The 72,089-nt window shown below is 41.7% G+C and overlaps 2 protein-coding genes, 1 long non-coding RNA gene and 1 other non-coding gene across 4 annotated transcripts; 2 read left to right on the top strand and 2 right to left on the bottom strand.

Moving 5' to 3' along the window:
- Positions 1-4,659: 4,659 nt before the first annotated feature.
- Positions 4,660-4,765, top strand: LOC122035487. Its single transcript, XR_006127036.1, has one exon. It is a non-coding gene; the product is annotated as a small nucleolar RNA R71 (small nucleolar RNA).
- A 16,481-nt stretch (positions 4,766-21,246) lies between these two features.
- LOC122034919 (transcription factor MYB41-like) lies at positions 21,247-22,698 on the bottom strand. Its single transcript, XM_042594274.1, has 3 exons — positions 22,400-22,698; positions 22,179-22,308; positions 21,247-22,099 (listed from the first exon to the last, which is right to left on the bottom strand). Exons 1-3 carry the CDS (start codon positions 22,677-22,679, stop codon positions 21,397-21,399), a joined length of 1,113 nt encoding a protein of 370 aa, XP_042450208.1. The 5' UTR covers positions 22,680-22,698; the 3' UTR covers positions 21,247-21,396.
- Positions 22,699-28,346: 5,648 nt separating this feature from the next.
- On the top strand, positions 28,347-29,404 carry LOC122033401 (chlorophyll a-b binding protein 3, chloroplastic-like). Its single transcript, XM_042592407.1, has 2 exons — positions 28,347-28,550; positions 28,639-29,404. The coding sequence occupies exons 1-2, from the start codon at positions 28,416-28,418 to the stop codon at positions 29,308-29,310; spliced, it is 807 nt and encodes a 268-aa protein (XP_042448341.1). The 5' UTR covers positions 28,347-28,415; the 3' UTR covers positions 29,311-29,404.
- A 34,556-nt stretch (positions 29,405-63,960) lies between these two features.
- On the bottom strand, positions 63,961-65,123 carry LOC122034793. Its single transcript, XR_006126782.1, has 3 exons — positions 64,541-65,123; positions 64,165-64,444; positions 63,961-64,021 (listed from the first exon to the last, which is right to left on the bottom strand). It is a non-coding gene; the product is annotated as an uncharacterized LOC122034793 (long non-coding RNA).
- Positions 65,124-72,089: the final 6,966 nt, after the last annotated feature.

Genomic DNA, 72,089 nt, shown 5'->3' with positions numbered 1-72,089 from the left:
CGGATACATCACAGGTGACAAACCTAACATGCTATGGATATCAAACAGTGACATACCAAAGGCAAACATGTTCATTGCATGTAGTTATAAAATACTATACATATCCAATGACAATATCATAAAAGATAAGTCAAGAGGTACCCGCCTCAAATCGCAGGTCCAATCCAGTCAAATCCAACGTCTCGTCTCAAACCAAAGTCCTGTATCAATCACAGGATTATAATTTAGCTAATTATATATGCAAACAACTAGCTAAATCTCAACTTAACCTAATTAGGGAAAACCCTAATCAAATAACCCTTTAATCCTATAATTGATCATGTGACCTACTACATCATGTATCAAAATTTACTATACCATGCCTCAAGCTGCACAGATTAACAACCTAAATCCTGAAAATAAACCAATCCTCTGTTCATAATTAATACTTAAATTCTTAGAACACATAAACTAATGATCCACTTAACCAATCCAGTTCACTACCATCCACTACTAAGCATCATGAATCAACCTCAAAACTTACCCGAATTCAAATGGGTTGTTGATAGCTCACCATCAAAGGATGACTTTAGATCGGAAGGTTGGCCGAAGCCATGGATCGTCCACGAACAGCACAGCTAGAGCTGCAATGGCTAACAACACCTACAAAGATTCCAAAACAAGTCATTCCTTGAAATCCTCATTCCACATCAATTGAAATCAAAGCTGAATACCAACAATTCCAAACTTGTATCCCACAAACTCTGTTACCTCACTGGCACAACACTTGGCACCTTCTCCAGCAGTGATGAATCCATCCAACAACCAATTCATCTCAAGAAAGCCTGTACACTGTGGTAGGGATCTGGAAATCCAAAAATTTCTGATCTGATGATAAACTACAGCAACCACCGGCCAAGATCAGAACAAGGAGAGGTAAGGAAACAACCATACCTTCTTGGGCCAGAAGAGGCGATCGATGGCTGAGTTAGACTCGGAGCTAGGGCACGGCTGGGATGCTCAGGTGCTCGGCAATCGGCAGCAGTGGATCCGGAGGAGACTACGAGATTAGTACTCAACGATACCGATCAGTGCTAGGGCACGGCGACGGAAACTCGGTCGAGGGTGACAGCGGCGTTGCTCAAAGCTATGGCACAGGCGCTATGGCAGAAGAAAAATGTCGCGAAGAGGAGATCGGAGGCGCCTACAATCGGGGAGTCAGTGTCGGCGCAAGAAGAGAAGAAAGGAGACTCGGTCGGCGGTCGCTCGAGCATCGCCGGCGCTAGGGCACAAGGATGGGGCGCCGGCAAGGCACAGTGGCGTTGCTGGCGGCAGTGGGCGTCGCTGGCGCAAATAGGAAGAAAGGTTCGGCTCGGGGAGGAAGTAGGAGAAGAGAGGAGGAGAAAACTGCTCGGCCGGCGGTTAGGGCACCGAAGGAGAAGGTGCGCGGCGGCGTCGGGAAGAAGAAGGAAAGGGTGCGGGGTTTGCTCGGGTTCGGCGACAAAAGCAAAGGAAAGAAATAAAGAAATAAAAAGGAAAAAGATATATAAATATAATCTTTTCCTCGCTTAAATCGGGTAGCCTAAACAGGCTTTTCCGGACCCCGTTCTTGTCCCCGTTAACTCGTCCATACGAGCTCCGAAAAATTTCCAAAAATTCCGGAAAATTCCCTTATTAATATTCGCCTATTCTCGGTATTTTACAAACAAAGAGCATATCTCCGAACAAAATATAAAAGAAGTATGACATTACAATGAAATAGGGTGCAATAAACATAGATTATGCTAATGAAATACAAGTAGATGTGCGTCAAGACATGCATATAAGTGTATATAATCTACGCGTATCACACCCCCAAACATAAACCTTTGCTTGTCCTCAAGCAAAACCCGGAATCTAGATTTATGTGCGTAGATGGCATGTAATAATCCCTAGTGAATTAATATAAACCTATCATATAGATTCATTGATGAGCATAATACCAAAATTGTTTGAATGTGGCCTAAGTAGAAGTTCTCCGTGCTCAGTGTAATAAGTGGCTTAACTTTTTCAAGTGTCAATCTCTAAGCCTAGTCAATTTTTCATTTAACTGTATTCCTCATATTTCCAGCGATAGGCACTTACCTGCCACACGCAAGATTCGTTCCCCTCAAAAATGCTATGCATCGTCTACACAATGTCTCAAAAGAATACTCAGTATTAAAAGAAACATAGCATTCATTTCCCCAGTAACCTAACTCGGTCTCAAAGGGATAAATTGCTAGTTTTCACTCACGATAACTATTTTTTTATCCCTTATTTTTTTTCTTATTATTTTTTTAATGTTTACAAAGTATCAAACTTGAATAAACTTTCATTTTTTATTTGTTTTTTGGGATTGATTTTTCCAAATGACCTTACATGATCTGAGTTTATCCAGTAACCAAAATGTAGTTGAGAGGTCACCATAGAAGCAAGAGTACTAGTCCGGTTCTATGAATCATGACTATTTTCAAAAATATTTACCATCAAAGTCAAGCATAATGTGAAGAGATCCTAAAACTATGCCAACATTCAAATTCTTCTAGTAATAACAATGCTCACTTCATGCTACTATGGATAGGAAAATAAATATCAATAGGCATACTGGCATACCAAATCACACAACATAAATATCTAGATGAAATGTGCTGGTATTTTGCTTTAAGGAACAAACAATCATGATGTGATGAATGATGCAACTAGGAAAAATTTATTATGCAAAAGAAATAAGTAAAAACTAAACTAAGCCAAATGCATCTAATGCATCCCCCCAGAGTTAAACTTTTCATTGTCCCAATGAAAACTAAAACAATGTGGAGGAGATTAATAGTAAGAGAAGATACCAAAGATGTGTGCCCATGTCATTAACTTCTCCATCATGTAATTGCACTCCTCCTAATCTTTGAGTCCTATAAAAGAAAATTTACAACAAAAATTAAGTAAAGGATACATTTTTATTATAAAGAAAGAAATGAAACTAAAAAGAAACTAAAAAAAATGAAAGCAAAATTGAACTTAAGTTGCCTCCCAAGAAGTGCTTGTTTAAGGTCATAAGCTCGACCACCTCATTAAATTCATCAAAATATCGATCTTGGAGGGGTAAGATATTTCAACACCCTCCTACCAAGGGCTCTTATTATAGAGAGAGATTTCATCAAAGGAGCTACAGAGTAAAGTATATCTCTTTCCATCTTCGTCTTCTTTAGAGTTCTTTCAGGTGGTTGAAGATGGTTCAGATCGAGCTTCCAATTATAGGCCCCATGAAAATCTCCACACCCAAAAGAAAAGCATACCTCTCCCAAGCATGCTATAGTAGATAGAACTATAATCTTATTAAGATGAACTGAGTATGTATCACAAATTGAATCGTATCCAACAAAATCAATTATATGTACCTCTATAAAATTTTCCAAAAGATCACAAAAAATACTAACCTTGTTTTACTAAGAGATACCTGAAAGTTCTACACATGTGGATGTGACCTCTGCTGAATTAAATTATGGCTCTAGCTCTAGCTTAAGTGGTGGTGCATCTAAAAGTGGTGATTCTTGGGGCTTTTCTTCTAATGCACAACTCCCTACACATTTGTCCACAACGTGTTCAATCCTTGCAACTCTCATAATCTCAGAAGGTTGTGTGGATAAAGGATGTGATTCTTGAGATGCTGCTTCCACAACACAGCTCCCTACACTTCCTTTCATAAAATCATCATCAACACAAGCATCAAAATATAAACCAACATCAATATCCTCAGTGGGAGAATCATCTATAGGAGGATCACTAACTTCATTTGTAGTTTTACGTTGATCTACCACATCACATTCATCATCTGAAAATTCAATTTCATCATAACACCCTGTAAACCCAGAAGGTAAATCTGAAAACTTGTTATCCACTGCATTATCATCACAATCCTCATATGAAAAGTCCTCATCTTCATATACATCTAGAAATCTACACTCAACCATATTAGTGTCACAGAATTTACCAAAGTCTACGTTTTCATTGACCCTCACTAGCCTTTGTGGAAAAGGAACCTTTAGTGAACGTCTTGGGAAAGGTATTTCCTTTTTCTCTTATTCCCTTTGAGCTCACGGAGGAGGTCCAACTTGCTTATCTAGTGTAGGTGTGATCAATCATTGAGGGAAAGGTACTTGTGGCCTTTGGGAACTTCCTGGAGTAATGAAACTAAGTTCTTGAGGTCTTCTATTGTTCTTCTCCTCAATTCTAAACAAGTCCTTTTCTTTATGATTCTTGCCACTTCTCAACTTAAAATTATTATACTATTCACTAGACACTGTCTGTGTAGGAGGGGGATCTTGTTTGAACCATTTTGAAACAATGATATTAATCTTTGCCCCCAAATGTTTGAACTCCTCATTCTGTGACTTGTGGATTTCAAAACTCTTGGACGTTTAAATTGTATTTTGTTTGACATGCTCTCTTGTATATATGGCTTGTACTTCTTGAATTTCTGAGGGAGATTGCATCCAACTTTTGCTTGACCATTCATGGAGGTTCAATGCTACTTGATCAATCAATGTATATGCTTTATCTACACTCTTGTCCATAAAAGAACATCCAGCTGATGAATCTAACAAATACTTATCTGAGAAAGAAATTTTCCTATAGAATATGTGCAGGTTCAGCCATTTTTTCAAACCATGATGAGGGCATTGTCTTTGTAGACTCTTGAATCTATTCCATGCTTCAAATAATGATTCTCCATATGTCTGAGCAAAATTTGTGATGCAATTCCTCATATAAATCATTCTACTTGGAGGGAAAAAATGATTCAGAAATTGCTTCTCCAATTGTTCCCAACTTGTGATGCTTTAAGGACGGAGAGAATATAATCAAGTCTTTGATTTATCCTTAATACTGAAAGGAAATGTCATTAATCGAACTGCATCCGCCGAGACTCCTTCAAATTTCACCATATCACAAAGTTCTAGAAATGTCCCATGATGTAGATAAGGACTTTCTGATATTTCTCCTCCAAATTTGTGACCTTATATCTTGAAAATTAACTCTAGGTCTAGTTGGAAACTTTCTGCTTCGATATGAGACTGCACAATGGGAGATAAAAATCTTGCAGAAATGGGTGCAAAGAAATCTCGTAAGGACCTGCTTGACATGTTAGTACTCATGGTATCTAAAAAAATTATGAGAAAAGAACAAAAATGAAGAATTAAAGACAAGAAATAAAATCTATATGAAAAGCAAGAAAGAAAATGCAGAATTTAATTTGCAAGAAAGAAAGTGCATATTGAAAACAAGAAAGAAAATGCAAAGGAAAAAGAAAAATGTCTAGGGTAACTCATATGCTAATCAACTAATGTTAATTGAAAATAGTCCCCGGCAACGGCACCAAAAACTTGTTATGAACCGTAAGTGCACAAATTCGTCGTCAGTAATATATAAGATTGTCGAACCACATGGACTGTTGATTAAGCACTAGAGATGTCACAAAGTAAGTTCTCTAGGCGGTCGAAAGTTGACTTTGGTGCTTGCAAACTAATGAGAGTGATTGAAGAGAGAAAGAGAAGGATGAGAGAATCAATCTTAGAGGGACTTGAGCTTTAGGAAATGGATTCTAGGATTTCAGTTTTGTTGTGGTGGAACTTGATGTATCATGTTCTATCTTTTCCTCATTGTCAATCGACATGCATTCACCGAAAGTTAAAGCTGCTATCCTTAAGCACTAAACGGAGAAGATCCCTGTGAAATCTTGTTACGGTTAACCCTTGTCACTCGGGCGCCTCAGTAGATCACAAGAATGCAAAACCAATCAGTATCATTAAGGATAGAGATAAGGGTTAAGTTTGGTCTCTTACTTCCTTATAGAGAAGTTGCCTCTCCTTTCAAGGGAGTATCTTAAATGTCCGTGAACGGATTACCCTTGTCTCTAGGGCCCCTCGGGTATATTATCTAAGATCCTCTCTTTACAAAATTAGTAATTCCTACACAATCGATCAATATGACGATATAATCTCAGCAAGTCTTATCCATATCAAATAGAAACAAAGCAAGTAAAATCATCCAATAAGTAAAGGCATAAACATGAGTCTTACAACAAACCCTATCCAAAACTACTTCCTACATCCATTGAAAAGGAGATCTACTCCATTGTGAGGGAAGAACAACCCCAAAATATAAAGTAAAGCATACTTACAACCCTTGATGTGAGAAGAAGGGGAAGAAGAGATGTTTGCCGAGGTTACTGATGTCTTGGTGATGCCTCCTCGCTTTGGAGATGGACGGAACGTCAAGGGGCGGTGGTGAATGAAGCTTTAGGGTTTGCCCCAAAGTGGAGAACCCTTTCCTGATTAGATGGACAAAGTCCCGAACCAAAGATGTCCCAAGAATAGGGTTTTTGAGCCTTTTATACCTCCTCCAAGCTACCCAGGAAAACTAGGATTATAGGGGTCCGGTAAATCGAGTTTTTCACCCATTAAACCAGGTTTTCTCGTGATTTACCTTGAGCCAAAGTTGTTTCTCTTGAAATTATCTTCAATATGATTCTTGGATCGAGCCCTGGCTCTAACCGAGCTGAAAGTTATGGCGGTTCAAAGTTTGGTCTGTAGTCTGGGTGCAGGTCCAGTTGAACCCACGGTTGGGAGGCACGGCCGTGTCATTTAGCACAGGTAGACAATGTTTTCTCTCTGTTGGATCTGAAGAAAAGATGTAGATCTTGAAGTCAGCTATGTTTTTGTATAAAGAACATCCCAAAACTCCAACGGAATGCAAAGTTATGGCCAAATTATGAACGGCCTACAATCTATCCAGAATTCAGCACAACCCTATTTTAGCGTGGCACAGCCCGTGTTCTTCATCACACGGCCATGTGGAATCCACACGGCCTCACATGACTTCTTCTCGGGTTGAGTCACATGGTCGTGCGGCTTACACGGCCGTGGCCTTTTTCTTCTCTGATGAGGTCACACGGTCATGTGGATTCACACGACCGTGACCTTTCTCTCCTCTGGATCGTTGGCACGGCCGTGTGTTGCTTGGCCACGGGATGTTGGTGTTGGACTGCTAGGCCGACTAGAAGGGGGGGTTGAATAGCCTGCCAAAATAAAAGCACAACCCTCCTCGATCTTTCAACAAAACACTTGCATAAATTAAAACTTAAACAGAAAAATAGAAAGACGAGGCACACCGAGATTTACTTGGTTACAGCCGGGGAGGTTGTTAATCCAAGAAAAATGTAACACTAAAAACTCCTTTAGGTGGAGAAGCCTTGTACAATGTTGAAGCGTAAAATAGAGAAGCTAATCTAGAAATTGAGTCTAAAAGTGTTGGAAATGAATTGCTTGGAATGAATGAAAAGCTTCTGGACCATTTATAGCCTTGGTCGGGGCGCCCCGAAGGGGTTCCGAGCGCCCTGGGGATAAAACTTTATCTCCCAATGTTCAGATCGTGATTGATGCAAGCCGATCAAAAGTCCACTTCCGAGCGCCCGGAATGGTTCCTGACGCCTGGACGGTCCGAGCGCCCAGAATGGATCCGGGCGCTCGAACCACTTAAGTCAACCAGGTTGACTTTTTGGTCTGGGCCTTTTGCTCCGGTGCTGCTCGCTTCGGTTCGGGTCTTCCACTCCGGTTCCGCTTGCTTGGGCGATCTCTGCCATCCGGAATAGGGCTCACCCAAACCCAACTTCCGGTCTTCTCGAGCGGGCTTCCGCTCCGGCTTCTCGTCCCTCGAAATCGTCGTGCGTTTCCTTCTTGTCCGCCAGCATACTCATCTGTAGTCTTTGTCCCTCGGTCACACCCCGTGCCGACCTTCTCGCTAGCTGTGTCTCTTACTCCACGAGCATTCTTCCGCTCCGGCTTCTCGTCCCTCAGAACCACCGCACGCTTCCTTCTCGTCCACCGGTGTACTCTTTCGCAGCGTCTCGTCCCTCGGGCGCACCACGTGTCATCCTTCTCACTAGCTGCATCTTCCGCTCGACTACCTGTGCTCCTAAGCTCCTGTACACTTAGACACAAGGTTAAAAACACACAGGACCTAACTTAACTTGTTGATCACACCAAAACAACCTTGGGGTTCCAATAATCTCCCCCTTTTTGATGTGAGCAACCCAAGTTAAGATAGGGTAAATTGACATAAAAAAATAAACTAACTAATTTTGCAATAAAGTACAAAAAGATAGAAAATTTAAATTTTGGTCTACCTCCCCCTAGACGTATACTTTTCCTTCTCCCCCTTTGATCACAAAAAAATGGGGTTTCGAAAAAAATCTAAGGGTTAAAAAAAAATTCTAACTTTCAAAAATTCTAAGCTGAATAAATTTTAAGTTAGAGAATTTGCAATAATTTTCAACAAAAAATATTCTAAGTTAAACAATTTCTAAAAAAAAAATTTAAGGAAAAACTCTAAGTAAAAAAAATTTATAAGTAGAGCTTTAAGTAAAAAAAATCCTGGCTTAGGAAATTTTGCAAAAATATTTTTGAAAAAGTTTTCTAAGTAAAGATTTTAAGCAGAAAATTTTTTAACTTTTGAGTAAAAGTTTTACGCACACAAAAAAATTTCTAAGTAAAAAAATTTTGAACTTTTTTTTAAAATGTTTAAAAGACTTTTTAAAGCATTATTAAATTTCCACCCTAATGCTTTATCAGAAAGTTAATTAAACATTTTATTTCAATATTTTGGCTTCCAAGTCGTGGCGAGGCACTAGGCCTTCTTGGTTATTGGAGCAACAACCACTTCCTTAGACAAAGCCTCAAAAAGAAATTTTAATGTCTAATTTTCTCGTTGAAAGCTCTAAATTTAATTAGTTCAAGTTCAAGTCAGACAAGACTTTGGAATCCAATATAGGTTCCAGCCTATTGGATTGACTAAAAATTTCTTAGGGACAGACCTTCTTGAAATATTTCTAATTTGTCCCTAGTGATGTCTAAAATATCAATTTAAATTATTAAATCTTCTAAAATTTGTATTAGATGAGCATGCATGGTTTTTCAAGTTTTCTACTTGAATTTTCATATTTACATTTTCTTATTTCAATTTTTCATTTTTTTTCTAATTTACAGTAATCTTTTGTTAACAATTTAACGAATTTAAAGAGTTTATCAGGAGGAAGAGATCGTACCTAATTTACCTTGTCAATCTCGTTATTCGTGTCTCCCCCTGAACTGTTGCTTTCTTTCGACGTAGCTCCCCCTTCATCGATGCTCTTGATGCTCATTTCGGAAGAGCTTGAATCGCAGTCGTCGTCTTGATGACTCACCATTAATGCAAGCCTAGAGAACGCTTCGACTTCTGATTCGGATGGCGTATCGTCCCACGTCGCCTTTAGGACCTTGCGCTTTTGGACAGGCTTCTTACCTTTATCCTTGTCCTTGTTCTTTATCTTGGGGGCAGTTGTCCTTGACGTGCCCTTCTTCGTCGCAGTGGTAGCAGCGGTTCATCCTTTTCTTTTTACCCTGCAGATGGTTAGAGGTTCTAGATTTACAAAGTATTTTAAACCGTCTTACATCATTACTATTTCCTCGTCGTCGAGAGAAGACTCCAACTCAGGTTCGTCTCTTGATGCTTTGAGGGCGACGTTGTGTTTGACCTCCTTCAAACCTGCACATCTTGATTCGTGCACTTCAAATGTCGAGAATAGTTCTTCTAATGTAATTTTTTCTAAATCTTTTGAAATATACACGACATCTACTAGTGATGCCCATTTTAAATTTCTCGGAAAAGAATTTAACGTGTACCTTAGCGAATCTCGGTTACTTACCTTTTCTCCGAGATTCGACAGTCCGGTGATGATTTCTTTAATTCTTGAGTGCAGATGCACAACTGTCTCGTCTTCCCCAAGTCGCAGGCTGGTGAGATGATTACGAAGTAGATCCCGTCTAGTGAGCTTGGCTTCGAACGTTCCTTCGTGTAGCTTAAGGAACTTCTCCCAAAGCTCCTTTGTCGAGTCGTAGTTCCCGATCCGGTTGACTTCTTGTGGCAGGAGAACGCTTAGCAGATGGTACTCTACTTTGTTATTCGCCACGTAGTCGGCCTGCTCCTTTTTCGTCCATTGATATTTTTCTTTGCCCTTTGGAGCTACAAAACCAAATTCCATTATTAGAATTAACTCAAAATCTGTTGTAAAGAATACTTGCATTCACTTTTTCCAGGTAGCGAAATCCCCTTCGAACTTTGGCGGGTAGATGCTCGGTCCAGCCATCGTCTTTGCTTTGATTGGTGGTTAGTCCTCCTAAAGCGCTTTGGCTCTGATACCACTTTATTGGACCGCTAGGCCAGCTAGAAGGGGGGGTTGAATAGACTACCAAAATAAAAGAACAACCCTTCTCGATCTTTCAACAAAACACTTGCATAAATTAAAACTTAAATAGAAAAACAGAAAAATGAGGAACACCAGGATTTACTTGGTTACAACCAGGGAGGTTATTAATCTAAGGAAAATGTAACACTAAAAACTTCTTTAGGCGGAGAAGCCTCGTATAATGTTGAAGCGTAAAATAAAGAATCTAATCTAGAAATTGAGCGTAAAAGTGTTGGAAATGAATTGCTTGGAATGAATGAAAAGCTTCTGGACCAAGGCTATATTTATAGTCTTGGTCGGGGTGCCCAGAAGGGGTTCCGGGTGCCCTAGGGGAGATAAAATTTTATCACCCAATGTTCAGATCGTGATTGACGCGATCCGATCAAAAATCCACTTCCGGGCGCCCGGAATAGTTCTAGGCACCCGGACGGTCCGAGAGCTCGGAATGGATCTGAGCGCCCAGACCACTTAAGTCAACCAGGTTGACTTTTTGGTCCGGGCCTTCTGTTCCGGTGCTGCTCGCCTCGGTCTAGGTCTTCCACTCTGACTCCGCTTGCTTGGGTGATCTCTACCATCCGGAATAGGGCTCACCCGAACCCAACTTCCGGTCTTCTCAAGCGAGCTTCCGGTCCGGCTTCTCATCCCTCGGAATCATCGCGTGTTTCCTTCTCGTCCGCCAGCGTACTCATTCGTAATCTTCGTCCCTCGGTTGCACCCCGTGCCGACCTTCTCGCTAGCTACGTCTCTTGCTCCCCGAACATTCTTCCACTCCGGCTTCTCGTCCCTTGGAACCACCGCACGCTTCCTTCTCGTCCACCAGTGTACTCTTCCACATTGTCTCATCCGTCAAACGCACCGCATGCCGCCCTTCTCTCTAGCTGCATCTTCTGCTCGACTACCTGTGCTCCTAAGCTCCTGTACACTTAGACACAAGGTTAAAAACATACATGATCTAACTTAACTTATTAATCACACCAAAATAACCTTGGGGTTCCAACAGTTGGAACGACCGTGGCCCTCTTTAAATCTGGATTCCAGGCACGGTCGTGCCATTTGGCACGACCTGAACATGCTAATGGCCACACGGTCGTGTGGCCTACACGGTCGTGTGGCCTACACAGCCCAAGCTCCTATGTGCGTTTTTACTCCATTTTCGCTCCAAATAGCGTCCTGTCAATAAAAATAAGCAAAGAGCATATCTACGAACAAAATATAATAGAAGTATGACATTACAATGAAATAAGATGCAATAAACATAGATTATGCTAATGAAATACAAGTAGATGTGTTTCAAGACATGCATAAAAGTGTATATAATCTACGCACATCATTAAACATGGGTGAGTAGTCTACTAAGTGACTAACAAGTCCAAGCCGGTTAAGGTGACTAGATGTTTAGCAAGAGAAAGACCTTAGGGGGAGGTAACCCTAGGTAATAGGAAGTCTTGGAGAAGTGAACTCCAAGAAAATGTGACCAAAAGGTTTCTGGTCGACCATACGTAGTCGATTGGATCAGTGAATCTTGAATGTTGCTAACACTTCTTTACTTTAGTATTTTATATTTATTGTGTTAACTCAATGTTGTAGGAAAGTCTTGGTTAATCATATTGATCATACACAAAGAATGACCAGAGAAAGTCCAAACATATCTGGAGGACCAGCTGTTCAGCGAATAAGTTGAGATAAGCTCCTGGAATAGAGTGGTGAGGTTGTGTCTCAATTGAGACAAATCTTAGGTGATAATCCAACTGAAGAAATCAACAGAGCTTTCTAAGTTGAGATCAAGACGGTCCTAACTATCATATTCATGCATCTTTATTATCTATTGTCTAACATTGTTTTGCAAGATCATTATTTATATTATTTCTTTACTAACTTTATTTTATATAAAAGAAAATTTTTAGTTGACCAAGGGGTTTAGTCGACTAAACAAGGAGGCTCAGTCAATTGATCTAAAGTGATTAGTAGAGGAAAGATTCGAGATCTGTCAAAGAAGGAAATAAGGTTCAGTCAATTAATAAGGTTGATCAGTCGATTGAACCATATTTGGTAAGAGATGTTAGATTTGATCTGATTGCACAGTAAAGGAAATCTAGAGGTTTAGTTGATGGATAAAGGTTATTAGTTGATCGAACAGCATGACTTACGGAATTGAGCAGATAAGATCAGAGCAAACAAGGAAGGGGGTGGAGATCAGTCGATGAATAGAAAGTTCAATTAACGAAAAGGATCAATCAATGGAATGAATTTTCTATTGACTAAACAATGCTTATAAAAGAAGACCTCAGGATCCCAGACAAAGACAATCAATCAGTTCACTTTGTGCTCCATCTCATCTTTGTTATTACTGCTTGTGCATGTTTCAACTACTACGACGTCGTGAGACTTCAAACAAGCTAGGCTTCATCTCTTACATTTGTTGTCGGCATATTGTACTTGCATTTACTATACATCTCATACTTGTACGAATCTACTTCTTTTCCAAAAGTTTTTAGAGAGATTTCCCATTGAAAGTGATCAAAGATTGCCAACCACAGAGTAGTAGTCAATGGATCATGAACCAAGTAAAACCAATCGTATTCTTGTGTCTTTGCTTTTACTTTTATTCTACTACTAATTTACTTTGATTTAGTTTTACAAAGATGAAAAATAAAAGGTTTTAAATGATCAAGATTCACCCCCTCTATAGACTTCTTCGATCCTACACCATGACCTTGTTTATTTTGGATTGCTTGTGTTGCTTAACACCTTTGGCCTAAATGATATTTTCTTTGTAGCAAAAAAAAGGTGGCCACCCCAACAACCCCACACGACCGATCCTATGACCATCTGTGAGGATGTCTCAATGATATTTTCTTGTTCAATGCATCTAGGGTGAGTAAAATTTTAATTCAGCCAGAATAATTGATTGAATCAAATTAATTCAGAAATATATAGTTCAATCTAACTAATTTTTTTAAATACCAATTATTTCGATTAAATCAATTCAAATTTGAATTTTGAAATTCAGTTAAACTAACTAAACTATTTTTTTATTAAATAATAAAAATATTAACATTTTTAATTTTTATTAAACTCATTAAGTTTTTATTAAAACACTTATTACTTTTAGATCTATAACGAAATTAACTATTTTTTATTGATTTGATTTGTTTGATTTTAATAGTAAAAATTGATCGATTTTGTTGGTTGAAAAAAATTTGATTTAATCAGTTTTGTTGGTGCAACGACCACAAGTCAAGGATGACATATTGACCAAGCTCTAGTTGACTCGAATTTAGATTTTAATGTTTGATCAATATGTTAGTAAAAAGTCAAGTAGATCAAGGTTAATCGAATGCTTGACTAGAAGTGAAAATCAGAAGCTTAACAAGGAAGTTGGCAAGAAGAAAGTACAAGTGGGTCAAAGTTGACTAAACACTTGGTGATCGAAAGCCCAACAGGGGACTTGGCAAGAGAAAAGTCCAAGTGGGTCAAAGTTGACTAGACATTTGAAGATCGAAAGTCAAATAGGAAGTTGACAAAACAAAAGTCCTAGTGGTCGATCATGGAAAACTAGACACTTGGCATGAGTTATGAAGTCCTAAAAGATTAAAGTTGACCAGATGCTAGGTAATAACGAAGTCCTAGTAGGTTAAGGTTAATCGAATGCTAGGAAACAATGAAGTCCTGATAGGACAAGGTTGACTAGATGCTAGGCAATAACGAAGTCTTGGTAGGTTGAGGTCAACCGGATACTAGACAACAATGAAGTCCGAATAGGTCAAGGTTAATAAGATATTAGGCAATTGAAAGTTTTAGCAAGTCACAGATATCTGGATGCTGGGCAGAGGAAGTTCTAGTAAGTTGAGGTCAACTGGATACCAGACAAGACATGAATTTAGCCTTGAAAAGGCTGAAATTAGGGTTAACAATTGATTGGTAAGAGGTAGAAATCGATTAGCAAACCTTATACCTAGATTTTTGAGTTTGTTGTATCATCAATCGATTGGTAAACTCTAAACCCAAAATTTAGGATTTAGGGTTGGGTAATCAATTGGAAGAAAGTGATGAGTGAACAAATAGCAAGGGGTGCAATTGATTGACCTAAAGCAATCGATTAAGACAATCGATTAGAAGAAGGTGGCCAACAAATAGAAAGCTTGGGGTGTAATTAATTGGCCTAAAGTAATCGATTGAGGTAATCGATTAGAAGAAGGTGGCTAGTGAATAAAAAACTTGGGAATCAATTGGTGCAATTGATTAGTCAAGCAAAATAGTCATTCTACAGGTTTAAACAGTTGGATTTCATATGACAATCGATTGGTGAGAAAAGTCAATCGATTGGAAGGTGGATGGTCCTGTCCGGAATCTGAGTTAGACGAAGGTCGGCTGAGATGGTGCTGGCATTGATGGAGAGGTGACTTAGGCACACCTAGCGTATGTGCACCGGAAAAACGAACCCCCACGTGGTACTCCTGGACAGTGGTAACGAGACTGGCGGTACTTTGGCTCTGCGCACACTCAAACAAGCACACAGAATGTTAGAGACTAGAAACCAGAAAAAAGTCTCCGACACAGGCCCTCCGATGCTCAAGTCAAGTATTTTTTTTTCCTAGAATAATAGTGTATGAAGGAAAGAGAATTGTAGAAGACAAGTGCATATGTGCGCATACCTGGCTAAGGGAGAGGACCTCCCTTTTTATATGGCATTGTGTACCTTCAGAGCCTGTATGTTGTCAAAGAATGTCAAGTATCAGGGTCTGTCGGATAACAGAAGGTGTACTATGGGCACCTATTATTGGAAGGAAAGTTCCATTCGCAAACGATAGTAGACCACTGGAATATTCCTTGATGCATGACAATTATTCTCTGATAGGAGGTTACAATTCCTTGACATTGTTTGTCTATTAGCACTAACTGTCCTGCCCGAGTTTAGCTACGGACAGCTCAGGATAACCGTTCGGGTATGCCACCTGTCTTGAGTCTTGATGAGGGGGATGACCTGTGGTGAGGGCCCTATCTATTACGCTTGGATCTCTGAAGGGCCGACCGGGAGTTGTCTTACTAAAAGTACCAGGTCTGGCTACGCGGCCCGAGCTGAGGAAACCTGACCAGTCGGGGCAGGTCAAGCATTACTCCAGGCTGCATCTTATGTTTCAAATCTAGGATCCTACTTTGTCTGTACCCGACCAGGAATTATGCGGCTGGTGACATGAGGCAGTCTAACTTCTTCTTTCTCCTAACTGTTGAATGTCACATCCTTTTGACTTTTAACCACCATATCCTCTTGCCTTTGGACTATCCTTGACTACCACGTCCCCTTGACCTCTGATTGACATGTCCCCTTGATTTTTGACTATCCTTGACTGTCACGTCCCTTTGAATTTTAACTGTCTGGCCTTATCAGGCTCCACCTTTATGCACAGTATTAGTGGATTTTAGCCCGATTACACCTCTAAAAAAGGGAGTTTGGTGAAGATTTAAAGTCACCAGATCTTGAAGGGTTAGAGGCAAAGTGCTTCTACATTTCTAACCATAAAGAGTCTATCTAAAGCAACAAACAAACTTCCAAAGCAAAGATTTCATATGTAAAGTTTGTTTTACTCTCATTTGCTTTTGTATTTGTCTTTCTTATTGTGTTCTTATAAGAACAAGATTGTAAGAGACTTTTCTACCTCGAAAAGGTGTCCGTGAAGGAAATTTTTATAGTGGAGGGGATCACTAGGAGTAGGGCCTTGGATTAGTCGCCTAAGAGGCGGATACCAAGTAAAATCTCAAAGTAATATATGTGGAGTCAAGTTTGAATCAAGGTTTCCACTGTGCATTCATACCATGAGCACAAGATCGAGACAAAGCAATTGAAGTTATTCACCTCTCTTCTAGCTTGCACAAGTCCTAATAGATTTGATTTTAACCAAATACTTACCCTAATTGCATCATGGGAAATATTAATTTTTTACTTATTATTTGCTAATTTTACTAAATAACAATATCATCTTCTATGCTTGAATCATGCTTAAGCTACAACAATAATTCACTTTTACTACTAATCATTGGTTGTAACAAATTTTACACATATAACATGAATATTAAATAAAATAAATTTTTGATTATTTATTGGTCTCTTGCTAGTCTGCTTTCAAGAATACTTATTTGCTAGTATCTTGCACTCGATTAGAATAATGAGTGGTTGGAACAAAAAAGTGATAACGTTATTTCAGATAGTTCAATATTGTCGGTCCTCTGATTAAATATAGACAAATAAATCAAGGGGCATTTTACCTTACCATAGTGGCCAGTGAGATGATAGGAGTGTTGATGAAGGAAAGACTTCGAGGTAGGAGTTATGTGTTGGTGCAGGGAGCACCAGACGATCGAACATAAGTTTTGATTATTACATAGGATCCAAAGTTAAGGTTACTTGTTGTCTAACAAGTGTGATTGAGCTTGTAGAAAAGTCTTAAATGTTCTTAGGCAAAAGTCCTAGTGGATTCTAGGTAGGTAAAAAACCCTAGAGGGAGGTAACCCTAGGTAAAGGAAAGTCCTAGCTGCAGCTAGGCATGAAGTTCTCATCTAGGGGATTGGGCGAAGTCTTGGTAGGTCGAGTACTTTGGATGAAATCCTAGAGTCGGGGACACTAGGTGAAAATCCTGGTAGTCTCGAACCAGGTGGAAGTCTGGACGGATTGTGGAGCAGATGTTTAACATGAAGATCTGAAGTCTCGGACGCTGAGCAAAAATTCAAACAGTCTGGAGGACCAGTCTGAACTCTCTTGAGAGGAGTAGGTGAGGATGCGTTCCCCAAAGAGGGAACAGTAGGCGTCGATTCAACCTAGAGTTTCAACGAAACTCAAAGTCATAACTAGATAGTCAGAGGTTGTCAAATTCATATTCTATATACTATTTATTGCCTGGACTAATTTTATTTTTTAGAAAATGAAGAGTTGGAAAAAGTTTGTTTGGGCACTCGGAGCTGGTCCGAGCGCTCGGGATACCTGACCGGGGAGCTTTCGCTCAGGCGAGGCACCTGGGCTGATTCAGGCTCCAAGAGCCTTCATTGTCCAAGCGCCCGGAGCTGATTCGGCCTCCAGGAACGCCAAAATTCATCTCTTTTCCATACTAAAGCACGCTGATTGGATGGCCCTACATTACGGTCCAGGTGCTCGGAAGGGATCCAGGTGCCCAGAATAACCTATAAAAACAACATTCAACTAGCACCTAATACACAACATTTCAAACTACTTCTGCTCCTGCGTGCTGCTCAAAACATGCTTCCACGATGCCCAAATGTTGCTCCAATGACTAATGGCCTAATTCTTCAAATATGTAGATCGTTGGTATATTTTAGTTTAATTCTTCAAAAAGTTGTAAATCTTTACTTGTATTATTTCGAACTGATAGTGATTGCCCAATAAAATCACTCTCACGTGCGAACCTTAGAGTAGAAGTCATCACAGGCTCCGAACCAAGTAAAAGAAATATGTTAGTGATTTCTTTGTTTTCTTTCCTTCTTTCCTATCTCTATTCCGTTGCATTTTATTCTAACATTTTTAAATGAATGTGAAAGTCACGAGTGTTATTCACCCCCTCTAGCGCATCGATCCTACACTGTGGACCTTGAGCTGGAAGCTGCGGACCTACGTACACCATAGACAGAGTCAACAGGAACGTTAGAGCGAGAACCGAGGAGGGAGGGTCCCTGGCGTAGGCACTCTGACGATCAAGTCAGAATAGTAGCTGAGTGAAATGTAGGAGAACATGAATAGTAGAATAGTAAATGTAGATGCGTTTGTGCGTATACGTGTGAGTATGCGAATGTAAGCATACCTGGCCAACGGAGAGGGCCCCTGACCCTCATCACCTCTTTAATAATAAGGTGTCAGAGAATATCTGGTATCAGAATATATCGGGTGATGGAGTATGTACAGCAGTCTTCCTCTAGGTATAGGAAGATTCCATTGGAAATGATATGGATTATAGCGAGCGGATCTCGAAGATGATATAGTGGTCAATGTCAATAAGGAGGGGGTTAAAGTCAGAATGGGGTGGGGAATGCTTCCCATATGACTCTGTCGATCTCTCCGCGTAAGATTCTAGGGTCCTAGCTGAATGGTTACAAAGTAGGATGCTCGAATAAAGATGATTGGTCGGGAAGCTGGTTGGATATAAGGACTCTTGTGTTTTACTCTAGAAGTCATGAAATAATATACCCGATTAGTCAAGTAGTCGATCGAGTGCAAGGGAGCTCGACTCGGCGAAAACCTAATCGAGCTCTAAGCGGTTAGACCTTATGAAACTCTTAGTATAAAACTGGTCGGACAAAGACCGGTCAAACATAAGGCTCTCCATCTATGCCCAACCAGCTAAAGGCTGGGCGGGTTTAGGGACACCTGGCCTTATGAAACTCTTAGTATAAGACTCGTCGAACATAAGGCTCTCCATCTATGCCCGACCGAGTAAAGGATGGGCAAGCTTAGCGACACCTGACCTTATGAAACTCTTAGTATAAGACTAGCCGGACAAAGGCCAGTCGAACATAAGGCTCTCCATCTATGCCCAACTTGGTAAAGGCCTAGCGGGTTTAGGGATACTTAGCCTTATGAAACTCTTAGTATAAGACTGGTTGGACAAAGACAGGTCAAACATAAGGCTCTCCATCTATGCCCGGTTGGGCAAAGGTCGGGCGGGCTTAGTGACACATGGCCTTATGAAACTCTTAGTATAAGACTGGTTGGACAAAGGTTGGTTAAACATAAGGCTCTCCATCTATATCCGGTCGGGTAAAGGCAGGGCGAACTTAGGGACACCTGACCTTATGAAACTCTTAATATACGATCGGTCATATAAAGATTGGTCGAACATAAGTATTTCTAAGTGCACCCAGCCTAGCAAAGGCCAACCGAGCTTATTGCCCTTAACTTTGTGAAGTTATTAATATACGATCGGCCGGATAAAGGTCAGTCAAGCACAAGACTCTTTGTGTCTACCTGGCCAGGAAAAAGGCCGGCCAAGCTCAGCAACACTTAGTCTCACAAAAATCTTAATATATGATCGATCGGATAAAGGCCGGTCGGAAATAAGGTTATCTATATACACCCGCCTGGACAAAGTCCAGCTGGGCCCAAAGATACTTAACCTCCCAAAGATCTTAATATACAATCTACCATATAAAGGCTGATCAGACATAAGACTATCTGTGTATGCTCGTTTGGACAAGGTCCGTCCAGTCCTAAAGACGCTTAGTCTCCCAAAGTTCTCAATATACGGTGTGTCGGATGACGACCAATCGAACTTAAGGCTTTATGTACGCTTGGCCAGGTAAAGACCGGGTAGGTTTAAAGATACTCATCCATAGAAAACTTTGCTTATACAGTCGGCCGGGCAAAGGTTGACCAAGTTTGAGTTACTTGATATCACATTGTGCCTAAATACATGCATAACTTATCACATGGTTACTTGAATAGATCTTGAGTATACTATGGACATCATACTAGTCTCTAAACATGTCTTTTCAGTGCTCAACACATGATAGAGTAGATTGATATCAATATAGGTTAAAGGTACTTCAATTCATAAGGTTTACTATAAATGTTCGACCGAGTGAAAGATCAGCCTGAAATATATCCAATGAGAGATATTCCAATCAAGTGGTCGGCTTAAGATTGACCAAGATATTTCTAGTGGACAAACAGTTGATAACATTTTAACAGTCTGACAGAATTGTCAGGGAATATTCCTTTGAGGCATTCTTCGAAGGTTATTATGTTTCTCATATTAATTGTAGAAGCATATTCTCTTAATCGTCTCAATAATGGCGCAAAGCATAAGCGACAAAAGAGGTACATCTATGGGTAGGAAAAAGATTCCTCGAACTATCACTATGGAACACCTAAGCTATACTTTCTTTCATTTGCTAACAAACTCTGATACTGGGGACCATCTCATGATCGCGGAAGTTAGGTGAGGTGGTATACAAAGGGGAATCCTCTACATTGGCAAGGCACACAAAACATCTGCATCTAAACCCTATTTTCGCACAAGAACTTTCCCTACTGTTCTTCATCCACTTTTTTGAAATCTTACTGACTTGAGCGTCAAAGGGCCTAGTCAGGAATCTCCATCTCAGTCTTGGGTCACTAACACTTTGTTGGATTGTTAGATTGTGCGCAGAATCGTTAAGGAGCTTCATCACAGATCAGAGAGTCAACTATTTGTCCACAAGTCATCTACCTGAGTTAGTGCGCCATCTCCTCAGCCTTCAGACAAGATCAACATGTAAATGCTAGAATAAGGGAATATTCTTTGGTGGATAGCTATTATTCACTAACAAGTTATTATGATTCTCTGATAATGTTATCTACTAGAGGAGATCACTAGGAGAGATGGGGATCTGAGTCTAAAGGTCTGACTGGCTCTAGGGCGAGGTGGGAGCCACACCCAGGAGAGATGAGGGACTAAATTTGGCAGTCCGATTGGCTCTGGGACCGGTCAAATGCAAGTCAGGAGCCGCACCCAGGAAGGATGAGGAACTAGGTCCAATCGGCTCTAGGTCCAACCAATTGTATGTTGAGAAACTTGCATAAGAGAAGTGGGGAGTTGAACCCCATATGTCCAGCCGGCTCTAGGGTCATCCAGATTTATGCCGGAAACCTTGTTCACGAGGACTGAGAAGCTGAGTCTCATAGATCTGGCCAGCTCTATGACCGCTCAGATTTATCCAAGAAGTTCTATTTATAAAGAGTGAGGAGCTGAGTCCCGTGGATCCGGCCGACTTCGCGGCCAGTTGGATTTATACTAAGAACCCTACTTCTGAGAAATGATTCGTTCGGATACATACACCCTGACTTTAACTACCATATCACCTATATATATAGGTCATAAAAAAAACTTCCTCACAAACCATAATGGATAAATTTAACAACTATGCACAAAACACAACCACTGTGATGAGACAGAAACTTAATTTGAATCCATGCATTAACAGGCCAATATGAATAAAAATAAAAACACAAGTGGTGAACATGTAAACCAACGCATTCACAACTGTACACCCATATAATTATATAACCTACTCCTGCGCTTAAATCTGTACGTAATTTACTGCAACTCTCATTCTCACTACTACTGTTGTTGATACAATTATATGTTGATGTTGAAGTTGGAGAGTTCATGCATGTTATTCGAATCTGATGCAGTTGCAGCATATGACAGGTTATGACAGGAGATTTGGTTATCAGTAAACCCTCCAAGGCAACTGAAGCTCTCTGTGCTCAACTGGGGAAGAGAATACGCCTGAATGTTGTTGCTGTTGCTAGTAATTGGCTGCTCCTTCATGAGCTTATCAACATCTTCAATTTGTGATAACATGCCATTCCACAAGTTGGTGCCCTCACCTTGGAACAGGATCTCATCATCAGGTTGGCCAACTTGAGTGGTGTAATTATGTATCTGACTGTTCTGGAGTCGATCATCTAAATCTTGTTGAGAAACGAGTTGTTGGTCAGCGAACGGCTGGCTGTTCAAATAATATTGAATGCCTACCCTTGAACTTTGATCAGAATTTTGAGAGGATGAGATCAGATTTGTGGTTAATACATTCATCATGAGCTCTCTTTTGAGCAGAGGCTGATCATGAAGGCCTAGTAATCGACACAGAGTTATGATCAAGGCAGATGGATTGCACAAGGAAAACTGTCTCAAAAGTGAGAAGTCAAGGTGAGAAGTGTGATTATTCAAAGGATCACTCTTTATTCTAGCAAGCCTTTTCCGAATGTGAGTGTTCCAGTAGTTCTTGATCTCGTTGTCGGTTCTTCCAGGCAAATGAGAAGCGATGGCTGACCACCTGATGATCGATGTATATATATCACAGTAATAAGTTTATTTTGGGTTGCTCAATGTAAAATTTAAGATCAGAGTCTTACTTGTTGCCTAAAATCCTATGTAATTGGACAATTGTCTCCTCCTCTTCAAAGGAGAACTTTCCCCTTTTAATGTCAGGCCTCAGATAGTTTGTCCATCGAAGCCGGCAGCTCTTGCCACACCTTGCAAGGCCTATCAATTCAAAAAATAGTAATTATTGGCTTCAAATAATTAAAAAGATGTTAATGTTAATATAATTAACTAACCAACGAGAGCAATTTACCAGCTTTTTTGGGAACAGAACGCCAGCTCCCAATGCCATGCTTTTGTATGTAGTCAATCAGCTTCTGGTCCTCTTCAGACGCCCATGGCCCCTTCTTCAACTCACTCTTATCCAAGCAGAGTGTCCTTCCCATCAATCCAATTACAAACTCGATCCAAGAGATTATTATAATTAAACTGGAACTCTGCAGTGCTCCTTTTCCAAGAAGTTGGAGAACACGGGGACATAGGAAGTGTTGAAGAGCTGCGACATTAAATAGACATGGTGATGGAGGATGCATGTTGTAAAAAAAGTCAGAAGGATTTGGTGCCGGCCTTTGCATCCATGTCCCTCTAATGCTGCAACATTATATAGACATTAAATTGTTAGTCAAACATTAATGATTACTCTTATTAATGATGACTTGAAATTATGAGCTCCATATATTGATTAGTGACAAAGATGTTTATTTTTCTCAGTCTATTAAAAAATAATAATTTGCAAGGGTCCTTTCAGAGCCATCCCTTTAGCTTAACTCTTTAGAGAAACACAGAGAAAATTTTATTTTTCTTATAATGACAAAAGCATAGGTACGAAATTGCAGGTTGTCTTAGTCTAGGAGGGAACCTTTTTATTTATTTTATTTTATTTTTGTGGCCCAAGAATATTTTAGATGATTTGAAAACACTTTTTTTTGTTATAATTTGATAAATTTATTAACTCTATTGCTAGTTATTTTTCAAGTTTGTTGGCTGCTCGAGCAACCAACTCTAACATTTTTTTTTAATTGGTAAAAACTCTAGAATATGCATGCATATATTAATTTAATGTTTAGTTCTAGAAGAACTTATTTATATTTATTTAATAATAAATATATATACAATATAAACAAATTACTTAACACAATTAAACTCAGTTTATTAATATTTTATGAATAAAACTCATAAATAATTTATTATTTAACTTCTTTATTTATTAAGCTATTTAAAATTTTAATCATAAATGTATTTTTCAAATTTTATTTAAATATATAAAAATAATAGTAATTTATAATTTTTATAATTTAAAATTGTATAAAATGTATTTAAAAATATGAAATGACATAAGGGGGATGTAAGTCCAAATGATAAGGATTTGACGTATTAAGAATTCAAATTTTACCTAAGACTCATTATGTTTGAGGAGTTCAAAATGACTTGTAAGGATGGATTGTTCATCAAAATTTATCTCTACTTTTTAATTTATCTTGTCTTGATAATTAATAACAAAATTTTGTATTTTATTTCGATCGGTGATCTTTAAAATCTTTAATCTTAAATTTTAAAAAATTTGAAACCTAGCGTGAAAATATGAAATTGACCACAGAACACATATTTACCATATTTCATCGTGCATGTTTGAACTAACTTTAAGGGGCCATCATAATGTCCGAGTGGTCTTCGATCATATTTATGTTTAATTAATAGTAATTAACCACAGTCCTATTCTACTTTTGGCAGGTTACAGGTTAATCATTTTCTTGGTCCGAAGTCACATTCTCTTGCCATATTTTCCGCACCAGAACCCAACTCTTCAATTCAGTTGGATTTCCCCTATCCATGTACCATACTTTTTCTTCATCTAGGTATCTAATTTCCTGAATCGATTAATTTTAAAAGAAATCGATATAGTCTCATAAAAATTTTTGATTGATCATCAAAATAAATTGAAAAATATTTACGGTGACCCATCTGAAATAACCAACGTTCTGAAATTTATCCTCCCATCAAAAGAAAAGTATCCTACAATACATTGTAACTGAAATTCGAATTTTAGATGCTTGATTAATTATTTAGAAGGTCTAACTGTTGCACCATAGTCCTGAAGATATATTAAAGCAATTTGAGCAAAAGGTAAAGTGATCATCTTAATGGTCCCTCCAAGACGATCTCACACTATCTGAAAAAGGGGAAATCATGAGAACATTTATCTTAATACCGTAGTCCGATCCTTTATATAAGGAAAATCAGACAACTAATAAAATATTTTATATCGATAAAAATGATACAATACACCTGGATTAAAACATCGTACCTTATATATTAATTATATAGCTCCTCACTGATTTCCTGCAATGTTAAAAAATCCCTCTAACATTGAAGTTGCTAATGGACTAAAATTTCCTAATTTCCTTCCAAGTATATGGTAAAAAGTGATTCGTTCATCCCTAATGTCTTTGTCAATCCATCTCTAGATTAATACGGAGAAGATAAATCACAAATGACTATTAACCATTAGTGCAAATGACAAGATAATTTCCTTCAAAGAATGGACCATCACATGGGCGCTTTAGATTTTCATAATTATTGTGTTTAAATATAAAATTATTGCATATATTTTGCTTGGGGGTATTTTTCATTATGTTTATATTCTCTGTTAGGGACTATCTTAGGTCTGATCTCTTTTATAATTTAGTTCTTTTTAACATCTAAGATTGTGATATAAGGGCAAGCAACTTAAAGTAACTATCAAAAAAATAATAGTTATAGAGATAATTTTAAAAATAATCCTTGAATATGTTTCACTTGCATATATAAATCTCCCAGCCTATAACATCTTAGGACTTGTACGAATTGGAGAGGGAACGAATAGCCTCGTTCCCTTCTCGTCATTACTTTATACTCGTTATTGAATGCATAATAGAAACTTAAATCAATTTGGATGTCATATACATAACACTTGAATTTTACTTTGTATACGTCTCCTTGAGACAATAAATCCAAAGTTTCGCTCCTCATTCACAATTTCTACTAAGAACTTTCTCCTTCTCGGAAATATTCTAGAGGTAGAGAAGCCTCTTACAAGCTTGCTTTACTTGATCTCTTATTACTTGGAAATATCTCTTGGTAGTAGGAAATAAAGTAGCACTTCGTCTCCAAACCCTCAGGAACTAATCCCTTCAAATCTCCACAAAACCACTTTCTAGGGTTGTTTTTAGGCTGAAAAATATCTCCTAATCAATTGACCTTACCTCCAATCGATTGTCATGTCAGATCTGACCATTAAAACCTACAGGATGACTCTATTTTACTCGACCAATCGATTAGTGAGTCACACCAATTGATTAACTCAATTGATTCAGAATTCTTTTGTTCACAGAGAAATCACTATTAATCGATTGATAATGCTAAATCAATTTACTAATCGATTCAACAAGCTTTTGTTCATTGGGAAAAACATAGTCAATCGATTGCCTTCATCGATTCTGACATCTTCTGTGCTCCCGAAATAAACTCTTAATCGATTAGTTCAATCGATTACATTGGGTCAGCTAATCGATTGCCCAACTCTAAACCCAGAATCTAGGTTTAGGGTTTACCAATCAATATCCACCTCTCGCCAATCGATTGGTAACCCTAAATTCAGCCTTTTCAAGGTTGAATTCATGTCTTTCCTGATATCTAGTTGATCTTAACCTACCAAGACTTCTTGTGTCAAACATTCAATCATCTATGACCTGTTGGGACTTTTTGTTGTTGGTGCAATTGACCTCTAGGATTTCGATATTTGAGAATATACCTAAGTTTGGTCAACTTGACCAAGGGTTAATCCAAACAGGACTTGATGTTTGGGAGAGAGAAGTCTAGTCAGGACTAGATGACTAGCAAAGGTAAGTTCTAACCAAAGGTTAGGCAAAGTGGAAGTCCTGGTGAGTGAAGTCAGGCTCTAGTGAGTGAAGCTAGGTAGTGGAAGTCCTGATGAGTGAAGTCAAGCCCTAGTGAATGAAGGTAGGTGGTGGAAATCCTGGTGAGTGAAGTTAGACCCTAGTGAGTGAAGCTAAGTGGTGGAAGTCCTGGTGAGTGAAGTCAGACCCTAGTGAGTGAAGCTAGGTAGTGGAAGTCCTGGTGAGTGAAGCTAGGCCCTAGTGAGTGAAACTAAGTGGTGGAAGTCCTGGTGAGTGAAGTTGAACCCTAGTGAGTGAAGCTAGGTGGAGGAAGTCCTAGTGAGTGAAGGTAGGCAATGGAAGCCCTAGTGAGTGAAGCTAGGCAACCCTAGGGGGAGATAACCCTAGGTTATACTTGAATTCTGTTAACACTGTTTTACCTTACCATTTTATCTATTGTGCTAACTCAGTATTGTAGGGAAGTTCAGCTAGGTTGACGGGCTAATCGGATAGCTAGCAGGAAGTCCAGAGAGGTCGACAGACTGATCGGATGTTTGGCAAATGGTAAGTGAAGGTAAGTCATTGGAAGAGAGTGACTGTGAGGATGTGCCCCAATTGAGGGACACCAGGCGTCGGTCCAGTTTAGGTCCATTTGGGATTCCTAGACTGAGATCTTGACTAGTTCTTGGTCCTAGAAGGACATAAACTAATTACTCTATTTATTATATTGTGCTAACACTTGTCTTGCAGGGTATTTGGACTAACACATTTGTTGCAGGGCAAGAAAGCAAGCAAGTAAGCAAGCTACCTTCGGGTGAATAGTACCCGAGGGCGCCCTCCATGGCTATGGAAGGCACCTCGGTACTATTCATGGAAGGCACCTCCCATGGCTATGGAAGATGCCCTCCACGGATAAAATTTGACTTTGCTACGGATAAGTGCCAAGGAAATCGGGATAGCTTTTGCCTCATTGGAGGCGCCTTCCATGGCTATTAGAGGCGCCCTCCAAGCCCTTTATAAGACAGTCTCGAGTAGGCACTTATACAACAACTCCATACAAGTTATTGTGCATTCATTCAAGCTTCCGATTGCTGCTACGACTCTACTACAAAGCTGCTGAGTCCGACGACTGATCCGAGGAGTTCCGGTCGCACCCGGCAGATAGACATCAACACAAGAAGAGCTCTCATTTTAATCCATAAGACTATTAGTAACTTTGTCTTTGTACTTAATTATTATAAAAGGGCAAGTGCAGTGTATTGCACTTGACCTAACCTTTTTGTACTCGATTCTCTCTTCTGGGGGTACCGAAAGAGGTTTTTAGTGGATTGTCCATCGATAGGTCTACAGGACCTAGGCCTTGGAGTAGGAGTCATCGAAGACTCCGAACCAAGTAAAAGTCGTCTGTGTTTTCTTATGTTTTGATTTTTTTACTTTCTCATTTTCATTTTTCGCTACATATTCTGCTTTTAATATTTAAAAGAAAACAAGTTTTAAAACCCACGTGATTCACCCCCCCCCTTTCCTCCCCGCCCCTTCTCACGTGCGCCACGATCCAACATGTGGTATCAGAGCAGGTACTGTTTTAAATTGGTGCAACTACTAATCAGTCAAAGGGAATCCTTTTTAAAAGCAAAATTATATATCATTTTCGTTTAAAAATTATTATTACAGCTTTCATTTTTCCCTTCATTTTTTTTAATTTATTTCAATTTTTTTTACTATTAATTTAAATTGATAAAATAATCATTCTGATAAATTTTGACATCATACTTTTTATTATTATATTATTTAAAAAAATTTGATGAAATACCTTTAATTCTTTAATAAATTTTATCTTTAATTCTTTACCTTTAATTGCATTGGCATAGTAAATTTTGTTTTAAGTTCCTGATCTGATAGATATAAGTTTTTTTTTAATAAAATTATTTCATGAGAATTTTTGTATCTGATGAATGTTTTTGTTTTTTATTTTTAATTTGTACACTGAAAGTAGTACACGGGGATCTCCAAGACGCAATCAAAGTATATGCTCGGCATTTCCTGGAATCTTGACGGATTCTTCCCCAAGAATTTTACTCTGTGGAGTAGATTCTCAATCTGGTAGCTGAATCTCCGAGAATATATAGTTCCAAATAAGAGAGAAAGTCCATGATTGGTTAATCAAGCTAGAAGATAACCAGTCAGATAGAATGGGCTGAGCTGGGTATGTACCAAATCTAACGGAGCACTCTCATTGGCCCCAGCAAATTCCAGAAAATCTCTACCTCGCACTCGTGTCCATATCGCTCACCACTACCGTGCTCTTACATACGCCTCCCGCGGCCTCCATTCCTTGTCAATTCCTTCCACCAGAAGCTCAGCCACACCTGCAACCACAACAGACATCCACAGATGGCGGCAGCAACTCTCACGGCAGCTTCTTCTCGTGCCGCCACCGTCGTCAGCACCTTCCTCGGCCAAACCCGGCCATCAAATGGCCACTCCCTCAGAGATTTTGTTCCCGTGGGAAAAGGAAAGTTCACCATGGTAAGCTTAAGCTTTTTCAATTTACCAAGGAATTATCACAAACAGATGCGCGGCGCGTGTATGATTGCTAACGGTGAATCATATTCAGGGGAACGAGCTGTGGTACGGCCCGGACCGTGTTAAGTACCTGGGACCTTTCTCGGCTCAGACACCGTCGTACCTCACCGGCGAGTTCCCCGGCGACTACGGGTGGGACACCGCGGGGCTGTCTGCTGACCCGGAAGCCTTCGCCAAGAACCGTGCTCTGGAGGTGATCCACGGGAGGTGGGCGATGTTGGGGGCGTTTGGGTGCATCACGCCGGAGGTGCTGCAGAAGTGGCTGCGGGTGCAGTTCAAGGAGCCAGTGTGGTTCAAGGCCGGGTCGCAGATCTTCTCCGAGGGCGGCCTCGACTACCTGGGCAACCCCAACCTGGTGCACGCGCAGAGCATCCTCGCCGTGCTGGGGTGTCAGGTCATCCTCATGGGGCTGGTCGAGGGGTACCGCATCAACGGTCTCCCCGGAGTGGGCGAGGGCGACGATCTGTACCCCGGAGGCACCTACTTCGACCCGCTGGGCCTCGCCGACGACCCTGTCGCCTTCGCGGAGCTGAAGGTGAAGGAGATCAAGAACGGTCGGCTGGCGATGTTTTCCATGTTCGGCTTCTTCGTGCAGGCGATCGTGACAGGGAAGGGGCCGCTGGAGAACCTGTTGGATCATCTGGACAATCCGGTGGCCAACAATGCGTGGGTTTACGCCACCAAGTTTGCGCCGGGCTCTTAATTCCTATGCTGTAACTTGACATTTGTAAGAAGCAGAGTTGGAATTGATGTGTTGTATGTACGTTGTTCTATCATCGTGCATTGATGTTACTTCATTTTATGCTTTCATTCGGATTGACGGGGCGCTGGGGGCAAACGTATTGACCTTTTGCCACAATTTTATGCTTCCATTCGGATTGACGGGGCGCTGGGGGCAAACATATTGACCTTTTGCCACAATTTTATACTTCCATTCGGATTACAAATCTGGTTGCAATGGCTTGATTTCAATTTTTAAGAGTCGCAATGTAGTAATAACATTACATGTTACAAAACAAGACAAAATTAAAACAAGCTAGTCAAGCGACCTAAGTAATTCTTGTTGGGTCCTTTATTGCTGAATGCTGAATGCTGAATGCTGATGCAAACTGAGTGTAGGCAGAATGATAGTATACCATCGTTTTCGGCTAAGTCGAGGTTAGAGTTAGACTCCATCTCTTTAAGATGAATTTGCCCCGCACATGGTGCTCACGGAATACGATAATCGTCTCCCAAGATACAACGACTTTTATCTTGCGATAACAGCACTGCAAATCACAAGACCTCTGAACCAAGGAAGCTTCTTGAACTCTCTAATGCAAGAATGCAATGCTTGCTTTGCTTAGAAGGAAGTGAGTGAATGAATGAATGAGTATGTAAGGAACTTTATTTATACATATGAAAGGGTATAAGAACCTCTTGGCTCAATTAGATCTCATCCATCCATTTCAAAATAGGTGATGTAGATCGCATCCTTTCCTAAGAGACATACTACCTCTTCATTAGATGCACCTTTAATCATCCAAAAGGCATTTAAACCTTTTTGATTATTTTTTCATTTATAATTTCTAACAATCCTCCATATAAATGGAAAATAATGCATGCATGTTATCACTTAAGGAGAGTTCAATCGATAAGTCAATGCATCGGGAGAGGTAGCTTGTGACTTTGAACCTTCCATAGTGGAATGCTATCGAGCATACTAGGCTGCGCAGTGAACGTGATGTCTTGAACTGCTCGGCTGTTTTTGTATACTAAGATAATAACACTCACACAAAGATTTATCTCACTTACTTTGGGTTCTCATGGTTGGTTCCATTTTGGCCATGGATACCATCTTGGATTCATGAGTGTTTTATTGAAACAACCAGTTTTCACACTCACATAGGTGACACTTTTATCAAGAATATCCTACTATACTCCACCTTATAAAGGTATAGAAGTAATTAAAATCATAAGTTGAATCTCACTACATGTGGTAGGACAGCACAAGTTCATCCTAGGATTGGGATAGAGATAATGATAATATATCTCGTGTGCTGTAACACAACTTCTGTAACTTCATTAACCCATTGAACCAAGATCTTGGGATCTCCAGTCAACAAGGTTAGGTTACCACTATAGTCGTTTTTAGTTGTAGATTTTTAATCTCATTCCTCTCGATGAGCAGTATACTTAATCTCGACTTAGCCTCTTCATAAGAGGATCTGCCAAATTATCTTTGGACTTGACATAGTTGATTGCAATGACTCTGTTCGAGGTCAACTGCCTAATGGTATTGTGTCTATGACGTATATGTCGAGACTTACTATTATACATACTACTCTGTGTCCTTCCAACCGCCGATTGACTATCACAGTGTATAAGTACGGCGGGCACGGGTTTCGTCCAGTTCAGAATATCTTCCAAGAAATTTCGCAGACATTCAGCTTCTTCAGCTGCTTTGTCTAATGCTATAAACTTAGATTCCATAGTTGACCGAGCTATGCATGTCTGCTTTATGGATTTCCAAGATACTGCTCCTCCACCGATTGTGAATACATACCCACTAGTGGATTTGGAATCTTTTGTATCTGATATCCAATTAGTATCACAATATCCCTCTAAGACAGCGAGATTCTTTCCGTAATGTAAACCATAGTTCATAGTATATTTCAAATATCTAAGAACTCGCATCAATGTTTTCCAATGGGTGTCATTTGGATTACTCGTAAAATGACTCATCTTGTTGACCATACAGGTAATATCCGGACGTGTGCAGTTTGTGAGATACATCAAGCTATCTATTATCCGAGAATATTCCAATTGCGATATGGGCTCACCATGTTTTTCGCTAAGTGTTGACTTAGATCCATAGGTGTTTTTCACTGTAGAGAGATCGTTTGCATTGAACCTTTTCAATACTGACTCTACATAATGGGATTGTGTCAAAATTATCCCATCGGATATCCTGAGAATTTTAATTCCCAATATAACATCTGCTAGACCCATGCCTTTCATATCGAAATTCTTGGTCAACATTTTCTTTGTATGATTACCTCATGATTACTGCCCATTATAAGTGTTGGGACCGAAATGTAGCTAGAGGGGGGGGGGGGTGAATAGCTCGTCGCGATCATCGTGCTCGTCGTTGCTCGCTTCTTGGGATGATGTGCTGCGAAAATACAAGAAACACAAACAACAACGCTAACTCTAGGGATTTACTTGGTATCCACCTCAAGAAGAGATAACTAGTCCAAGGATCCACACACTCACGCACCCTCCACAATAAAAACACTCCTTCTCGGTAACTACTGAAGGCGGATAAGTCTTACAACCTCACAATGCAACAATAAGAAAGAAAGAAGTAAAATACAAATGAATCTTACAAGATTACAATGAACACCCTAGCTTCTTCTTCTTGTTGCAACTCGCCTCTTGACTTGTATGAGCCTCCAAGAACCTTCAAGAACTGGCGGCGAGGAAGAAAAGATCGCTGTGGAGAGCTGCTGTAATCGCCCGTGGAGAAGAATCGAAGAAGTGCCGAAGGAATCGCATGCTAACGGCTAAAACCTGCGCTAACGGTCGAATCCCAATCGATTGGATTGCTTCCAATTGATTGGGGAGGCTTTGGATCGATCGGTCGATCGATCCAGAGTGCCTCTGTGCTCTCGGAAAACACTTGAATCGATTGTCCAATCGATTCAACGTGTCTCGTGCGATTTCCAGATCTATCATGTGATTTTCCAGCCTCCCAATCGATTGCCCGATCGATTGGAGGTTTCAATCGATCAACAGATCGATTCAGAATCTCACTATTCACTCAAAAACTCTCCCAATCGTTTGGGGAAGTTTCAATCGATTACCCAATCGATTCAGCCCATTTCTGCACGAATTCGCGTCAACCAATCGATTGAACCCCCCAATCGATTGGACAATTGATTGGAAAGTAGAAAACTAGATAGAGCTTGAAATTTTCTTCGTTTCGCATCCAAGATCACCTTATTCCGATATCCGAGTTAAAAGTTATGGCCTTCGGAAGTTTACTACGTCCGAACTTCCTAGTTCCATGCCAACTCCCTATTGGACTTACGATCGCTAAGAATTTGGTCAACTTTTGACCCATCTAGACTTTCTCTTTGCGTTAAGTGTCTGGTCCTCCATGACCCACTTGGACTTCTAAACACCAGGTGTCCGGTCAACCTTGACCGAACTAGATTTCCACATGCCTGGCTTCACTCACCAGGTCCTTCCATCTGCCTAGCTTCACTCACTAGGACTTCCCATCTGCCTGGCTTCACTCACCAGGTCCTTCCATCTGCCTAGCTTCACTCACTAGGACTTCCCATCTGCCTGACTTCACTCACCAGGACTTTCACTTAGCTTCAACCACTAAGATTTTCACCTGGCTTCACTCACCAGGATTTTTCCACTGCCTGACTTCACTCACCGGGACTTTCCACCTACCTGGCTTCACTCACCAGGACTTTCACCTAGCTTCACTCACTAGGATTTTCCAACTGCCTAGCTTCAGTCACTAGGTCTTTCACCTGGCTTCACTCGCCAGGATTTTTCTTTCTGCCTAGCTTCACTCACTAGGACTTCCCAGTCAAGTATCCGGTCAATCTTGACCTACTTGACTCTTCTTCAAACTTAGACTGGTCAAACTCTAACTAGAGGGGAATTGCTCCAGCAATCTCCCTAATCGGATGTCTCCACATATTATTTGTATTGTCAAACATCGAAACTCAAACATAAAGACTCAAGTTTGAGCCAACTCGAGGTTAGTCAACCAGGTCATCCTTGACCTAGGGATATTGCACCAATAATCTCCCCCTTTTTTATGTTTGACAATACCTTTAAGTTAGGCTAATCTCATAGCCTCAACTTCTTTCATGCCAATGTATGAATGAGGATTTCCTTCATTCTCCCCCTTTCCTAGAGGGCAAACTCCCTCTATAGGTAATGAAGGCCTAACTTAAATCACACATTATCCCCCTATTGGCACACATCAAAAACTCCCCCCCTGAAGAGTCACTCACCATTGTTCACAACTTCACTCATTGTGTTCAACACGATAATGAAGGTCTCATACTCTTCATTATCTCCAACGCTCACCCTTGAGCACGAACAACTAAACAATGAAGATATTCACTCCTCATCGTATTTGAAAAGCTCAACTTTGAGCATTTACGTTAAAGAAGGTTTACCACCTTCCAAGGTATATGAAAAAATAGATTTTCATGTCCTTAAAGAGTAACTCCCCCTAAAGACATACTTTAAACTTTTGTCATTACACCAACAATGACTTGAAATATCTAAACATATAGGAAACCCAAATTTAGAAGTTTTGAGGTTCAAAAATTTAATATTGAAACCAAACCTCAACCTAAACCTCTATTTAGTCTTCCTTAACCAATCCATCCTTGTTTTCATCATGAAAATACCCCCTAAATGTATACAAATGTGTTTGAGGGGTAAGGAATGATTACTTAGACTAAAAATGCTGAAATCTAGCTTACTCAGCCAAACTCAGCATTTCAATCGAATGGAGTTGGGTCCCAATCGATTGAACCCAGCTGAATCGATCCACTGATCAATTTAGGCTGCGTGGATCGATAGGTGGATCGATCCAGCGAGCTTCTGCTCGCAAGAAATGCCTTCTCAATCGATCGCCCGATCGATTGAGGCACTCCAATCGATCGGGTGATCGATTGAAGCTCTGAAAATGCTGAAATACATTTTTAGTCAATTTCAGAAAGTCCCCAAAAATTCTACAAAATTCGAGAGTCATGAAAATTCATGTAGACAATCCTTAGGGTATATACTTTCAAGGAAAAATAGTTTTCTATGAAAATACTTTCTATTTTCAAAGATTGACACAAACTTGGGAACTTGTAAAAACTTTAATGTTTTCTTCCAAGTTTGTGCTCAACTATTCAATGATGATTACTATCAAAAGATAGCCTTCATCAATGTTTCCAAAGTATATTTAAAATCATTTTCAAAACCAATATCCAACCATATTCTTTAGGTTCAATGCACATGACTTGTACATTAGCTTTCCCAATGATTGGAAAACACATAACTATGTGTTTTGATGTACTTAAAACTCAAAAAAATGCACTAAATCAACATCTTGAATTTTGTTCATCATCCTAACATCTCACTTGTATTTAATGTGTCCGAAACCGCATACAAGTCACCTTATAGTTCTTTAGTGAGATGTAAACTTTTGGTTGTGCCCTAATCTAGGGATCATGCATATCTGTCTAGACATTTTGAGATTATGAACATCCACCAAGGATGTTACTTGTTAATGAATTTCATTTGTCCTTAATTTGTAAGTAATTAAAATAATGCATGATGCGTTATGGCATACATCAAAGATGAATAATTCTCAAAAGAAAATTTCCTATAACTACATGACGTATGTATGACATGACATGGTATTTTTATATTTTTCATAATAAAATATGAATACAAAATATGATGTCATGGCATCTTATGAACAAACGAAACATGGCAAATTAGCATAAATAGAATACCTAGATTAACTATCTAAGTATCCTTAAACCTTAGCTAATCTTAAAATTTAAACCTAGATTGCCCAAGATTTCCCAACAAAATGCCAAAACCCAAATTGACATTTCTTTTACTTTTCCTATATTTGCCAATTTAAGTTAAGCATATTCCTCAAATTTTGGCACAATTTACTCTTTTAAAGAGTAACAAGTTAAAATAAGGCTTAGATTTGCTTTTAACTTCCCAATAAAATACCAAAATCCCAACTTGGCATTTCTTTACACTTGATCTCTTGTGCCAATTAAAATTATATCCAAATACTCAAACTATGACACATTTTACTCCATTTAAGAAGTAAATGATAGTCCTTTTCATTTTCAAAGGTTAATAATAATAACCTTGAAAATGCTCTCCGAGTGTCAACTTCATCAAAATTGGGTTAACTACCCTTCTAATCGGAGTCGACATTCTCTATCCCATCTAAGGGGTAGAGAAAATGCTCCTAGGAACCCAAAACCTATTGGAGCTCCTTAGATGCTCTAGGTACTCACCAGGGATAACTTCCCTAGATACCTTCTTAGTGACCTTGTTAGACTTCTTAGAAGCCTTGGTCACTTTTTCTAGATCAACTCTAAGGATTTCTTCCCTTGTGACCTTCCTAGTGACTTTCTTAGACTTCTTAGAAGTCTTAGTCACATTTGTTATTGCAAAAATACTTCTAGGGATAACTTCTCTTGTATTTTTGACTTGACCATTAGGCCTAGGGTTAGTTCCATAACTATATGGAACTCTATGGTAAGAAGACACATCCTTTTTGGTTTTAGGTTTGTATCCCAAACCTCTATGACCCTTGGATGACCCTTGTTGTCCTAAACCTAGATTTTTCTCATTTTGCCCTTTAGGATTTTTTTCATCCTTTTTAGGGTCTTTTCTAATTTATCAAGTCTTGACATCAAGACTTGATTTTCTCTCATTAAATTCTTAATTTTTTGGTTTTTTCATTTAATCCTTGAGCAATTTTATTTTTAGGCTTATAACTAAAATCCTTAGAATTCTTGCCTAAATTTTTATCTACCTTCCTAGACCTAGGTGTGGTAGTCTTAGCATGAAGAGCTACATGTTTTTCCTTAATGCTATCATGCTTCCTATTTTTATGGTAAATAGCATTAAAATGATATAAATTAGAACTAGCATGATTTTTACCATTATTTAAAGGGGTAGGCTCAACAAATGATACCTTGCGTTTTACCTTGGAGGCTCCCCCTTGAGTTGTGCTTCCTCCTTGAGCCTTGACCGCTTTCTTTCCCTTGGGACATTGACTCCGATAGTGTCCCTTTTGATTGCAAGAAAAGCACATAATGTGCTCCTTGCTCTTCTTTGTTCCGGGAGCGGTCTCCTTGGGCTTCTCCTTGCCCTTTGGTGCCACTTGACCCTTTTTCTTGGCCAATTTAGGACACTTACTTTTGTAGTGCCCATGTCCCCTACATTCAAAACATATGATATGATCTTTATTTTTAGATGAAATATTTATACCTTCACATGTAGGGATGACACTTGATCCTCCATTTGACGTCTCTTGATTTTTGGAGGATACATCATCTTCTTCTCCTTTTGACACGGATGTAGAAGCTTCTCCTTCTTCTTGATCCGGCGTCACCGAAAGTCGCTCCCCCTCAATCCTAGAGGTGGAGGCTTCTTCATCTTTATCTTGTATATGGAACAAAGAGTATGCTCCCTCTTTGCTCTTTTCATTGTATTCCTTTGAAGATGAAGCTTCTTGGACTTCTTCTTCTTTAGAAGTTGAGCATCTCTCAACTTCGGAGTTCTCTTGCTCTTGGTCTTGCTCTAATGGTTCGCCCTCTTTGGATTCTTCATTATTTTGTACAGTGGAGGGGATCTCATGTATTTTTGCCACTTTGCTCCATAGCTCCTTGGCATTCTCGAATTCTCCAATTTGAGCCAAAATATTGCTTGGCAACAAATTGATCAATAGCTTGGTCACTTTATCATTTGCCTCACTCCTTTGAATTTTCTCTTTGCTCCATTTGCTCTTCTTGAGGATCTTGCCCTTTGAATTTCTTGGAGCCTCGAAGCCTTCCTTGAGAGCAACCCATTGCTCTATCTCCATCATAAGAAAGTTTTTGATTCTTGATTTCCAAGAATCGAAACTCATGGATATATATGGTGGAGGCACCCTCGTGTCGAATCTGAATCCATCTCCGAATTCCATTTGAAGTTGAGCTTGATGATGACGTCTTTGACTTGATAGAATTTGCTCCAACTTCTATACCTTCTAGTTTGTTGCCCCTTCCGGCGATGATTCCGATGAAGAGTGACCTTGCTCTGATACCACTTGTTGGGACCGAAATATAGCTAGAGGGGGGTGAATAGCTCGTCACGATCGTCGTTGCTCGCTTCTTGGGATGATGTGCAGCGGAAATACAAGAAACACAAACAACAACATTAACTCTAGGGATTTACTTGATATCCACCTCAAGAAGAGGTGACTGTCCAAGGATCCACACACTCACGCGCTCTCCACTATAAAAACACTCCTTCTTGGTAACTACCGAAGGCGGATAAGCCTTACAACCTCACAATACAACAATGAGAAAGAAAGAAGCAAAATACAAATGAATCTTACAAGATTATAATGAAAATCATAGCTTCTTCTTCTTGTTGTCGCAACTCGCCTCTTGACTTGGATGAGCCTCCAAGAACCTTCAAGTACTGGCGGTGAGGAAGAAAAGATCGCTGTAGAGAGCTACTGTAATCGCCCGTGGAAAAGAATCAAAGAAGTGACGAAGGAATCGCACGCCAATGGCTAAAACCTGCACCAACGGTCGAATCTCAATCGATTGAATTACTCCCAATCGATTGGGGAGGTTTTGGATCGATCGGTCGATCGATCCAGAGCACCTCTGTTCTTTCGAAAAACACTTGAATCGATTGTCCAATCGATTCAACGTGTCTCGCGCGATTTCCAGAGCTATCATGTGATTTTCCAGCCTCCCAATCGATTTCCCGATCGATTGGAGGTTTCAATCGATCAACGGATCGATTTATAAGCTCACTATTCACTCAAAAACTCTCCCAATCGATCGACCAATCGATTGGGGAAGTTTCAATCGATTACCCAATCGATTCAGCCCATTTTTGCACGAATTCACGTCAACCAATCGATTGAACCCCCTAATCGATTGGCCAATCGATTGGAAAGTATAAAACTGGATAGATCTTGAAATTAGCTTCGTTTCGCATCCGAGATCACCTCATTCCGATATTCAAGTCAAAAGTTATGGCCTTCGGAAGTTTACTACGTCCGAACTTCCTAGTTCCATGCCAACTCCATATTGGACTTACGACCGCTAAGAATTCGGTCAACTTTTGACCCATCTGGACTTTCTCTTTGCGCCAAGTGTCCGGTCAATCTTGACCCACTTGGACTTACCATCTCATGCCAAGTGTCTGGTCCTCCATGACCCACTTGGACTTCCAAACACCAGGTGTTCAGTCAACCTTGACCCACTTGGACTTCCAAACACAGGTGTCCGGTCAACCTTGACCCACCTAGATTTTCACATGCTTGGCTTCACTCACCAGGTCCATCCATTTGCCTAGCTTCACTCACTAGGACTTCCCATCTGCCTGGCTTCACTCACCAAGTCCTTCCATCTGCCTAGCTTCACTCACTAGGACTTCCCATCTGCCTGGCTTCACTCACCAGGACTTTCACCTAACTTCAACGACTAGGATTTTCACCTGGCTTCACTCACCACGATTTTTCCACTGCCCGGCTTCACTCACCGGGACTTTCCACCTGCCTGGCTTCACTCACCAGGACTTTCACCTAGCTTCACTCACTAGGATTTTCCAACTGCCTAGCTTCAGTCACTAGGTCTTTCACCTGGCTTCACTCACCAGGATTTTTCTTTCTGCCTAGCTTCACTCACTAGGACTTCCCAGTAAAGTATCCGGTCAATCTTGACCTACTTGACTCTTCTTCAAACTCAGACTGGTCAAACCCTAACCAGAGGGGAATTACTCCAGCAATCTCCCCAATCGGATGTCTCCACGTATTATCTGTATTGTCAAACATCGAAACCCAAACATAAAGACTCAAGCTTGAGACAACTCAAGCTTAGTCAACCAGGTCATCCTTGACCTAGGGATATTGCACCAATAATAAGCATGTTGTCTACATATAAATAGATCATTACATGACCTTCAGGTGTGTTTTTGACATAAATACATCTGTCACATTGATTTATTTTGAATTCATTTGACAGCATTATTTTGTCAAATTTTTCGTGCCATTGTTTAGGCACTTGTTTAAGTCCGTACAATGACTTAATAAGTCGACACACCTTTTTCTCTCTTCTTGGAGCTACTAACCCCTCAGGTTGCTACATATAGATTTCTTCTTCCAACTCACCATTTAATAATGCAGTCTTAACATCCATTTGGTGTATTTCAAGGTCATACAGTGCTGCGATGGCTATCAGCGCTCATATGGATGTAATCCTTGTCACTGGTGAGTAGGTATCAAAGTAGTCAAGGCATTCCTTTTGCTTGTACCCTTTGGCTACAAGTCTGGCCTTATACTTGTCAATTGATCCATCAGCTTTATACTTGCGTTTTAGTATCCACTTACAATCTAATGGTTTGGTACCAGAAGGAAGGTCTACTAATTTCCAAGTATGATTATTCATGATGGACTCGATTTCACTATTGACGGCTTCTTTCCACATTGGGGCGTCGGAACTAGAGAGAGCTTCGCTTAATGTTCTTGGGTCCATTTCCGACATAAAAGTCATGAAGTCTGACCCGAACGATTTCTCAACTCTAGCTCGTTTGCTCCGACGTGACTTTTCTCTTTGATTGTCAATAGTCTTTTTATGACAACTAAGTTCAGAAATGTCATTTTCGTTAGGACTTCCGTTGTTATCACTTTGAATATTTCCCTCCTTATTTGGGAATATATTTTCAAAGAATATCGCATTCTGAGATTCTATGGTTGTTCCCACATGAATATCAGGAATGTCTGACTTGTGAACTATGAATTGATATGCACTACTATTATGGGCACATCCGACAAATATCGCATCTAACGTTTTAGGTCCGATCTTTACTTGCATTGGCTTAGGTACTTCGACCTTTGCTAAGCACCCCCATACCTTTAGGTATTTGTACGATGGCTCGCGACATTTTTATAGTTCATATGGTGTTTTATCATTTTTCTTGTGAGGGATTTTGTTGAGAATGTGGTTTGCTGATAGTATAGCTTCCCCCCGCAAGTTCTGGGGTAAGCCTAAATTTATCAACAAGGCATTCATCATTTCTTTTAGTGTCCGATTTTTACGTTCGACAACACCATTTGATTGAGGCAAGTAAGGCGCCGTTATTTGATGGATAATGCCAGATTCTGAACAAAGCTCATCAAATGGTGCACCATATTCTCCTCCTCTATCACTACGAATTATTTTAATTCGTTTATCAAGTTGATTTTCAACTTCTGTTTTATAGGTTCTGAAAGATTCTAAGGCTTCATCTTTACTTCTTAAAAAAAAGACATAACAGAACCTCGTGTAGTTATCGATAAAAGTAATAAAATACATTTTTACCTCTTCTAGTATGCACGAATTTTAAGTCATATAGATCACTATGTATTAACTCTAGAAGAGTCATAGACCTTTCCACCGAATGAAAAGGTAGTCTTGTCATTTTTGCTTCCACACAAGCTTCACATTTGTGTGTTTCGTCAACATTGACGTTTGGTAATAAATTTAACTTGACGAGACGTTTCAGAGTATTATTATTGACATGCCCAAGTCGATCATGCCGCAAATTAAAACACTCAACAACATAGCTGGAAACTTCTATTTTATTACCATCAAATTCACGGTGTATAGTCATTACAATCATTTTGAACAGACTCTGTTCTAAGTACCCTTTACCTACGAATACACTATTTTTCGTAAGTACAAAGTTGTTTGACTGGAACACTAGTCTGAAACCGACCTTTACAAGTGATGATCCAGAAACTCGGTTTTTCCTGATGTCGGGAACATGGAGCACATCAATGAGCGTTAGCTCTTTCCCAGACGTCATTTTCAGAACAACTTTCCCGAGTCCAATAATCGGGGATGTCATGGAATTGCCCATATAGAGCTTTCTTCCACTTATCGGAGTATACTTGGAGAACATCGTCTTATCAGAACAGATATGATGGGTTGCTCCAGTATCGATCCACCACTACTTCAGGTTATCCACCACCGTGTTGGCTTCAAACACGATCGTAGTGAGATTCAATTCCATGTCGTCAGAAGTTACGACTTGGTTCGCAGCATCCTTCTGACTCTTGGTTGGTTTCTTCGGGCGTCTGCAATCCTCGGACATGTGTCTTGGCTTTCCGCAATTGTAGCAAGTGTCCTTGAATTTCTTGCCTTTGACATTCTTTTTGGATAGCTTCGACTTTTTGACTTTTGGCTTAGTCAGGTTGGACATCTCGTCGACTGCCCGCTTCGTTCCTCTGGAGTCAGACGTCTTTTGATTATCTTCCTCTATTCATAGCCTCAGGATTAGGTCTTCAAGTCTTATCTCCTTTTGCTTGTGTTTTAGGTAATTTTTGAAATCCTTCTACGACGGAGGGAGTTTCTCGATTATCGCGGATACTTTGAACGACTCGTTCAGCTTCATGCCTTCGGCATCCAGATCATGCATTATCAGTTGCATGTCTTGGACTTGAGATGTTACGTTCTTGGAATCCAACATTTTGAAATTCAGAAATCGCCCGATGATGAATTTCTTCAACTCGGCGCTTTCGATTTTGTATTTCTTTTCAAGTGACTCCCATAGAGATTTTGCCGTCTCTATTGTGTTGGAACCCCAAGGTTGTTTTGGTGTGATCAACAAGTTAAGTTGGTCCTGTGTGTTTCTAACCTTGTGTCTAAGTGTGCAGGAGCTTAGGAGCATAGGTACTCGAGTGGAAGACGCAGCTAGCGAGAAGGACGGCACGCGGTGCGTCCGAGGGACGAGGCGCTGCGGAAGAGTACACCGGCGGATGAGAAGGAAGCGTGCGGTGGTTCCTAGGGATGAAAGCCGTAGCGGAAGATTGCTCGGGAAGCAAGAGACGCAGCTAGCGAGAAGGTTGGCACGGGGTGCGACCGAGGGACGAAGACTGCGGATGAGTATGCTGGTGGACGAGAAGGAAGCACGCGACGACTCCGAGGGACGAGAAGCCGGAGTGGAAGGCTGCTCGAGAAGATCGGAAATTGGGTTCGGGTGAGCCCTTTTCTGGATGGCAGAGATGACCCAAGCAAGCGGATCCGGAGTTAAAGACCCGGACTCAGGCGAACTGAACCGGAGCAGTGGTCCCCAGATGAAAAAGTCAACATCTATTGACTTTAGGCTCCGGGGCGCCTGGAACCATTCCGGGCACTCGGAGCAGCCCGGGGCGCCAGGAACCCTTCTGGGCGCCCAGACCTGATTTGTTGACCAGATCGCGTCAAACGCGATCTGAACGTTGGGGGATAAAGTTTTATCCCCCCAGGGCACCCGGAACCCCTTCTAGGCACCCCGACGAAGGCTATAAATATAGCCTTGGTCCAAAAGCTTGATAACGAACTCATTACTTGTAATTCCAACGCTTGTGCACTTCTAGTTGTAGTTAAGCTTCTGCTTTCTGTGCTTCAACGCTGTAAGAGGCTTCTCCGCCTGAAGGAGTTTTAGTGCTTAATCTTACTTGGATTAACAACCACATCGGTTGTAACCAAGTAAATATCTTGTGCCTCATCTTTTAATGTTTTATTTATTTGCTCTATTCATTATGCAAGTGTTAGCTTAAAGAGTTCGAGAAGGGTTGTCTTTCTTTTTATTTTTTTAGGATATCCAACCCCCTTTTAAGCTGACCGCAATGATCCTACATATTGAACAATACACCTTATACAACGCGTTGTCCAATGCATTGAAAACGTAGTTACGACACAGGAAATCTCCGTGTGACCATACATCGTATGCAACCTTACCATCGGAATTACCTTCCATAGAGGCTGGTAGGTCTTCATGCAAAAACCGTACGAGGTTTAATGTTGTCAGGTAGAACAACATCTTCTGCTGCCATCTTTTGAAGTTGGCTCCGTTGAACTTTTCCAGCTTCTCTCCGGTTAGAACAGCGGTTGGAACGTCGTTGATTCCAACCATCAGTTTGCACGAAGAAAATTTGTCTTAAAAATGTTGGGTCCTTTATTGCTGATGCAAACTGAGTGCAGGCAGAATGATGGTATACCACTGTTTTCGGCTAAGTCGACGCTAGAGTTAGACTCTATCTCTTTAAGATGAATTTTCCCCGCACACGGTGCTCACGGAATATGACAATCGTCTCCCAAGATACAACGACTTTTATCTTGCGATAGCAGCACTGCAAATCACAAGACTTCTGAACCGAGGAAGCTTCTTGAACTCTCCAATGCAAGAATGCAATGCTTGCTTTGCTTGGAAGGAAGTGAGTGAATGAATGAGTATGTGAGAGACTTTATTTATACATATGAAAGGATTTAAGAACCTCTTGGTTCAATTAGATCTCATTCATCCATTTCAAAATAGGTGATGTAGATCGCATCTTTTCCTAAGAGACATACTATCTCTTCATTAGATGCACCCTTTAATCATTCAAAAGACATTTAAACCTTTTTGATTATTTTTTTATTTATAATTTCTAACAATTCCCTCTTAATCCTATCTAACTACTCCTTTTCTTCATCTCTGAAATGTATATTCAGAAATGGCAGAATTGTTGTTCTGTAATTCAGCGGTAGATCTGAATTAGTGGAGGTACTCACACTGGTTTTCATGATTTTGTCACTCTCATTATTGAATAGTCATCCTTATCTTTAGATCCTAAAAAAATAATTCTTATGGAAAAGAATACGAAAGAAAAAGAAAGATTTTCCAAGAGATTTAAGAGTGATGGTACTAAAAAATTTTAGGTTAATGAAGAACCAAAAGCTCTATTAAGATTTCATCCTAAATTCTTGGGGACCAACTCTATATATAGTGGACATCTATTTTCAGCGCATGGATAATAATAGATGCGGTACTATAGACCCGTATATATACTGAACATTTATCATCATATATGATCCTGTCCGAGTCGCTGAATCAACGGACGCTGGGTACGTGACGTTCTCCGGATACTGACGTAGATCTCCGACCACTTGCACCGACTTCCGGCGAACCTGCAAAGAAGTCGAGCCGGGAAGGGGTTCCTGGTGACGACCCTCCGACGCTCAAGTCAAGCAAACGAAAAACAAGAAGGTGGATTCTAGGATCAGAGATTTCATCCCTCCGGTGAAGTCTAAGGGGCCTTATATAGAGCTATGGGAGCTTGGTGCACACAACCCGAGGTGTACACGTGTCCTGTACCATATCGCAGCATGGGCTTGTCAGAAGAACATGTCTGACACCATACTGCTACAGTCTGAGCGTCTCCTTGATGGGACAGCAGAATCCCTCGTCGTACGACACTGAGTATGGCCTGGTCCTCGAACATGCCTGTTGTCAGCGACAGGGGTTACTAAGATGACGTCCACACTGTCTCATACTTTTTGACTTCCTCTTCCCGGATCGACCATCAAACCGCTCGGCCAGGATATTCACATTTGGTCTAGCGTAGGTGGTCGTCCGTCCGGGAGGGTTCAGGGTCATCGCCTGCTCGGCTCTCATAGCCTGACACCTTGGCCGAGGGGGTAGACTGCTCGGCCGTTACTCTTTCTTTGCACCTCGGCCGAGCGGACTATCCGTTCGGCCATATGATCTTCTTTTATTCATTGTAAATCTGGGCTCACGGCCAGATGGTTGTTCTCTCGTATGAAGGTTATTGCCTAGTGATCGGCCTGTCCCGCCCGCTCGTCGAGCCCATGGGGTTGACCCCCCTTTGACCGTTGACCTCCACGTGTCGTTGACCTTGCCCTCATGAGGGCCCCCCGGCCTTATCACCGGATCACTTGCCTCCCCTTTAAGTCCAGTCGAAAGAGGCGTCAAAGTCCGACTGACTGGACTACCGGTCTAACTGAGTGACGACCACTATGCTGGGCCAGGAAGGTTCATCCGCTCGGCTTACCTTCTTCTTCATGCCCGTTCGGCGCTATCAGGCTGACGCCCTCAGTATCCCCTTGGAATTCGCGCCGAATCTTTTCCATTAACGTCGAGCACGCGCGTTGCGCGCGGTAAGGGGCGTTCATTAAATGCGCATTGTGTCCTGCTGACACGTGGTGCTCCCGCTGTCGTCAGCGTACGGCGGCGGCGTTACCTCCGATGGGACAGCCGCCGTTTGAAATGAACTGCTCGATGACAGCTTCGTTTTTTGCGACCTGGATCTGACGGCTGAGGTCATTCGGGGCCAACACTATAAAGCTTTCTATCTCTTCTCTCCGCCGCATTTCTGCTCCCTAGTGTTCCGAGGCCTTGCTGCTCTTTCTGCTCCGGCGACTTCATCTTTCAGCTCTCCAGCGACTTCTCAGCCTCTTTCTTCGATCATCCTCTCGCTCGTAAGCCTCCCTCACCCTTCATTCAGTCATTCCTTTACACTTTTCATTAGCTGTCCTTTCCTTCTTGTCGCCATCTTTCCTCGCTTGCTCTATTGTTTCCTTTCTGCCTTGCATTTCTTCTTTATTTTCGACCATGGCTAGCACTTCTCAGCCGACCACCGGCGCTCCTGGTCTTTGATACATGACCATGGAGAGTCGGTTTGACGAGGAAGACGCCCTGCGTCTCGCTCGGATATATGACCTCCCGGCTGACCACAATATAGTAGTAGCCACCCCCACCGACCGACCTCATGGTCCGCCACCTGACACCGTTCTCTTTTTCCGAGATCAATTTTTGGCCGGGCTGCGATTTCCTCCACACCGGTTCCTCGTACAAGTGTGCAACTATTTTCGCATCCCGCTCGGTCAACTAGTCCCAAACTCCATTAGGCTGCTGAGCGGGGTGGTAATTCTTTTTAAACTGAACGACACCCCACTGGACCCCAAAATTTTCCACTACTTTTACTATCCGAAACAATCTGAGTGGGGCACTTTCATTTTCCAATCTAGGATAGGTTTTGTTCTTTTCGATAATATGCCGAGCTCCAACAAGCACTGGAAAGAACATTTCTTCTACTTGCGTTTTCCCGAGCTGCCGTCTTTTCGAACTAAATGGCAGTCGGCGGTGCCAACCCAATCGGAGCTCGGCAAGTTTAAGAGCAATCCGGCCTATCTTCATGCAGCCAACCGGCTGGTCGGTCAGAGATACAACATCGATAAGCTGCTCCTTCCCGGAGTGCTATATATATTCGGCTTGTCCCCTGTCCAAGCCGACCTGCCCTACAGCATGAGTAAGCATTCTTCTCGCCCTTTTTCCTTAGTTCTAACTGATTTATTCTTCATTTCTGCAGCTGAAGTCATGTGGCGCGCTAAGGCTACCGAGCGGCTTAAGTTGAGAGCTGCTGAGATTGAGGCGGCGAAGAATAAGGAGATCGCCGAACGGGGGTTGATCTTGGCGGACTCGACACCTAGAGGGGATGAGGGGACTCAGATTGCCCCTGAAGCCCTAACCGCTTCTGCCTCTCTCAACGAGGCTGGGGGCGATATCGCATCCTCTGCTCAAGCCGAGGTAGAGGGCCGCTCGGCGGATGAGGTTCCTCTAGCGACTCGGAAATGCAGACGGTCAGAGCAAGCCTCTCAGCCGACTCCATCCGATGAGCATCGTTCCGAGCGGGGTGATGATGCTCCCGTGGTCTCTGGGGCGGTTTCCACAGAGAGCACCCCTACGCCGCTCGGCTCTCCCCTGGCTGCCTCCGAAGTGTCGCCTACTAGTCCTCCTCGGACCCTGCGTCGCCTTAGACGATTGGGCGACCATCCTTCTACAACTGGCGAGCCGTCTGGCAAAGCAGCTGCGCCTCAAGATGATCCGAGCGGCCCGCGGGTCCCCTCACCAAAGCCTGGGAGGACGCCCGGCTCCGCATCGCGCTTATGACCCCCAGCCAACTAGGCGACAGCAATTTGCAGCAGGCGACTGGGGTATATCCTTTGTCTTGTTGGTTAATTTGGTTTAGCTTTTAACTTGATCACATCCATTCACAGAACTGGGTGGAGCAGATCGCCATCAGCAACCGCCTAGCCGAGCTAGAGGACGAGCTGAAAAAACTCAGACCACGGCTGCTTTAGAGAAAGCTAAGAAGCTTTTGGAAGCCGAACGGAATAGATCTTCTGACTTGGCGAGTGAAGTGGCTCGGCTCGAGGCTCTAGTCAAGCAGCGCGATAAGGAAATAAAGCTCGCGACCAGTCGAAAGCTCAAGGCCATTGACGATATGGACTTGATGAAGGTGGAAAATCGGGGGCTGGAACAACGCGTGAAGGACTTGGACGGCCTACTGACCACCGAACGGGAGAGCCGCTCGGCTGAATGGGCCAAATCTGAAGGTGGGGAGCCAGGCAGGTCGGCTGCAGTGCGAAATGCTTTCGTCCGCTCGGACGAATTTGGTGAAAAGTTCAGCAACAAGCTGTCCCTAACCTTTGAAGAGGCTATCAAGGTGACGGTTGATTATTTGAAGACTAAGGGTCACCTGCCATCTGAGTTGTCCGTCCCCCCTGAAGATCTGGCAGTCATGATGGGCTCTATCCCGGACGGCCTTTTTAACTTCGATGAGTGAGGAATATTTGAACGATTTTTTGTACGCCCGTCGTTCGGCGCTAACACCCTTGTTATTACTACTTTCATCTGTCCGCCATTCGGCGCAAATGAAATCTTCTTTTGCTTGTTATTTGCTTGCTAGACCAGTATTCATCCTTAGCCTTTGTTTCAGTCATAATAATTTTTTCACGCTAAGTATTCTTTATAAGGGAGCCGCTCAGCCGTACGATGGCCTTATTCTTATCTTAGTAGTAGGACCAATTATGGGTTGGCGCTTACAAACGGGTCGTATCATGCGAACAACTATCTGTACGGAGGCTTTATAAACAGCTGTTCATCGCTCGATTTTTAACGTCGGAGCTCGACGGTCTTCCGGCCGGCGGGTTTATAGACGCCGGTTCGTCTCTCGATTTTTAACGTCGGAGCTCGACGGTCTTCCGCCACGTTCATAGGCTCGTCTCTCGATTTTAACGTCGGAGCTCGACGGTCTTCCGGCCGGGGTTTTATGGTCGCCTCTTTAACGTCGGAGCTCGACGGTCTTCCGCTCGGAGGGTTTATAGACGCCGGTTCGTCTCTCGATTTTTAACGTCGGAGCTCGACGGTCTTCCGCTTGGAGGGTTTATAGACGCCGGCTCGTCTCTCGATTTTTAACGTCGGAGCTCGACGGTCTTCCGCTCGGAGGGTTTATAGACGTCGGCTCGTCTCTCGAATTTTAACGCTTGGCTCGGCGGTCTTCCGCCGAGGGTTTATAGCGTCGGCTCCTCTCAATTTTAACGCCGAGCTCGGACGGTCTTCCGCCGGAGGGTTTATAGACGCCGATCGTCTCGATTTTTAACGTCGGAGCTCGGCGGTCTTCCGCCGGAGGGTTTATAGACGCCGGCTCGTCTCGATTTTAACGTTGGAGCTCGGCGGTCTTCCGCTCGAGGGTTTATAGACGCCGGCTCTCTCGATTTTAACGCCGGAGCTCGACGGTCTTCCGCTCGGAGGGTTTATAGACGCCGGCCGTCTCGATTTTAACGTCGGAGCTCGGCGGTCTTCCGCTCGGAGGGTTTATAGACGCCGGTCTGTCTCGATTTTAACGTCGGAGCTCGACGGTCTTCCGCTCGGAGGGTTTATAGGCGCCGGCTCGTCTCTCGATTTTTAACGTCGGAGCTCGACGGTCTTCCGCTCGGAGGGTTTATAGACGCCGGCTCGTCTCTCGATTTTTAACGTCGGAGCTCGACGACCATTAAGGCTAATTTTGACATTGCCGTTCGGCGAAGCTATTTGCCATCCTTTAATTATTTCTGCTTCCTGCATTACAAGAACATAGGCGACCAAAAAATATATAAAATTACATCAGCGCACCTCTCACCCAGCTCGATACGGCTGGAGATGATTCGCGCTCCATGGTCGATCTAGCCGCCGATCGTCTTCATCCTCCAAATAATAAGCACCCGAGCGGAGCTTTTCCATGACTTTGAAGGGGCCCGCCCAAGGGGCCTCCAGCTTACCGACGTCGCCGACCGGCTTTACTTTTTTCCAGATGAGATCGCCGACTTGGAATGCTCTAGGGATCACGCGCTGGTTATAGTTCTGCTTCATTCTTTGCCTGTACGCCATCAGCCGGACGGACGCCTTGGCTCGCTCCTCGTCGATCAAATCCAACTCCATGTTCCTCCGCTCGGCGTTGTCATTATCATAGTTCTGGATCCGGGCGGACTCGACACCCACTTCAACTGGAATCACTGCTTCACCCCCATAGACTAAGTGGAATGGCGTCACGCCCGTTCCCTCCTTCGGAGTCGTTCGGATGGCCCATAGGACGCCCGACACTTCATCCACCCAACTTCCTCCCAAATGGTCGAGCTGAGCGCGCAGAATGCGAAGAATTTCCCGGTTGGCTACTTCGGCCTGACCATTGCTTTGGGGATATGCCACGGACGTGAAGTGTTGCTCGATGTCATAGCTTTTGCACCAGTCTTCAAGCAACTTTCCCGCGAATTGCCGGCTATTATCGGAAACAAGTCGACGGGGGATGCCGAACCGACAGATGATATGTTGCCAGATAAACTTCTTGACCATCTGCTCGGTGATCTTGGCTAGCAGCTCTGCTTCCACCCATTTAGAAAAATAATCGACCGCCACTAGTAGAAATTTCCGCTGCCCGGTCGCCATAGGAAACAGACCCACAATATCCATTCCCCATTGGTCGAACGGACAGGACACGGTGGCTGCCTTCATTTCCTCCGCCGGTCGGTGGGAGAAGTTATGGTACTTTTGGCAAGAAAGGCACGTCGTGAAGGTCCGAGCGGCATCAGCTTGCAGGGTTGGCCAAAAGTATCCGGCTAGCAGGATCTTCTTAACCAGCGATCGTCCGCCCGGATGTCCTCCGCATGATCCTTGGTACACTTCTTGGAGGATGTTCGCCGCGTCTTCCGAGCTCACGCATTTCAACAGCGGGCGAGAGAAAGCTTCTTATAGAGCTGGTCTCCAATGAGTGTGAACCGACCGGCTCTCCTTCTTAATAGTTGGGCAGCATCCCGATCGGACGGTGTCGCGTTCGAGTGCAGAAACTCTATGATGGTTGTCCTCCAGTCGCTCGGAAACGCGAGGCCCTCCATCCGGTCGACATGTGCCACCAAAGATATTTGTTCAATTGGCCGTTGGATGACGACCGGCGTTATTGAACTTGCTAGTTTGGCCAACTCATCTGCAGCCTGGTTTTCCGCTCGGGGTATCTTCTGGATAATGACTTCTCTAAAATTGACCTTGAGCTTTTCAAAGGCCTCAGCGTAGAGTTTGAGCGGAGCGTTGTTAATCTCAAAAGTACCAGAGAGCTGCTGAGCGGCCAACTGAGAGTCTGAATGCAGCGTCACCCGTCCGGCTCCCACATGCCGGGCGGCTTGTAAGCCGGCTATAAGGGTCTCATACTCTGCTTCGTTATTTGTAGCTCTATAATCCAGCCGGACGGATAAGTGCATCTTTTCTTCTTGTAGAAAGAGCAATAGCACGCCAATCCCGCTACCGAGCCGGGTGCACGTTCCGTCCACAAATAATTTTCACATAGCTTCGGGCTATGGCCTTTGTACTTCGGTGATAAAATCTGCTAAGGACTGCGCCTTTATCGCCGAGCGGGGTTGATATTGAATGTCGAATTCGCTCAACTCCGTGGTCCATTTGATGAGCCGTCCGGACGCTTCTGGATTCAACAGCACTCTGTAAGACCGTTGGGCCGGCTAGAAGGGGGGGTTGAATAGCCCTGAGTAAAACACAACCCTTTCTCGGACAATTAAGCTAACACTTGAAAAAATAGATTAAGTAGAAAATAAAGCATAAAAACGAGGCACCGTATTTGACTTGGTTACAACCGGGGAGGTTGTTAATCCAAGGAAGATTGTTGCACTAACAACTCCTTCAGGTGGAGAAGCCTCGTTTACAGCAGTGTAGGCACAAAAAGAAAGAAGCTAATCAAAGCAATGGAAGCACACAAGTGTTGTTACAATTTCTGAACTGATGAAGAGCTTCTTGACCAAGGCTATATTTATAGCCTTGGTCGGGGCGCCTGGAAAGGTTCCGGGCGCCCTGGGGGGGATAAATTTTATCCCCCAACGTTCAGATCGAGATAATTCTCGATCTGATCAAAATTACTGCTCCGGGCGCCCGGAAGGGTTCCGGGCGCCCCGGATGGGTCCGGGCACCCCGGACCCCGAAAGTCAACATAGTTGACTTTTTCATCCGGGACCGCCCGCTTCGGTCCGGTTCTTCCGCTCCGGATCCGCTCGTTTGGGTGATCTCTGCCTTCCGGAAAAGGGCTCACCCGAACCCAACTTCCGGTCTTCTCGAGCGTGCTTCCTCCCGGTCGGAATCTTGCGTGTTTCCTTCTCGTCCGCCAACAGATACTCATCCGCAGTCCCCTGGCTGCCGACCTTCTCGCTAGTGCGTCTTGCTCCCCGAGCAATCTTCCGCTCCTTCTTGTCCCTCGGAACCACCGCGCTTCCTTCTAGTCACGGTGTACCTCATTGTCCCTCGGACGCCGCCCTTCTCGCTTCTGCGTCTTCCACTCGAGTACTGTGTTCCTAAGCTCCTGCACACTTAGACACAAGGTTAAATACAGACAACTCAACTTGTTGATCACACCAAAACAACCTTGGGGTTCCAACAATCTCCCTTTTGGTGTGATCAACCCAAGTTAAGGTTAAAATAGACATAAAATTGAATTAAGTAAATTAACTTAAATTGCAATTTAAGTGCAAAAAGATAGAAAAAATTAAATCTATCTACCTCCCCCTAGACTTATACTTTCCCTTCTCCCCCTTTGATCACAAAAAAAATGGGGTTCCAAGAAAAATAATCTAAGGGTTAAAGACTTAGAAAAAGTATTTCTAAAAAAATCTAAGTTTTTGAGAAATTTAGAAAATTTTTCTAAGTAATTAAAGCTGAGATTTCTAGTTTCAAGAAAAAAGTTCTTAACTTAGGAAAAAATAATTTTTGAGAATATTTCTAAGTATATAAATAAAATTAAAAAAATCCTAACTTACATTTTTAAGTAATTTTTTTTTAAATGACTTAAAAAAAATTCTAAGTAGGTAAATTGAAATAAAATGTTTTGAATAACCTTTTTCAAGCACTAATTAATTCTTGTATTAATGCTTCATTAGTAAGTTAATTAAACATTTATTTCAATATTTTGGCTTCCAGGTCGTGGCGAGGCACTAGGCCTTCTTGGTTATTGGAGCAACAACCACTTCCTTAGACAAAGCCTCATAAAGAAATTATTTATTTAATTTTCTCACTTAAAGCGCTAATTTTACTTTTAAAATTAATTTAAGCATGATTTAGGAACCCAATATAGGTTCCAGCCTACTGGATTAACTAAAAAGTTTTTAGGGACACATTTTCTAGAGATATTTTTAATTTGTCCCTGGTGATATCTATAATACCAATTCAAATTATTGAACCTTCTAAAATTAGATGAGCAAGCAGAGTTTTTCAAGTTTTCTACTTGAATTTTTAAATTTTGAATTTCTAATTTTAATTTTTCATTTTCTAAATTTGATTTATCTAGCATTTCTAACGGACAAGATGTAGCTAATATTGCTTTTAAATCTTTATTTTCATTTCCTAATTTGCAGCAATCTTTTGTTAAAATTTTAATGAATTTAAACATTTTATTAGGAGGAAGAGATCGTACCTCACTTACCTTGTCGATCTCGTTGTCGGTTTCTCGAGCTGCTTTCTTCTGACGTGGCTCCCCTTCATTGATGCTTTCGATGCTCATTTCGGAAGAGCTTGATTCGCAGTCGCCTTGATGACTCGCCATTAACGCGAGCCCGGAGAACTCCTTGACTTCGATTCGACGACGTATCGTCCCACGCCGCTTTTAGGGCCTTGCGATTTTGGATAGGCTTCTTACCCTTGTCCTTCCCATTGTTCTTCAGTTTAGGCAATTGTCCTTGACGTGCCCTTCTTCATCGCAATGGTAGCAATGATGGTTCTTTTCTTTCTTCCCTGCGGATGGTTAGATTTCCTAGATTTACAAATATTTTAAATCGCCTTACCATCATTACCATTTCCTCGTCGTCGAGAGAAGATTCACTGGTTCGTCTCTCGAAGCTTTAAGGGCGACATTATTCTTGGGCTCCTTCAGACCTGGCACATCTTGACTCATGCACTTCAAAAGTTGAAAAGAATTCATCTAATGAAATTTTTCTAGATCTTTGAAATGTAAAAGACATCTACTAGTGATGCCCATTTTGAGTTTCTAGGAAAGGAATATAGGCATACCTTAGCGAATCTCGGTTACTTACCTCTTCTCCGAGATTCGTAAGTCTAGTGATGAGTTCCTGAATCCTCGAGTGTAGATGTGCAATTGTTTCACCTTCTTCAAATCGGAGGTTTGTAAGCTGGTTACGAAGTAAATCCCGTCTTGCAAGTTTGGCTTCGGATGTTCCTTCGTGTAACTCAAGGAATTTCTCCCAAAGCTCCTTTGCCGAGTTGTAGGTACCGACTCGATTGACTTCTTGTGTTGGAAGTACACTTAGCAGATGAAATTCTGCTTTCTTGTTTGCCACGTGGTCAGCCTGCTCCTTCTTTGACCATTGATTTCTTGCTTTGCCCTCTGGTGCTTCATAGCCAAATTCCATTGTTAGTAATAAATCATAATCTGTTTCAAGAAATACCTCCATTCGCTTTTTCCAGCTAGCGAAGTCCCCTTCGAATTTTGGTGCGTGGATGTTGGATCCGGCCATCTTGTTGCTTCGTTCGGCGGTTAGTCCTCCTGAAGCGCCTCGGCTCTGATACTTGTAAGACCGTTGGGCGGCTAGAAGGGGTTGAATAGCCCTGAGTAAAACACAACCCTTTCTCGAACAATTAAGCTAACACTTGAAAAATAGATTAAGCAGAAAATAAAGCATAAAAACGAGGCACCAGATTTGACTTGGTTACAACCGGGGAGGTTGTTAATCCAAGGAAGATTGTTGCACTAACAACTCCTTCAGGCGGAGAAGCCTCGTTTACAGCAGTGTAGGCACAAAAAGAAAGAATCTAATCAAAGCAATTGAAGCACACAAGTGTTGTTACAATTTCGAACCGATGAAGAGCTTCGGACCAAGGCTATATTTATAGCCTTGGTCGGGGCCCTGGAAAGGTTCCGGCGCCCTGGGGATAAATTTTATCCCCAACGTTCAGATCGAGATAATTCTCGATCTGGTCAAATCTTGCCCGGCGCCGGAAGGTTTCGCGCCTGTGCCTTCGGCGCCCGGACCGAAAGTCAACAGCTTGACTTTTTCATCCGGACCGCTTCTGGTTCATCCGCTTGGTCCGGTTCTTCCGCTCCGATCCGCTGCTTGGGTGATCTCGCCTTCCGGAAAAGGGCTCACCCAACCCAACTTCCGGTCTTCTCGAGCGTGCTTCCTCCCGGCTTCTCGTCCAATTGCCGCGTGTTTCCTTCTCGTCCGCCAGCGTACTCATCCGCAGTCTTCGTCCCTCGGTCGTCGACCTTCTCGCTAGCTGCGTCTCTTGCTCCCCGAGCAATCTTCCGCTCCGGCTTTCGTCCCTCGGAACCACCGCGCGCTTCCTTCTCGTCCGCCAGTGTACTCTTCCGCAGCGCCTCGTCCCTCGGACGCACAGCGTGCCGTCCTTCTCGCTAGCTGCGTCTTCCACTCGAGTACCTGTGTTCCTAAGCTCCTGCACACTTAGACACAAGGTTAAATACACAGGACCTAACTTAACTTGTTGATCACACCAAAACAACCTTGGGGTTCCAACACACTCTTCCCAATGGACTATTCATCTGGACGATGATAGTATGAGCCAAGAAATAGGGACGGAGGCGCCGAGCGGTGAGGACCAAAGCAAAAGCCAGCTTCTCGAGTCCAGTGTAGCGAGATTCAGCATCTTTTAAAATATGGCTCAGAAAATATACAGGTTCTTCTCCGCTCGCCCTTACTAGTGCCGAGCCGACTGCTTGCTCAGTTGAAGATAAATAGATACAAAGTGGCTCACTCATAGCTGGCTTGGCTAACACAGGCAGAGAGTTCAAGTATGTTTTCAGATCTTCGAACGCCCGATCGCATTCTTCGTCCCAGTGAAACTTAGTGGCTTTGCGCAAGATTTTGAAAAAAGGTAGGTTCCGGTCGGCAGTCTTGGAGATGAATCTGGACAAAGCAGTTATCCGACCGGTCAAGTGTTGCACTTCCCTCAGATTTCATGGGGGCGACATATCTTGTAGTGCTTTCACTTTGCTAGGATTTGCCTCGATACCCCGCTCTGTCACTATGTAGCCCAAGAAACGCCCGCCCTTCGCTCCGAACAGACATTTCTGAGGGTTGAGCTTAATTCCATACCTCCTCAGCGTTCGGAAAGTCTCCTCCATGTCTTTAAAGAGATCTGCCGATCGGACGGATTTGATGAGAATATCGTCCACGTATACTTCCAAATTGTGTCCGATCTGCTCCTTGAACACTTTGTTCATCAAGCGCTGGTAAGTTGCTCCAGCGTTCTTCAGTCCGAACGACATCACATTGTAGCAGTAAGTACCGTCGGCTGTAACGAAGCTAACTTTCTCCTGATCTTCTCGGGCGAGTGGCACTTGATGATAGCCTTGATAAGTGTCGAGCATACATATCAACTCGCAGCCAGCGGTGGAGTCCACCAGTTGATCGATCCGAGGCAGAGGATAAAAATCCTTCGGGCAAGCTTTGTTGAGATCCCGAAAATCTATGCACACTCTCCACTTGTTGCCAGGCTTGGAGACTAATACTACGTTCGCCAGCCAGCTCGGGAACTAAACCTCGCGTATATGGCCGCCCTCCAGGAGCTTCTTAACCTCCGCTCGGATGATGACATTCTGTTCAGCGCTGAAATCCCTTTTTCTCTGCTTCACCGGACGAGCGTCCGGTCGGACGTGGAGCTCGTGATGCGCTATACTCGGTAAAATTCCGGGCAGCTCATGCGTCGACCAGACGAAGACATCACAGTTTCTCTGGAGATATTTGATCACTTCCTCTTTCTGGTTTGCCTCCAGGTCGGCCGCAATGAATGTGGTGGCCTCCGGTCGGGTTGGGTGAATCTGCACTTCCTCTTTTTCTTCATAAACAAACGAGGGAGGTTTTTCTGTTATAGCGTTCACCTCGATCCGTGACACTTTCCGGGCGGCATTAGCTTCAGCTCGTACGATCTCGACGTAGCATCGCTGAGCTGCCAGTTGATCTCCTCGTACTTCTCCCACTTTGTCTTCGACCGGTAACTTGATTTTCTGGTGGAAGGTGGAGAAGGCCGCTCGGAACTCGCTGAGCGCCGGTCGCCCCAAAATGACGTTGTATGCTGAAGGAGAGTCGATCACGACGAAATTTGCTGTCTGCGTCCTTCTGAGTGGCTCCTCTCCCAGCGAAATCGCCAGCCGGATCTGTCCGACCGACAGAACTTCGTTGCCCGTAAACCCATAGAGGGGGGTTGTCATGGGCAGCAGCTCGGCTCGATCAATTTGTAGTTGGTCGAAGGCTTTTTTGAATATGATATTGACCGAGCTTCTTGTATCAATGAAAACGCGATGAATAGTGTAGTTGGCTATTACCGCTTTGATGAGGAGAGCATCGTCATGCGGCACTTCGACTCCCTCCAAGTCCTTGGGCCCGAAGTTGATTTCGGGTCCGCTCGCCCGTTCCTGGATGCAGCCGACCGCATGGATCTGGAGCTGTCTTACGCTCGCTTTCCTTGCTCGGTTGGAGTCGCCCCCGGTCGGCCCCCCAGTAATAATGTTGATTTCGCCTCGGGAAGTGTTGCTTCTATTTTCTTCTTCCCGAGCGGATGACCTTGGCTGCTCCCTAGACCTCCGGGGATTGTCTTCATGCCTCGGAGTATGACGCCACACGGGAGTCTGTCTTTGTCGCTTGTCGAGTCTCGTCCGCTCGGCTTCACGAGGTCTTTGTCGCCTGTCGGATGATGGCGATCAACGGCCGCCACTCCGGGGAACGGGGTGGGCGATTAGAGGAAGACTCCGGCAATCTCTGGTGTTATGCGTGTCCGTCCGGTGGAATGAGCAGAACATTGGGGTCCATCTCTTCTTTTGCTTGGGCCGTTCGGCAGCTACCTCTTGCACATGGGACCTAGTATGGGGGGAGTAGATTGCTTCGGCCCTAGGTCCTCTGGGCGGGTGATGAGCAGTGTGCGGCTTCCGCTCGGAAGGTGGTGGACGCTCGGTTGGAGCTTCCTTCCTCCGGGCCGCCTGGGCTTCCTCCACATTGATATATTCATTATCCCGGTGTAGCATATGATCATAGTCTCGGGGCGGCTTCCGAATGAGTGAGCGGAAGAAATCCCCGTCCACGAGGCCTTGCGTAAATGCGTTCATCATTGTCTCGGAGGTGGCCGTTGGAATGTCCATGGCCACCTGGTTGAATCGCTGGATATAAGCTCTGAGCGACTCTTTGGGCTCTTGCTTGATGGTGAATAAGCTCACGCTAGTCTTCTGGTAGCGCCGACTGCTCGCAAAATGGTGGAGGAAGGCCGTTCGGAAGTCTTTAAAACTTGTGATGGATCCGTCCGGAAGCCTCCGAAACCACCGTTGAGCCGATCCCGAGAGGGTGGTAAGGAAAACTCGGCACTTTACTCCATCCGTGTATTGATGAAGGGTAGCGGTGTTGTCGAACTTACCCAAATGATCGTCCGGGTCGGTGGTTCCGTTGTATTCACCGATCATCGGAGGCACATAGTGCTTTGGCAGAGGGTCCTGCAGGATGACCTCTGAAAATTGACGGTTGATCCGCTCGGGCGAGGCATCCGCTCGGGGAGCCTTGCCTTTTCTGCTGTCTCGTCTTGGTACTTCATCTGATGAAGATCCTCGATCACGATTAACTGCTGCGGCTTCAGGAGGAGTGCAAAATAGGGCCCGATGAAATGGAACTGTGGTCGCGGGTGCTTCCGCTCGGCCTCCCGATGCGGACGTCGTTTGTTGCTCCATCCGCTCGGCTTGCGACTTCTGCCTTTGTTATTCCACTAGCTTGGCTGCTCTAGTTTCGATCAGAGCGTCGAGCTCCTCTGTGGAGAGCATCACTGAGTGCGATCGTCCAACTTCGTCCATTGCTTCCGATCGGATGCAGGAGCGTTCCCACAGACGGCGCCAAATTAATCCTGTCTGAGTCGCTGAATCAAAGGACACTGGGTACGTGACGTTCTTCGGATGCTGACGTAGATCTCCGACCACTTGCACCGACTTCCGGCGAACCTGCAAAGAAGTTGAGCCTGGAAGGGGTTCCCGGCGATGACCCTCCGACGCTCAAGTCAATCAAACGAAAAACAAGAAGGTGACTTCCAGGATCAGAGATTTCATCCCTCCAATGAAGTCTAAGGGGCCTTATATAGAGCTATGGGAGCTTGGTGCACACAACCCGAGGTGTACACGTGTCCTGTACCATATCGCAGCATGGGCTTGTCAGAAGAACATGTCTGACACCATACTACTATAGTCTGAGCGTCTCCTTGATGGGACAGCAGAATCCCTCGTCGTACGACACTGAGTATGGCCTGGTCCTCAAACATGCCTGTTGTCAGCGACAGGGGTTACTAAGATGACGTCCACACTGTCCCATACTTTTTGACTTCCTCTTCCCGGATCGACCATCAAACCGCTCGGCCAGAATATTCACATTTGGTCTGGCGTAGGTGGTCGTCCGTCCGAGAGGGTTCAGGGTCATCGCCTGCTCGGCTCTCATAGCCTGACACCTTGGCCGAGCGGGTAGACTGCTCGGCCGTTACTCTTTCTTTGCACCTCGGCCGAGCGGACTATCCGTTCGGCCATATGATCTTCTTTTATTCATTGTAAATATGGGCTCATGGCCAGATGGTTGTTCTCTCGTATGAAGGTCATTGCCTAGTAATCGGCCTGTCCCGCCCGCTCGTCGAGCCATGGGGTTGACCCCCCCTTTGACCATTGACTTCCACGTGTCGTTGACCTTGCCCTCATGAGAGCCCCCCGGCCTTATCACCGGATCAATATAGATAATAATATATGCGGGTACAAAATCTATCTCCAAAAATCGAAACTCATTAAGTCTAATAAATCTAAGTTAAATCATTTTAATAGATTCAATTTGTACTCATATACATAACTTATAATTAAACTCATCAATTAAAAATAATAACCAACAAGGTCATTAGAATCTTGTTTGATTTTGCCGAAATGATGTTATTTGTTTTCGATCTGGGTCACAGGCGAGGTGATATGATGAGAACAAGCTTTTTAGTGGATCCGACAAGAGGAGAATGTTTATACGATCACATCGCTTTGTGCCTGGCAATGGAAGCATGTCTTGATCATCTTGAAAATGTTTCCATCTTATGTTACAAACATCGGCCACTATATCTTGGTGACCTCAGGCGAAACTCTCCATCTGTTAGACAATTCTTCGCCTATTGGTCTTCCCAGGTTCGTAGAGTTGCGCATCTTTGTCATATATTTTCGTAAATCATATTAAATGGATAATACTGTCCACTATTAACATGTCTTGATAGGGAAATGGTAGACATGATGTGAGACTCAAAATCTCATACCAAAGAGTGTGACGATTTTGAATCGTTCATAAAATTGGGGGATTTATTTTTTATAATATCAATAAACTTTGTGATAAGCACAAATTCTCATTGTTAATTATATCCAATATTTATTGTGTTGTTCATGTCATTTGAAATAAAAGCATGACATTTGTTTATGGTTTCTCATAATATTACTTTCAAAGTGCCGGTGTAAGCAAGAGACAATAATATATGATAAGTTACTATCACAATGTGAGCTAAATATGTACGTTCATGCTTGTAAAAGTGTATTGACGAACATGTTCAGTATTACTTTTGGGTGGTCGGTTATAAGTTCATCCCGTAATTTACTGTAGGTCCGCGTTAGGTCAGTTAGAGGAGATGAATAATGTTGAAAATAAGTTAGAAAAATCTCTTACTATTTGAACTAAATAAGGACACAATACTAGCAAAATCAAATAACAAACATAAAAGAAATAATTAAAGAAAGTAAGAAAACTCAAAGAGTTAAATGGTTACAACTTAGGTGGTAGTTAATCTAAAACAATGAAAAGTTTACTAAAAAACTCCTTCGTTGAAGGCGGAGTAACATCTTATAGACGTTGACAACTCAAGAAATTAGCTAGAAAATTAATACAGTGATTGTTGTTGAATTCCTAATTCGAAGGGATTTTTTATAGCCTCCCGGGATAAGGTTACCATTCGCTGACGTGGCTCGGAGGCGCCTCCAAAGGGATCTAGGGTGTTGTAGGGAACTAGAGTGCTTAACACGCAAAAAACGTAGTAGAAAATAACTAGTTCCTTTCCAGAAAATCCATGTGAAGGAAAACTATATACTAAGTTTTGTTAAAGGGAGTTACCTTTATTACATAAATACGAACTCTCGACAGCTTGGATCTCAGCAAGATCAAGTGTTCGCGTCTCTTTCGGTATCCACACGAACAAGTCTTCCATCTGTCTTCACGAACTCAAGAAGTGGAGAAGAAAATCAATCAAAGGTTGTGCTAGCAACCACTTTGTTGAGTTTCATCCAAGTGAAGAGAGGAGAGAAGAAGAAGAGCAAGAACACATTCACATACTCATAAAATGAATCAAAAATCCTTTTGTACTCATTCATGAAATTTGACCACTCTTCATCCAATGCATCAAATACATGAGAAATTCAAAATTAACCACTCTTCATCCAATGCATGATCAATTCTTAATTGAACACTCCTCTTCCTTCATGAATTCAAATTTATCAAATCACTTAATGAGTCTAACTCATTAGTCATCAATCTGAATTGACTCAACAAGTCTAATTTGAATTGGTCTCAATCCAATAGTTGGATCCAATTGAATCTAACTCAATGAGTCCAATGAATTAGAATTAATACAATGATCCATCATATAAACCTATATCCAAATCAATTTATTCTTTGTATGTGACCCAATATGTCCTCATAATGTTGGCAATATCTCTAAAACTATTTTAGATACATAAATAATGAGTGACATTTAGTAAGACATCATTGCTACCCAAGTGATGAGAATGTTGAGATCTGACCTAACCTTTCCATATATATTATCGTGTATGACTCAATCATTCTATCCTTGATATCTAGATTAATCAATGAGGCATAGACCGTGTCATCCTCTTATTAATCTTTGTGTTTCTTGATTTCTAAGTAGACACACTCAATTAAATAAGCTCAATATCGTATATTGACTCATTTAACCATGGTCATACATTCTTGTGTCCTACTAATCAAGAGGTCCATAGATATCGCTTCCGTCATATGAAAGAGATAGATCTCATCTACATCACTCACATCTCTCCGCATAACTTATTGCATACTCAATTATTGACTTTATTGTCCACCTTGTTACAGGTGATGCTTATCGATATCAAAGTACACAACTCCTTATGTAGGGAGTTGTAGTGACTTTAGGTCTAAGGACTATTCATACCAATAGTCACATTAGAATATTTATAACACTCATATAATGATCCATGAAATATTCTCAAAGCGGGTCATTCAGTATATATTCTCTAATATACACTCATGTGTCAAGCTAATATCTCATATCCATGACTTGTGAGATTAAGTCATCCGTTAACCTACGTGCTAATCTCAAAACATTAATATTGTTCTTGTATATTAATGTTTGACTAAAAATAGTTAAAAGTAGCGTTCTATATATCTATAATATCTCACTATCAATTCAACCAATTGATATATTGTACATTGTCACGCCCCGGAGGAGTCTCTGTCCGAAGAAATTTCGGCAGCATCTCCCCTGTACGGCGGACAATCTGAAACTTTTCTACAAGCACTATATACCTCAGCCACATGCGGCTGGAATAATAACAATAAAAGAAAACAAACACCACGCAGTTAATATCAAATTCAGCCTCTGGCTGACACAACCACGCAGTTAACAATAAAGCAGCCCACTCGGCTGTACCAAAACCAAAACACAAAAACTGCTAGCCGGCTAGACTTACACAACCAATAACATAAATACGAAATACCACATAACAACGTCAACACTCCAAAAATAAAACCAGAGTACAGAGCTAAACAAACTGATACATAAAACAAACAAAACATATGTGAAACCGATAAGTCTTCTGATGTGACGTGGGGACCAGCAGACAGGATGCTCCAAGCGACACCATAAATAACCTGGTACCTGAAAAGATAGTGTCAACGGGGGTGAGTTCAACAACTCAGCGAATACCAATGGACATGAGTAGTAAGATATATCTAACAGCAACAAACATGGAATACAACTTCCTAATCATATATAAGGAATATGCAAAACTGAAAGGTAACTGAGGAAGCTGTACTCACCAGGAACTCCTATCCAGATAAAAGGGTCGTCAAACCAAAAGTGTCAATAATCCTGTATGCAGGTCAAAAGTATGCATCCAACCAAAATGCAGCAACCAAATGCAGCAAACACAATCACAATAATACAAAATACATCAATGCATATGATGCTAATGATGCGTCCTGGTCACCCCTGACGCCAGTCAGTCCTCTCACACACAAATGGCGAGACCGAGTGGGTAGGGCTGTGACAACCGTGCACTCTGTCGTCACTACTCCTGATGAGTGACCGAGTGGACGGGATGCTGTCGGAGTACTCCTGTCCTGTGACCCCAAATCATAAATGGGGGAGCTCAATGCTCTCAACTCCCGGTACACGATGACGGGGAGGTATCTCCCCACGCCGAGTCACCGACCAACGGAGCCAACAGAGTCCACCGTCACGGCTACTACGCTGCTACACTAAATGCCGAGCTAAACAGAAGGAATCGATCACGGCTACCACGCCGAGTCCTCGGACCAACGGAGCTAAACAAGAACCGCCACACACCTGCCCGATATACCACTAAACCATGAGTGGGGTGTGTGCAGTACATGTACTAGCGATGGGCTCAACCATAGTGGAGCCGACAATCGCGACAAAGCATGAAATCATGATGCATGTCACTATGCATAACAAAAACTGATCAACATAACCATATCCATATATACAAAATGGGTACTGTAAAAGCGATGGTCACTTACCAAAATCTAGAATACACAGGTCAGATAGAATATCAAAAACCTATGTCCTGAACAAAATAAGTATGGAATATCCTGATCAGCATAGAAAAATCCATATATACATAATATGGGTACCACAGTATCAGTAGGTCAGTCCATGGATCTAGGACATACAGGTCCTCTATGGTATAACAACCTAGACCCAAATCATATCCCTCTTCCATAGCATATGTACCAACAATATACACAGATCAAAGAATCAGGGTCTAAACACCCGAATCATATATGATATACAAATAGAGGTACACAAATCTGATATGGCACAAAAACCTAAGTATCAGATAATCTAGATATATAGGCCAGAAACAACAATCCAAATCCTTCCTAACCTCAGTAAGCATGGTATGTCACTCTAGAAACTAAAATACTCATGGTAACAAGATAATCATGGCAACAAATCACGAGATATAAGCACGGATACATTACAGGTGACAAACCTAACATGCTATGGATATCAAACAGTAACATACCAAAGGCAAACATGTTCATTGCATGTAGTTATAAAATACTATGCATATCCAATGACAATATCATAAAAGATAAGTCAAGAGGTACCCGCCTCCAATAGGAAAGATCCAATCAGTCCAAATCCGGACGTTAAGAAACTTGTCTCGCGTCAAGGTCCTGTGATAAATAGTATAATTTAGCTAAGTATAAACAAATAGCTAAATAAATTTCTAATCCATCGACCATCTAAGGTTAGTTTTATTAACCCTAATTACACCAAAAATCAACCAACATATTTGATTGTATTCATTAAGCCTTACCTCTGGATCACACAAAAGGAAGATCACAGCGATTAGGGCTTTCTCCAACAATGTCTGCAAAGGAAATCACCATATAAGGTCTACACAGGATTTAATATAATTAACCCTATGCTTACATAACAAAAGTAATACCAATAGCTCAAACTATCGAAATCATCAAGTTCATCTTCCCATACTCACCTCAACAGTAATTAACTTAACACCAACCTTACCCAAATTCCCTGATGCCTCAACACTGCTCAAAACCTATAGAACTTACTGCCAAGATCCGGAGAAGCTGCTGTGAGAAATCAGTGACAAATACCACTGTTATCAGCCAACAAATCCAACATAAGATCCCAAATCAACAATTGAAATACCTCTTTATTTGCCTTACCCAACTCGATAGCCCTTGTTTTTCTCTCTGCCGGCAGCTGGTGGCGAAGCAGGAAGAAGGCAGCTGGTGGCGCAGTAGGAAAAATTACCAGTCGGGTAGGCTGACCACAACCCAACCCAGAGGAGTTAGGGTTCGGATCCAGCAACAAGAGGGAACCTAGGACAAAGGAAGGAGTCGGCTAGGCACTGCACAGTGGAGGAGTCGGCGTCGGCAGAGGGAGGACAGCCGGTTGCCGGTTGTGGTAGCGGTGACACTGTGCAAAACTAGGGCAGAGAGAAACGGGAGAAGGGCGTCGGCGGCGCTGGGATCCCCACGGCGACAGCGGCCTGGGTCGGTCCTGGTGGCCGGCAATGTCCCGTGCGGCGGCTAGGGCTGAGGAAGAGCGGCAGTGCTCGGCGTCGGCACCAGTGGGCATAGAGCAAGCTTTCGGCGATTTTAGGGCAGGGGAAAGCTTCGGCTCGGGTGGAGAAGAAGATGAAGAAAAGGTCTTCGGGTGTGCGGCTCGGGAGGAAGAAACCGCCGGCCGGCGGTTAGGGCCGGCGTCGGGCGCGAGAGAAGAAGAGTGGAGTGGATGAGGGCTCGGGCTCGGCACAGTAACGAGGAGAGAAAAAAAATATAAGGAAAAAGAAAAGGGAAAAGGAAAAGAAAAATAAAACTTTTCCTTATTAAAATTGGGTAGCCTAAACAGGCTTTTTCGGACCCCATTTTTATCCCCGTTAACTCGTCCGTACGAGCTCCGAAAAATTCTTGAAAAATGTCCATAAATTTCGAAAAATTCCCTTATTAATATTCGTCATTTTTCCGGTATTTTATAGTGCACTAGAACCTACTACCCTAGGACATTACTATACTTATTCATTCAACATTGAACTGAATTAAATATAATAACCAACTTTACCTTTTTATTAATTAATAAAATATGATACAAAAATGCCCTATCAATCATCTCATAATTAGTACTAGGGATAATACTAACAGGCGTCTCTAATATGGATAAAGTTTTATCCTAAGTGCAACAGTCGCCAACATCTTTGCCATGTTGGAAGGCGGCTTCAGCGGATTGAAGGCACTTTAGCGCATATGCTTAAGGCGCCTTCAAGTTTGCTTAAGGCGCCTTCAATCTTGCTTAAGGCGCCTTCCCGCCTTTCCATCCAAGGCACCTTAGGCACATTGGAGGCGCCTCAAGTCTCGAATACGGCAGCTTCTTTGCTAAAAAAAGACACCTTCAACACCATTAGAGATGCCTTGAGAACTATTCATCCGAACTATCTCTTTCCCTTGTTCGCTTGGGTGATGCTCCGGCTGTCCGAAATTGAACTCATTTAAATCTGACTCTAGTTTTCTCCTCAGCAGGCTTTCTCCTCGGGTTCTTGTCCCTTGGTTACGTCGCACACTTCCTTCTCGTTTGTCGGTGTACTCTTCCGTAGTACCTCATCTCTCGGATGTACCGGGCCCGTCAATTTACTTCTCGTGTCATCCTTGTCACTAGCTGCATCTTCCGCTCGACTTCTTGTGTTCCTAAGTTCCCGCACACTCAGACAAAAGGCATCAAAACTACATTACCTAACTTAACTCAGTTGACTGCATCAAAACTAACTCAGGGTACTTACAATCTCTCTTCTTTTTTTTTTGATATACATCAATCCAAGTTAAGTTAGGATAAAAAAATAATAAAATATTTTAAGCAAATAAATTTGCAATCATTACTATTAACAAGTTTGCAGTAAAAACAAGTATAGAACATGAAATTTTATAATAAGTTTACCTCCCCTTAACTTATTCCCTCTTCCCTTTGATTACATCAAAGAAAATAGATAAAATATGAAAAAATAAAATACAAATATTGGGAAATATTCTTGGGATTATAAACAGAATTTTTAGGAATATGTCATTTTATCAAAATTAATTTCCAAACAGAATAATTTTTATCAATTAATCCTCAATTTTTGGAAAAATAATTTAAAAATAATTTTTAAAATTCAAAAATTTTAAAAACTTTTGTTAATAACAAACATAAGCATTTGAAACATGACAAAAATTTCACTAATAGAATATTATTACTTTAACCATAATAAATTTTTTAAACATAAATGGTTATTTTCGAACTTAAATATTTAAAAATAGATTTTTAATTCAAAATATTATGTTGCTTTTTCTTAACATTCAAAATATAATTTTCCTTAAGCTGAAAAATCACGTTTTACAAAATTTATCTCCGAAACAATTTTAAATTTACATTTATATTTTTTGATAAAAAAATTTATAAAAAATTGATAATTATCAAAATAAAATCTAGAAAATTTTTATTCTAACATAAAACTAATTCAATATCATAAAAAAAATTAAATTTTAAAAACATTTTTAATCATCAAAATTTAATTTTGAAAGAAAAATAAAAAAATAATATAATAGTCAGTAATTTTGAAAATTTTCTATTAGATGATATTTTTATTTTTTACAAAAAAAAAAAATTAATACAAAACATAAAACATAAAAAGAAAACATGCGAAATAATTAATTTTAAACAATGTTAAAAATTAAAGTAAATTCAATTTAAAGCATGTATAAAAATTAATTTTAATTTTACTAAACATGGTTTAGGAACTCAAAATAAATTGATTTATCAAGTAATTTTTAGGAATAGATTTTCTAACTAATTTTATAATTTGACCCCTATGATTTTGTGAATATCAACTAAGTCTTTTATAGTTTCTAAAATTCTTTTGTGAAGCATATGAGTTTGAACTGTAGAATTTTCTAATAGTTGTATTTTACTTTTTAACTTTCCATTTTCATCCTATAGTTTATCAAATTCTTCTTTTAAGCATGCATGCATAGTTATTTTTTGTGTTTATATATTTTACCCTAGTTTTACACAAACATCTAGAAAGCATCTGAATTGCATCATAAAGTTGGTTAGAGGTAAGAGTCATACCTCACTTATCATGTTGGACTCATCATTCGAAGCTTCCCCTTCATCGATGCTCATCTCGAACGAGATTTTGTCATTTTATTAATCTTGGTGACTTGCCATTAGCATAAGCTTAGCATATTGCTCCGTCTAAAATTCGGATGATGACGTCTTATCCCAAGTTCCCTTGAGATTTTTGTGCTTTGACTGTCTTGGCCTTTTGTCCTTCTTTTTCTTCCTTTTCTTCAGCTTTGGATAGTTATCTTTTGCGTGTCCTTCATCACAATTGTAGCACTTTATTTTCCTTTTTCCTTGAAAAAACTTCTTATCTTGTGACTTGTTAAACTTGTTAGACTTAAAAAACTTTGAAAATTTTCTTACCATGTATGCGCTTTCATCTTTATCGAGGGTTGTGTCAAAATATGATTCATCATTCTTGGCTTTCAGGTCAACGTTATTGTTGACTTTTCTATGTCTTTAATACCTACACATCGATACTCATGAAGTTCGAAAGTTGAAAACAAATTATCTAAAGTACTTATCTCAAGGTCCTTGAAGATATAGTAAGAGTCTACTATAGATGTCCATGTCGATGTTCTTGGAAATGCATTCAGGGCATACCGTAATAAATCCCTATTCATTACTGATTCTCTGAGGTTGTTGAGTTTCATGATCAATTCTTTGATCTTGGCATGCAGTTGATCCACCTTTCCCCCTTCTTCCATCCGAAGGTTAATTAGTCAATTTCAGAGGATGTCTTGTCTTGCTATCTTGTCCTCCGATGTTCCTTAGTGAAGCTCCAGGAATGTCTCTTAGAGTTCTTTGGCCTAGCTGTAGCTGCCGATGTGGTTGACTCTTGAGGTAGTAATATGGTTAGTATATGAAATTCTGCTTTTCTGTTAGCCACAAAGTCAACCTGCTCCTTCTTGTTCAAGAGAAACTCTTCTTTTTCTTCTCTGTGTTGATTTTTGGGTACTATAAAATCATATTTAATTTGATTATTAATAATAAATCAAAATCTATTTTAAAAAATACATCTATTTTCTTTTTCCATGTTGTGAACTCTTCCTCAAATTTTGACGGGTGAATGCTAGATCCGACCATCTCCTTGTTGCTTTAGTTGGTGGTTAGTCTTTCTAAAGCACACCTCACTCTAATACCAATTATAGGTCCGCGTTAGGTCGGCTAGAGGGGGTGAATAGCCCTAAAAACAAGTTAGAAAAATCTCTTTTTATTTGAACTAAACAAGGACAAAATATTAGTAAAAACAAAGTTTGCATGACATGTTTAAGGGAATGAATGTATAGGTTAAGAGAAAATCTATTTTGAATAATCATCAAGTGAGAGTTAATTGAGGAGTTAACTTAGTGTTAAGTTGATTAAACCCTAAGTATAAAGGTATTGCTAAAGTACCCCTAACTCATTTAACATCGATTCTTCCCCAAATCCTTATTCTTTGCCCTGCCTCGTCGTTGCTCCTTCTTCCGATCGATCGCTGCAGAAGCAGCTATACCACCTCCACTCCTTCTCCCCCTCGATCGTTGCAAAGTAGCCTTGCCTCCGCCACACCTTCTTCCACTTGATCACCATGGAAGCAACTGTCGCTGAGTGTTGTTGTTGCTAGAGAGAAGGATTAATGCAAGGGGATAGGGCTAACTTTCCCTCTCATGTGTGGACTTGAGCAACACCGCTTCCACCAAAGGCCAGTGCCTCCTTCCTCCCCTCTATCACGGGACATTGTGATGTAGTTGATCGCGGTCGATAGTCAGCACCGGCTGAGGCATAGCTATCCGGCACATCCAACCACGAGTGAGTATGACATGCCCTCTCTACCTCGACTTTCCCTTGCTACCAGTGTATAATTCCCTTCACTAGATTTTAATCACAACCACGAGATTCTTTTCTCTGTTCACAAGATGGTACAGTGAGCATTTTTATCTTTGTTTTCTTTCTATCTGATCGCTATCCATGGTACTCATCCGATCTACATCTGGTTGCAGATCCAATCAGTAGCACTACAACCCTATTGAATTCTGGCCATCAAGTGCTTATTTGGGGTTCTTGACACAGAGGGTAGTAACTTCACCTAATTTCGACCGTAACTTCTGACAGCAATTTCTCCGATCGAGAGTAAACAATGGTATCTCTAGAGTTGAATGAGTTGTTGGAATTGATTCATGTTCAAGCCTAACCTAATGTGATTATGGAATGGATAGGCGTTAATTAATTTAATTTGGTTTGTGAATGGTTAGGGATAACTAGTCCAATTGGATTGTGGAATGCTTAGGGATATCAAATCCAATGTAGTTGTTATTGATTATGGATGAGATTAGTCAGTTCTTTTGAAATGAATTAAGTATAGTTGATTTATGATAGGTTTGATTTAATCATTAGATTAATTAACAAATGACTAATATTGATATGTGATGGAGTAGATACAAGTAGTATTGACTTATTAGTAAACGGATTGTTATATGGATTAATTAGGGATGGTAATATGGCTAACCCTAATTTGATCAATGAATGATATTAATTGAAGTTAAATAATTAATTAGAGATTAATTAATGATCATTTGATTGAGATTTTTCCTAATTAGTTTTGGGATTTTATTTAGCTATTTAAATCATATGAATTTAGCTAAATTATATGACTTTTTACCAAAAGGAGCGGTCACATTTTCTTATTTACCAAAAGTAATACCCTAGTTTCAAAACTACTAAAAAGAGCACCAAACATAGTGTTATTCCCTTCCTACCCCTCCCGTCAACCTCCTAAATCCCACGCTATTTTTCAATGCTTGGGCTTGATATGGGAAAATATCAGGCCTACACTGGGCCTGATATTGGACCATATCAGGCCCAGCATGAGCCTGATATTTTTTATATCAGGCCCAACATGCATGATATGAGAAAATATTAGGCCCAGTGTGAGCCTGATATGAAAAATATCAGGCTCAGGCTGGGCCTGATATTAGACCATATTAGGCCCAAGCTAGGCCTGATATGAAAAATATTAGGCCCATGCTGGGCTTGATATTGGACCATATCAGGCCGAGAGTAGGCCTGATATGGGAAAATATCAGATCCATCGTGGGCCTAATATGAGATCATATCAGGCTGGGCTTGATATGAGAATATATCAAGCCCTTTTTAATCCTAAAGACAGGGAATGTATTGGAAAACGGCGAGAGAGAGAGAGAGAGGAGATTTAGGAGGTTGGTGGAAGGGGTAGGAAGGGAATAATACTATTTTGGTGCTCTTTTTGGTAGTTTTAAAACTATGATGCTCTTTTGGATAAATAAAAAAACGTGGTCGCTCCTTTTGGTAAAAAGTCGTAAATTATATGTTTGATGTAGGACTCTGATTTGGGGCGAGCATCATGACATGAGATTTATTTTGATACGATCAACATTTTGAGGTGGATATTTCTTCCTTGGCCTCTATAGTTCATTGAATTTAGTGTATAATTTTTAATTGATAAATTAGGTTGCTTTACCTTAAATCTACTCGTATTAATCCATGTTTGATACTTGCATGCTTGATCTTTGAGATAATCTAGGTATTTCTTATAAAGTCTTAGCTTTGATATCTATACTTTGTAGAGTATACACATGTAGAGTATATGCTATAGGAGATACCTTATTGACTGAGTTAACGTGTTGATTATATGTATGATGTTGAGTGTACACATATTTTGGTATGTACTATTGGAAGAATCATATTGATTATACCTATGTTGTATATGCACACGTGTCTGGTGTGTACTATCAGAGAAATTATGTCGATTATACTAGGTGAGCATGTTGGTGATCTTGTGGTCGGCTAGAAGGGGGGTTGAATAGCTTGGACACCCCTAAGTCGATTGCTTCTTCTACAATGTTAGCGCACAAGAGGAAATACAACTAACTAATAAAAACAATAAGGATGGAATACCAAACTGCTAACACGATTCCTTTTACATGGTTCGGAGATTGCTTGCTCCTACTCCACGGCTTATCCTTGAGGTGGACGAACCCTTAATCCTTCTATGGATTAGTCCCAGGCAATCTCCAACTAAAGCATACTCCTTCTCGATGGAGTACAACCTCTCACAAAGATTTCTTCCTCTTACAAGATGGAACTTAGGTTTTGGAGGAAGAGAAAGACTTGGAAGCTTTGGGCAAAGACTTAGGAGTTATTCAACAAGCATGAGTAGTCTCCTTCATGCCCCAAAGCTCCCCTTAAATAAGAGGAGAGAGTTGATTACAACTGTTGGGGATACTTGGAATATCGTTCTGTTTCCCTGTACAAAAAAAATTTGTACAAGCACAGAACTTTTCCTAGCAACCCATGTGCTCTTCAGAAGTCAAACTTGAATTGGAAACGAAACTTAACATTTTTACTCCAAGTTCGTTCTTCAAAGTTAAACCTGGATTGGAAATGAAACTTAACATTTTTACTCCAAGTTCAACCCTTGTGTTCTTCTGAAGTTAAATCATATTACATAAGTTGATTAAATATTTATTTCAAGGATTGACTTTCAGGTCGTAGGCGAGGCACTAGACCTTCTTGGTTTTGGGATCATCCACCACTTCCTAGATAAAGCCTTTCAAAGAAATTGAATATTTAAACTTCTCACAATAACCTTAGGTTTAACTA

Source organism: Zingiber officinale, chromosome 11B (assembly GCF_018446385.1).
Source record: "Zingiber officinale cultivar Zhangliang chromosome 11B, Zo_v1.1, whole genome shotgun sequence".
Taxonomy (NCBI): Eukaryota; Viridiplantae; Streptophyta; class Magnoliopsida; order Zingiberales; family Zingiberaceae; genus Zingiber; species Zingiber officinale.
The sequence above is the reverse complement of the archived record's forward strand: the minus strand, read 5'-3'. Positions and strand labels throughout refer to the sequence as shown.

What these genes read in the sequence shown, in the direction of transcription:
- LOC122033401 (XM_042592407.1), top strand. Translation starts at nt 28,416, where the DNA reads ATGGCGGCAGCAACTCTCACGGCAGCTTCTTCTCGTGCCGCCACCGTC. An exon ending in GAAAAGGAAAGTTCACCATG is followed by an intron (nt 28,551 to 28,638) that starts GTAAGCTTAAGC and finishes AATCATATTCAG; the next exon opens with GGGAACGAGCTGTGGTACGG.
- LOC122034919 (XM_042594274.1), bottom strand. Translation starts at nt 22,679, where the DNA reads ATGCATCCTCCATCACCATGTCTATTTAATGTCGCAGCTCTTCAACAC. An exon ending in TTCTGTTCCCAAAAAAGCTG is followed by an intron (nt 22,309 to 22,399) that starts GTAAATTGCTCT and finishes TTGAATTGATAG; the next exon opens with GCCTTGCAAGGTGTGGCAAG. An exon ending in CATAGGATTTTAGGCAACAA is followed by an intron (nt 22,100 to 22,178) that starts GTAAGACTCTGA and finishes ATCGATCATCAG; the next exon opens with GTGGTCAGCCATCGCTTCTC.